The 71,522-nt window shown below is 41.7% G+C and overlaps 3 protein-coding genes and 2 pseudogenes across 8 annotated transcripts; 4 read left to right on the forward strand and 1 right to left on the reverse strand.

The window, feature by feature from the left end:
• The first annotated feature begins 13,208 nt into the window (after positions 1–13,208).
• ARMCX1 (armadillo repeat containing X-linked 1) lies at positions 13,209–18,195 on the forward strand. 3 transcript variants are annotated; one of them, XM_025431692.3, is made up of 4 exons: positions 13,209–13,452; positions 14,237–14,392; positions 15,169–15,282; positions 15,527–18,195. In XM_025431692.3, the coding sequence occupies exon 4, from the start codon at positions 15,662–15,664 to the stop codon at positions 17,039–17,041; it is 1,380 nt and encodes a 459-aa protein (XP_025287477.1). In that variant the 5' UTR covers positions 13,209–13,452; positions 14,237–14,392; positions 15,169–15,282; positions 15,527–15,661; the 3' UTR covers positions 17,042–18,195. The 3 variants fall into 3 exon arrangements, with proteins under 3 accessions (XP_025287477.1, XP_025287479.1, XP_035567574.1); XM_035711681.2 differs by lacking the exon at positions 13,209–13,452 and adding an exon at positions 13,502–13,836; XM_025431694.3 differs by lacking the exon at positions 14,237–14,392.
• Positions 18,196–19,684: 1,489 nt separating this feature from the next.
• On the forward strand, positions 19,685–19,843 carry LOC112649553 (U4 spliceosomal RNA; annotated as a pseudogene).
• Positions 19,844–44,040: 24,197 nt separating this feature from the next.
• On the forward strand, positions 44,041–45,312 carry LOC112649332 (protein ARMCX6-like). Its single transcript, XM_049107836.1, has 2 exons — positions 44,041–44,047; positions 44,143–45,312. The coding sequence occupies exons 1-2, from the start codon at positions 44,041–44,043 to the stop codon at positions 44,697–44,699; spliced, it is 564 nt and encodes a 187-aa protein (XP_048963793.1). The 3' UTR covers positions 44,700–45,312.
• An 11,083-nt stretch (positions 45,313–56,395) lies between these two features.
• Positions 56,396–60,968, forward strand: LOC112649331 (potassium voltage-gated channel subfamily S member 3-like; annotated as a pseudogene).
• Positions 60,969–66,982: 6,014 nt separating this feature from the next.
• On the reverse strand, positions 66,983–69,938 carry LOC112649407 (protein ARMCX6). Of its 4 annotated transcripts, none has more exons than XM_025431677.3 (4): positions 69,780–69,938; positions 69,394–69,477; positions 68,951–69,071; positions 66,983–68,643 (listed from the first exon to the last, which is right to left on the reverse strand). In XM_025431677.3, the coding sequence occupies exon 4, from the start codon at positions 68,496–68,498 to the stop codon at positions 67,596–67,598; it is 903 nt and encodes a 300-aa protein (XP_025287462.1). In that variant the 5' UTR covers positions 68,499–68,643; positions 68,951–69,071; positions 69,394–69,477; positions 69,780–69,938; the 3' UTR covers positions 66,983–67,595. The 4 variants fall into 4 exon arrangements, with proteins under 4 accessions (XP_025287462.1, XP_025287463.1, XP_025287464.1 ...); XM_025431678.3 differs by having other exon boundaries at positions 69,388–69,477; XM_025431679.3 differs by having other exon boundaries at positions 69,776–69,926.
• Positions 69,939–71,522: the final 1,584 nt, after the last annotated feature.

The raw sequence follows: 71,522 nt of genomic DNA on the forward strand, positions 1-71,522 counted from the left end.
GGACCCCGGGATCATGCCCTGAGCCAAAGGCAGATGCTCAACCACTGAGCCACCCAGGTGCCCCGAATTATATATCTTTGAAAAACAGCTTCTCACATGCTATTGCATCCTGATAGAGATGGAATGCCTAGCCATAAGACATCAAGTGACTGTGCGGCTGGAACTGCCCAACATGAACAGAATTCTGTCAGATCAACCAAGGTATAAGAGTGGGCAGGCCCAGCAACCAGATGGAAGTTTTGTACACAGGATCAAGCACAAGCAGGACAGGAGGATACAAGCACCTGCACAATCAGCTAGAGCAGATCCTCCATGATAGCAGATCCTATCTGCTATCCTATCCTCTGGATAGTGGATCCTCCACTGATGCACTAGCATCATTCATTCACCTTACACCTGTGGCTCCTTGGGAGATCTCTTTTGACAAGCTAAGGAGGAAAAACCCAAGCATTGTTCGTAGATTGGCAGGCGTGGTATGTGGGTATCCACAAGCATAGCAACTCCATTCTGAGAAAACCATGATGACCAGGAATGAGGGTCTGGGTCATACCACCAGGCAAACCATGAAGACCTTAAGACTGATGGAGATCTATAATTGTTAGTGGAAGGAGAATAAGATTATTTGCAGCTTTGAGACCAGCTGCAGTATTGAGAGCTGTAGTTTGTCCTAAGTTTCTCTTAGCAAGAGAGGCCCACCAGACTCCTGGAAGAGCTGATCCCAGAATTTATGTGAAGTAGATCTGGGAGGCACAAGGGGTGGGCTGTCATGGACACTGCAATGCCTTGCCCAGAGCTTCCTTTAGCAATAGAAGCCTTTTTACTTTGGTTGTTAGGAATGCTGCCATCAGAGAGTCCTTGGGTGCCAGCCCTCTTCCAGGAATGCGTCAGCTGAGAGTTATCTTGTTTCAGATCATATCCCATTCTCAAGGAGGCCCACATCCAATGACTATTGATGATGTATATAAAAGCCTAGCTCTCTTGCCCCTACCTGAGATAGTTTTGGAGTTTCAGACTGTCTTCACAATTCACTATAAAGTATGCTGAGGCATTCCATTGATAGTGCCCTAAAATTTGATTTCTCCCTTTTTTCATTCTTGCTGCTTTCTTCCCTTTCCTTCCGTAAATGTTGATGACAGGAGCACTTCCCAGTAAACCTTCTATACTCTACTCTTTGTCTCAGAATCTGCTCCCTAGAACATCCAATCTGTGACAATGCTTTATACATGTTCGTTCTATCATCTATCTATCTATCTATCTATCTATCTATCTATCTATCTGTCTATCTATCTATCATCTATCTATCTATCTCTCAAATCTATCCATCCTAAAATCAAGAGTAATATGAGTTGTTTAATATTGTGAAATGTTCTTTAGCCTCTATATGCACCTGTTGCAGATACTGCATGAGATTTTTATTATCTTTGGAACCACAGACTGGAAAATAAAGACAGGCAAGAAAATGGACACTTGGAAAATGATAACTTGTTAAACAGAAACCTATTGCATTCATGTGTCTGAGAAGGCTTTGACAAGTTGGCTTGTTTTTCCTTTCCCATAAGTGCTTCCACTGCTTGAATCTTCCCTGCCTTCTGAAATAATGTTTTTCTTTTAGGTCAGCAGTGGAACAATCCAGAAATCCTCATGGCATTGGACACAGTTGCCTTTTATTTAGAAGATAGAGGGAAACAGATGTGGAGAAGCACTTTCCTGGAGTCTAAACAGTACTAGTCAAAGTGCAGATGTTTAGGGTTATAAGTTGCACTGTGCCAACAATGAGTGTGCTGACATAGGCACGCATGTGTTATTTATTACTTTTTGAAAATGAAAATGCAGTTCTTCTTCTCAAAAAAAAAAAAAGACCCATTTCTGGGAAACTCATAAACTGATTGACCCTGAAGGCAGTGTAGTATAGGGGAGAGAGTACAATCTGGAGTCGAGGATGAAGCAGCAAGAGTATTAACATTTCTCTTCCCTTTTATTTCTCAAACATGAAGGAGCAGATTTGAGAGGGAAAGGGAATGAATCTGGTTTAAACTATTTGAATTTGAGGTGCCTATGGGACTTTCAAGTGGAGATGTTCAGTGTTTATTTGAAAAGTATGGATCTAAAAACCCGAAAAGTATGGATCTAGAGCTCAGAATAAAGGTCTGAGTAAAGATATGTATTTTGATGATAACTGAAGCCAAAAAGTGACTCAGGTAGCCCCAGCAAGGGATCCAGATAGAAAAACTGAGGACAGAATGCTGAGAAAGCTCTGGTATTAATACAAGCATTCCAGGTCCCTTTTGGTAAGTGTCACATGGTATACCTTTTTTCTTTTTTTATCCTTTGATTGTCAACCTATTTCTGTTTTTGATTCTGAATGTCTTCTGTAGGCACCATATAGTTGGATCATATTTTTTTGTAAAGATTTTATTTATTTATTCATGAGAGACACAGAGAGAGAGAGGCAGAGACACAGGCAGAGAGAGAAGCAGGCCCCACTCCCTTAGGGTTATAAGTTGCACTGTGCCAACAATGAGCACCAGATCCCGTGTGACATAGGCACCCATGTGTTATTTAATATGTGTGTGAGAAACAGAGAGAGAGAACTGTTCAAAAGATGGGATTTATTTTATAAATAAAATAATTAAATTTTATTTATTTATTCATGAGACACACACACACACACACACAGAGAGAGAGAGAGAGAGAGAGAGAGAGAGAGAGAGATACACAGAGGGAGAAGCAGGCTTCCAGAGGTGAGCCCAATGCGGGACTCATCCGATTCTGGGATCACGCCCTGAGCTGAAGGCAGAAACTCAACCACTGAGCCACCCAGGCGTCCTTGCAATCTCTGCTTTTAAATTGGAGTGTTTAAGAGCTGCCTGGCTGGCTCAGTCAGTGGAGCGTGACTCTTGATCTTGGGGGTGTTAAGTTTGAGTCCCACATTGGGTGTAGACACTGATTAAAAATAAAATCTAAATAAATAAATAGGAGTTGTTTAATACATTTATATTTAATGCAATCACTGATAAGGTATAATTTATATTTGCTGTTTTGCTATTTCTTTTCTTTTTTCACATTAATGTTTTATTTTTTCATTTTATTTATTTGTTTAATTTAAATTCAATTAATTAACATATAGTGTATTATTAGTTTCAGAAGTAGAGGTCAGTGATTCATTAGTCTTATATAATACCCAGTGCTCATTGCGTCACATGCCCTCCTTAATGTCCATCACCCAGTTACCCTATTCGCCCAACTCCCTCCCCTCTAGCGACCCCCAGTTTGTTTCCTATTATTAAGAGTCTCTTATGGTTTGTCTCCCTCTATGATTTAGCCTTGTTTTATTTTTCCTTCCCTTCCTCTATGATCCTCTGTTTTGTTTCTTAAATTCCACATATGAGTGAGATCATATGATAATTGTCTTTCTCTGAGTGACATATTTTGCTTTGTTATTTGTTTTCTATATGACTTATGTCTTTTTTCTTCTCCTGTTCCTCTACTGTTCCCTTCTTTTATGCCAAATAGATATTTTCTAGTGTACTATTTTCATTTCCTTGTCATTTCTTTTACTATATTTTAAAATATGTTCTCTTAGTAATTGTCCTGGGAATTACAGTGAACAACTTAACTTATAAAAATCGAGTTCAGATCAATACCAACTTAATTTCAAAAATTTGCTCTTAATAGTTCCATTCCCTACCCACTCCTTTGCATTGTAATTATTATACAAATCATATCTTCATACACTGTATGTACATCAACATAGATTTATTCATATTGCTTTATGAAGTTGTCTTTTAAATCAAATAGAAAACATAGAGTTACAACAAAGTATATTTATACTGTCTTTTATGTTTAATATACAGTTGTATGTATTTTAATCTTTTGTTGAAAGCTGGGTATTTAGGTAGTATAGCAACCCTGGATACTGATACTCCTCTCAGTGATCACTATTATTGTTTTATTGGTCATTTGTTTATTTGTTTGTTGACTTGGTGGGACTAATTCTGTGAAGTTTATTTCCACCCCCTCCACACACACATACACATAGTGTGCATCTCTGATGTCCCAGCACAGATCTTTCTCCCTTGTTTTTATCTTTTAGTTTGGCTACTTAGGTTTCACTTGTGGGTTAGTTTAAGTCACCTATTGGTCAAAGGCTGTGCTTAAGTTCCCTCAGCCAATTAGATTTTTACCCTTTATCATTATATATGTGTGTAGCTGCTCTCACATTTCAGTGAGTTTACATATTTTGCCTCTCTTCCATTCAGCCAGAGAGGTTTCTTTTCTGATTGCTTCCTAAAAGGTATATAGCCTTGGGCATTCACACATTCTTTCAGACTGCCAAGGATGACTGTGATTTTATTTTTAATCTTGGCTTTCTAGGAATTGTTCCTGGGTCAAAGTAGCTTATGATTAGTCAGTGCTTGGTCAAAGGTTGTGTTTAAGTAATTTGTGCTAGTGAGGCTTTTGCCCTGTGTTTGTGGGTCTCTGTGTGGCTTGGGGAATTCCTTCAAGTCTGTTCCATGTCTTTAATTTTCCTAAGAGGATGCAGCCTGGCATATACACACAGTCTTCCTTATCTCCACAATTTTATATGATCTCAAGAGGGCTTTTATTGGTTGTCTCTTTCCCTGGTTCTCTCTAGGAAACTTGTGACTGTTCTGACATTTTTCTCATATTAGTGATACTAGCCTCTCCACCAAGATCTCCATTGTTATTTGACAGTGCTTGTCAAAATGCAAGGAATTTTCTACTACCTTTTCCAAATCAATTCAGTCCCTTCAGGCAGAGCTGCAGCATTCCTCATCCTTGTGGATGTGAAAATCTACCCAATTAATTCTATAAGGCTTCATAAGACTTATACCAAAACAAGGAGGAATTCAGAGGTCAATATAAATTATAAATATAAATGCAAAAGTAGAAAAAATATGATCAAATTCAATATAGCATTTTAGTGATAATGGTCCCTATTTTTTTGTGCTAGCTGTATTAGATTAGCATCAATGTTATGGAGGCTACTCCATGGACTTCCACTCACCAAGGTTGACCTTGTACTAACACTGCTAAGTGCCCAAACTGACAACAAAATAAGATGATGAAGACAGTATTTCCTGGGGGTACAGTCAGCCCCGTGGTGGTAGTATTATTATATGGGACATCTTTCATCATGGTGAGAAAATAAATTTTTCCTTAAGAAAATAAATTTATATTCCAGACACACATTTACCTTCTTTGCTCACAATGATTCAGTGCCATCATCCATTGACTTCCAGAATGGCTTAATCATTATCAGGCTATCCTATACAACATTGTCTCTGACCAAGGAACTCATTTAATGGTAGATGAAGTACAAAACAATGGAATCATATCAAAAGATTCACTAGTCGGTATTACTTACTTCATCATGCAGAAGCAGATTGCCTGATAGAAAAGTAAATGAATTACTGAAGGCTTACTTCTAGGATCAGATTTTCCAGGTTGAGAGTGCTATACTACAAGAATACAATGGCCGCTTTAAAACCAGTGACTGATATATGGTAGTATGTCCCTCATAGTGAGGATACACAAGTCTGGGAATGAAAGGGTGGAGGAGGGAGTGACCTCTCTCACTATCACACCAATTAACCCCAAATATATATATATATATATATATATATATATATATATTTTTTTTTTGTCTCCACAACCTTGAGTTCATCAGGTTTGGAGGTTCTGTTTTCCAAGGGATGAATGTTTCCAACATGGAATAAGGCCATGGTTCCATTAAATTCAAAGTTGAACCTGCAACCTGACCATTTTTATCTCCTTATGCAATTGAACTGAGAGGCAGAGAAAGAGGTTACTGTACTGGCTGGAGTGACTGAATCCCATTGTCAAGGGGGAATAGAATTGCTGCTATATGATGAGAACAGGACAAGTATGCTTGGATCCCAGGTATGTCATTAGGGCACCTCTTATTATTCATTTGCCCAATAGTCCTGGTCAGAAACCCAATAAAGATAAGATTGAAGGTTAGGGTCACTACATCAGGGAAAGAACTGTGAAAAGCCAAGGGAGATGTGAAATGTATTATTGGCTTTGGCCTCATGACCAACTACTGAGGGGAGCTGTGGTAGCTAGGTGTATTTTTGTTGATAATTAGTTTTTCCTTCCTTTCTCTTATATGTGAAAAATATTGGAGATGGTTGTTATACATTAGGCTTCAGGTGGAGATATGAATTAACATTACTCAGTGACAGTACAGAGGCTGTTGGGTCTTCTTGTCCCTTTCTCCTTGTAGGAGATGAGAGTTTCTTTATTGGAGTAAAGAGCAAAATGGATGCTGAGTGGCTAAAGGGATGGTTATCCTGTATTTTACCTCACCTCCTGATCAATTTCTTGCCCCTGGGTCCTGTTCTGTGCCCTGGGAGGCTGACTCCCATGGATTGTATTCCCTGGGCATCATTCCCAGGTGAAGTCTCTTTGAATTTGGTGAATGGAATACACTTTCAGGACTTTGGAGGAAGAGAGAAGACAATTTTTTTCTTCCCTGTTCCCTCACTGATTTTGCCTGTGTTTTATTGGTAGTGACTGCTGATAAGTATACTGGCAGTAACAGGCTAAGACTTCAGCTCCTGCAGCAAGTCCCTCTTCCACGGCCCTAGTTCTCACCAAGAAGTCCTTCAGGCTTGAGGGCCAAACACCAGAAGCATTTTCATAAAACTCCAGAAAAAGACAAGGATGCCAGTTTTTCCACACTTTTTTAACATTGTTCTGGAAGTTACTACTTAATGCAATTATCAGAGAAGGGAATGTGATATTAATATTGGAAAGGAGGAGACAAGATCATTACTGCAAATGGAACAAATCTAAGAGAATCAACTAAAAACTATTTGAAACTAGGAATTCAAGATGCCTGGGTGGCTCATTGGTTGAGCATCCGCCTTTGGCTCAGGGTGTGATCCCAGAATCCCGGGATTGGGTGCCACATCGGGCTTCCTGCATGGAACCCGCTTCTCCTCCCTCTGCCTATGTTTCTGCCTCTCTCTGTGTGTCTTTTGTGAATAAATAAATGAAATATTTGAAAAAGAAAAAAAAAAGAAACTTTAGGAATTCCATAAAGAGGCTGGCTATAAAATCAACTGCAAAAGCCAACCACTTTTTTTTTTCCCCATTCATCTGTTGGAGGACATTGTGGCTCCTTCCACAGTTTGAAAAGCCAACCACTTTTGTATATAAAAACCATAAACGGAAAATGTAACATAAAGAAAAGATTCAACTTACAATAGCCATGGAAAAAAGTAAGCCACTTAAGAATACACTTAACAAAAAATCTGCAAGACATATTCATTAATTCAACAAGTATTTATTGATAACATGTGGTGTGCCAGGCAATGCTCTAGGAGGCAGGATTTTAAGGGAATGTAACAAAATAATATATTTTATGTCTAAATAAATGCATGTGAATAAGCAGGTAAATTATGAAAAAAAAGTGATTTAGGGAGGCTTTATCCTCCCAGATATTAAAGCATATTATAAAGATACTAGAATTAAAGCAGTTTGGTATGTAAGAAGAAAAAATGGATTCAAGGAACATAATAGAGAATCAAGATAGATCCAAATATATGTGGATACTTGGCTTATTTATTTATTTTTAAAGATTTTGTTTATTTATGAAAGACACAGAGAGGCAGAGGCATAGGCAGAGAGAGAAGCAGACTCCCTGAGGGGAGCCCAATGCGGGACTCCATCCCAGGAACCCGGGATTACAACCTGAACCAAAGGCAGACGCTCAACCACTGAGCCACCTAGGTGCCCCTATATTTAGCTTCTGATAAAGGTGACATTTTATTATTTATTTTTGTTTCAAGTTTTTATTTAAATTCTATCTAGTTGAGCAGCCCAGGTGGTTCAGTGGTTTAGCGCCTCTTTGGGCTCAGGGTGTGGTCCTGGAGTCCCAGGATCCAGTCCCCAGTTGGGCTCCCTGCATGGAGCCTGCTTCTCCCTCTGCCTGTGTCTCTGCCTCTCTCTCTCTGTGTCTCTCATGAATAAATACAAAACCTTAAAAAATTATAGCTAGTTAACATACAGTGTAGTATGAGTTTCGGGAGTAGAATTTAGTGATTTATCACTTACATATAACACCCAGTGCTTATCACAGTAAATACTTCCTTTATACCCATCACCCATTTAGCCCATCCCCCTTGCCACCTCCTTCCATCAACCTTCAGTTTGTTCTCTATAGTTAAGAAAGTCTGTTTTGTTTTGCATCTCTCTCTTTTCTTTTTATAAAGGTGACATTTTATTTTTATTTTTTTAAAGATTGTAATTATTCATGGAGACACAGAGAGAAGCAGAGACATAGGCAGAGGGAGAAGCAGTCTCCCTGCAGGGAGTCTGATGCAGGACCCGATTCCAGGACCCTGAGATCATGACCTGAACCAAAGGCAGATGCTCAACCACTGAGCCATCTAGGTGCCCCATAAAGGTGACATTTTAAATCAGTGAGCTAGAGAAAGATGATTTGATAATTGGCACTAGACAATTTGCTATTTGGAAAAAATAATTTCATGTGTTTGATAAAGCTGGAGAAAATGCATTCACAATAGCATTAGGATATTACTTGCTTTATTCACCATGTTGACGTTTATACAAATGGTCCAAAAGTAATGGCGAGTAAAATAGCTGGTGCCTTATGGTAACAAAAGCAATGCCAACAAAAAATTCCATATGAGTCAAAAATTTAAAAACTAAAAAAAGTATATAAAAATTAGAAAATACAGGCCTTCCTAAGTAGGACACGCAACCCCAAAAATGTAAAGAAGTAATCGATAAATTTCGTATCATAAAGATTTAAAAATTCCCTATTGCAGAAGTCCAAAGAAAATTATAAACTGGGAATATATTTATATAACACTTATAATAGTCAAAGAGCTCATTTCAATAGTTTACAGAAAGTTCTTATGTATTAATAAGAAAAAGATGAGGGGCACCTGAGTAGCTCAGATGGTTTAGCATCTGCCTTCAGCTCAGGTCATGATCCAAGGATTCTGGGATGAAGCCTGCTCAGCAAGGAGTCTACTTCTCTTTCTCCCTCTGTACTCCCCTCGTTTGTGCTCTCTCTATCTCTTTCAAATAAATAAATAAAATCTTTTTTAAAAAAAGAAAAAGATGAAAAGTGTAATGGGAAAATGGGGAAAGCCAATTCATAAAGGGATACAAATGGTTAACAAACCTATGAGAAGATGCTTAATCTCATAATTAAAGAAACTGAAAATTTTTGGAGTAGAACATGGAATATATATGTCACAATTTACGAGGTGAAAGTTGGCAGCATGGATATAATTTAAGATGAACATTTAATTTGACCCGGTGATTTCACTTCTAGGAAATTATTGTAAAGAAGTAATGTCACAATTGTCAAAGGGATCCCTGGGTGGCACAGCGGTTTGGCGCCTGCCTTTGGCCCAGGGCGCGATCCCGGAGACCCGGGATCGAATCCCACATTGGGTTCCTGGTGCATGGAGCCTGCTTCTCCCTCTGCCTGTGTCTCTGCCTCTCTCTCTCTCTCTCTGTGACTATCATAAATAAATAAAAATTAAAAAAAATTACAATTGTCAAAATATATGTGTACAAAGGTCTCCAGCTTATCATTTTTATAATAGATCAAGTGTGGGAAGAGGCTAAATATCAATCAGTAATACATTGGTAAAATTTTGGTAAATCGGGATCCCTGGGTGGCACAGCGGTTTGGCGCCTGCCTTTGGCCCAGGGCGCGATCCTGGAGACCCCAGATCGAATCCCACATCGGGCTCCCGGTGCATGGAGCCTGCTTCTCCCTCTGCCTGTGTCTCTGCCTCTCTCTCTCTCTCTGTGACTATCATAAATAAATTAATTAAAAAAAAATTTTGGTAAATCCACACTAAAGGATATTATTCTATCTGATAAAATAATGTACACAATATATTAGGTGAACAAATAGTTTGCATTCTATGACCCAAAATTATCTTTAAAAGTTATATGTGTATATACACTCACATACAATGTACCTACATATATGTATGTGTATACACACACACACACATATATAGTTGTTGTTGATATATATAAAAAGTTAACAGTGATTTTCACAGGATTTATCCTAGGATTCAGGTGTGTGGGTTATCATGGTGGTTATCAGAAAGGTGGAGAATTTAAACATTCTTATTTTCTACTTTCCTCCTTTCCTAGTTAATACTTGCTTTCCTTCATCTCATCTCAAACTCCCCCCTCCCCCATAGCAAGGAAGTCTTCTTTGATCCCCAGACTCTGCAACTTCTTTTACTATATTAATAATGTTCCTTTCATTGACAATACTTTTTTGGTTTGTATGTGTGATTATTTCATTAAGGCTTGTTTCCACTACGAGAGCAGAATCAGTGTCTGTTTTTGCTTACTAACATATTCACAATAAGCACAGGGTTTATGGCAATTCTCCTTGGTTCTTTCTCCCTCCTAATATTATGATGTGGACAACTGAATTTTTCTCAGTCTTATATAAAGGGTTATGAAAGTGCAGCTTTTATTTATTTATTTTTAAGGATTTATTCATTTGAGAGGGGAATGGAGAGAGCATGAGTAGGGGGAGGGGCAGAGGGACAAGCAGACTCCTCACTGAGCAGGGATCCCAATGGGGGAGGCTGGGGGCGGGCAGCTCAATCCCAGGACCCTGAGATCAAGTCAGATCTGAGCTGAGCTGAAGTCAGATGCTTAACTGACCCACCCAGGCACCCTGAAAGTACAGATTTTTACATCACCCCCCCCCCCACACACACACAAAATCAGGAGAACACATCAGAAACAAACGGTAAACTCACACTAAATGGTGAAATATTAGGGGCAATGCCATTTACTTCAGGACAAGTTTGGGAGGCCCTCAATCATCATTATTCAATATAGTTCTGGAGGTTCTGGTCAATGCAATACATGCAGAAAAGGAAAGAATAAGAGATATAAATATTGGAAAAGAGGAAATTTTTAAAAATCATCATTTGCAGATGATTATATATGCATACCTAGAAAAACCAAATATATCAACTGAAAAACTATCAGAAATATTAAGAAAGGTCACTAAAAATAAATATATCATAATTATTTCTCTTTAGGCAATAATCTGGTAGAAAATAGAAGCATAAAAGGAATGTCATCCCCCCAAACAGCAAAACAACAAAATACCTAAGAATAAACTTTACAAGTAATGGGTATAACCTACCTGAAGGAACAACATTTGTTGGAGATCATAAAAATCAACATAGGTAGACTCAATTTTTAAAGATGTTGGTTCTCAAATTAAAGTGCAGATTCATTGCACGTTATGTCACTAAATGTCAGCCATTTCATTTTGTGTATTTAACTTGGAACTTGACACATACATACATACATATACTTTTTGTATTTTTGTATTCGTATGAAGAAAGGTGGAAACTGTTAAAAGTGGTTGGTGGTGGAACACGAATTGCAGGGCACTTTCACATTCTACCTTATACATTTATGCATTGTTTGCACATTAAAAAAAGAAATGTGTATAATGAGAAAGACAGAAGCAGAGAGGGAGGGAGACAGAGAGAGAGAGAGAGAGAGAGAGAGAGAGAGAGAGATTTTTATTTTTATTCAGGGGATAGAACTTTTTTCCTGGCAAGTAGTTCTTAATAATTTTTTTTAAGTCATAGATGCCTGTGAGAATCTGATGAAAGCTATGACCCCTCTCTGCACTAAAATGAACATAGGTATGTGCATAGCTTTAATACAATTTCAGGTACAGCACAGAGGCGGCTCGTTGAGAAAGCCTACTGTAGGTTAATCAGTATGGTCAGGGGGGAGACCCCCTGGGGCCTGGGCACACATCTGGCCAGGGGGCAGCAAAGTGGGTGTGGGCTGCAGGCAGTGACCCTACAGTAAGGTTAGGTTCTCCCTGGGTGCCCTGTGGCAAGGAGGCCAGAGGTAAGAGGCCCAGCTGGCTGCACCTCTCAAGCCAGGTGGTAGCAGCAGACGGTGTTAGGAGCAATGTTAATAAGGCACCAAGATCGAGGGCAGAACAGGCAGACCTGAGTGCTTCCTCCAGCCAGCAATCACTTCTTCTTCGTGGAAACCCACAGCTGCAGGGATATGTGGGAACAGCAGTCCCTTCTACATCCGTGAGGGAATTTGGGAGGGGGGAGGGGGAAAGGGAAGAAGCCAAAGACAGTTACTCAAGTTGGTCCCCTGAGTAAGGGTGGCATTTACCTTCTTGGTCACCTGTCCATGTGTACTTTTAGAGTGAGCAACAGAATCAAGAAGCTGAATGCAGGGAATAGGAGGCTTTGGAATACAGGAAAGGCAGGAGGGCAGCACCTTCCTCCCTCTCTTTTGACAAAGCCAAGAAAGCAGACCATTTCTACATTCCTCACACCCTCAGCTGCCTCTGCCTTAGTGGACTGGAATCTAATCTAGGGGCAGGTGTTCAGCCATCAAATCACAAGGGTTTCCTGCAGCATTCAGCCAAGACTTTGGGACGTTAAATACATGTCTTTCTTTAATCAAACAAGACAGGACTGTGTTGCTTTTGTTTTATCAAATTCTAAGTTGATTCAAAAGTAGGAAAAGGAGTAGATCATTTACATTAAATGGCCCAAATTAAACGACTAAAGATTAGATCTCTTTGTGGACTAATTCATAGATCATATGAAAAATATTTTCAATTTTTAAACGGGTTAGTATGTTTGAAAGCTGCTAGTTGGTTGTAAGCAGTAGAAACATTTTTCTTGTATTATATGTACGTGTAATGTAATTAACGAGGCCTTTCATGTTTTCCCTCCCACTTAAATTCTTTACTCAATTAAAAATAGGATCATTTTATTTTCTCAGTATAAAAATAACGCAATACTGATTTAAAAAAATGAGCAGGAAAGTTTAAGAAAGTAAGACACTCCCACTACGTATATGCTTTTCTGAGATCTTTCCTCCCGTTTCATAAAGGAGTACAGGGAGAATGCTGGCCCTTCAGGGCTGGGGGTGGGGGAACGTGAGAGAAGGGGAGAGGCAATTGGACAGGGAGTAGAGAAAGGAGAGAAAAAAAAAAAACTATTCCTCAAAGAGGAAAGAAAGACCAATGGACAAGGGAACAGATGCAGTTTCTCCCTGTTAACCAGAGAAAAGCAAATTCCAGCCTCAAGCAGAAGCTCTCCTCGGTCCTTGGGATTGGCAGAAGGAAATGAGTGGCAGGACCTGATGTAGCCGGGACGGAAAGGGGTGGGCCTGCTCCTGCCGCACTGCTGGTGGGAGTGGTAATTGGGGTCTTGAACTCTTGGGTGACGTGGTCCTCACGTGAGCCGGAGCCGACGTTTGCAGACGCCCTTCTAATCCTGATCCTGGTTTGGTCCGGTTACTAGCTCCTTTTTGCCCCGAGGGCAGGCGGGCGGTGGCCAGGGAAGGAGGAGGAGGAGGTTACTGCCCGGATCCCAGCAGGTCTGTGTGTGGATGGGCACTGCCTTGGGGACCCCTGCGGTGCGGGTAGCGGAGGGTGGAGACCAAAGAGGGACAAGGCCTGCTTTCTCTATAATCTTGCACTATCCCAGACCCTTCCAAGAACAAAAAAAGGTGGGCGTCGGGGTCTGGTTTCCAGGGGAGACCCCAGACCAGAGGGAGGAAGTCGGAAACTTTGGCATCCTGTGCCTTGAATCGGGAAGGGCAGTTATTAAGATTCTTGCTCTGTGTGCTGGGGCATCTACCAAGCCAGAGTCTTGGGGCTGTGCGTCTGTCATTCCCCGTGTCTTGCAGTAGTAGGGCGCTGTACCACTCAGAGCAAACGAGTAAAGAATCTGTTCTGAATCCCTGCTGGTCTACGTAAAGGTGGGATGGCCCCGCAGTCCCCGGAGGGGTGGGGATGGTTGAGGTCCTTGCCTTCACTTGCCCTTTTCTGACTCTGGCTATCTTCCCGTTATTTTATGTAGGAAAAAGGATGTGACGGGGCCCACAGGGAAAATGGCTGTCGTTGGGGGTGGGAATGCATTGAGAGGGGGGGTTTCTTTGGCTCCCCAGGTTCTCCCTAGTCCCTCGGCCCGCCTCCTTTTCCATTTGTTCCAAAGGGGTAAAGGGGTGTGGTTTTTGCTGGGAAAATGGCCGACTGCTGAGGGTGGGGGCTCCGGGAGTGGGTTAAGGGGCGGCGGGCAGAGAAGGGCTGATATCCTCGAGCCCTGCGAAGTAGGGGTAGGGTTGAGGGGCCCAAAGATGAAATCCATTTGTCAACCAGGATCCTGAATTTGGAAAAGCTGGTGTTGGGACTCTCTGAAGTGCTCTTCTGTCCGCCTAGCCGACTCTGTCCTGTCGCTTGTGCGTCTGTGGATCTTGCACTTCAGGGCCAGTTCAACCCTAGAAGCAGGAAGAAGGGGAAAATTGCTCAGAAAAAGTAGGTCAGAGTGAGGGTGGTGGCACTATTTGGGGATGCTTGGGGGTGGAGAATTGCAAAGACTGCAAACCCGAGCGGGACCCTGGACCTCCTCCACCCCCCTCCCCCATCAACTTCGTACCATTTCAGGGCTTTCAAAACCAAGTGCTCTGCAGGTACAGGACAGAGAAGGATGTGGCTGGGGGATGGGGTGTCTCGAGAATCCCGAAGTGGGTGGGGGTGGGGATAATCTTGCTCCAGATTATTCTTTAGAGTACAGTGTCGGGGTGGGGTGTCACTCTGTCCGTCAGTCAGTCCCAGAGTTGTCAGTCCTTAGGTTTTATTGGAGGAGGGGGAAACTGAGATTAAGGAGGAGGGAAATTGCCCCAGATCAGTGGAGGTTGGTATACTGGATGGAGGGAGGAGTGTCCTGGTAACTCTGAGATGGTGTGGGTGGCGGAGGCAAGAGCGAGTGCGAGACCTTTGTGCATTTTTCGTCTGTCTTCCACTCTCTCCGCCACCATCCATTTTGTTACAGGGAAGGGGCTGTGGTGTCACTTTTGAACGAAGTGACCGACTCCAATAGGGTGGGGTCGGGTGGAAGATTGAAAGACATAAAGGAGATGGGGAAGGGAGATAATGCATTTCAAAGACACACCTCTGTGAGGAGGAGTGGATGGTTGGGCTGCTTAGGACAGGGGCTAGAGATTCGGGAGAGGGCAGTGTGGCCCATCCAGGATGAGGTCCTTCTGTCCCTTGAGCATTCAGCATCCTCTTCCCCACCCCTTTGTATGCAGCTTTGCAGGACGCAGTGGATTTCCAGGCAAGGGAGAGAAGGAAGAAACTGCCTGGACCTGCACCGGTGTATGTCAGGATGCTGCTACCCCAGGACATCTGAAGGGGTAGGGGAGGTACGGAACTGATCAGAGACCTTAAATTTAACGTGCGGGAGTGGTGGGAACGGTTGAACAAAAGGTTGGAGAATCTGGAGGTGGGGAAAATTTTCAAAATTACCTTCCCAGGAGAAGAAAGGAATCAGTGATCCAGCTCTGAGTCCCTGTCCCGTCCTCATCCATTTGTTGGTCTGTAGTTCAGTTTGTGGGCATGTAAAGGCACAAAAGAGACTGATGCCCTAAATCTTTCCTTCATTTCTAGCTTCTGTTGTATCAGCAGCTACAACAAGGCCTGCCACCTGTGGCTGAAGACTGTCCCCAACATAGGAGCAGTCCTCTGGGCCAGAGCAATCCTGCTCCACCCTGTTAAGAATTTGGCTCAGACATTCACCCCGGCATGGGCCGTACTCGGGAAGCTGGCTGCGTGGCCGCTGGTGTGGTGATTGGGGCTGGAGCCTGCTACTGCGTGTACAGACTGACCTGGGGAAGAGACGAGAGTGAGAAAATCTGGGATGGCGATGATGAAGAAGACGAGGAGGAGGAGGAATCTATTGATATTGTAGAGTCTGGGGTCAAGACTGGGAAAGGAGCTAAGGCTAATGCTGGGATGGGAACTGGAGCTAGACTTCAGGGTGAAGCAAAGGTCAAGGCTGAGGTGGGCATGGAACTCCAGAGTGGTTCAGATATAAAGGCAGCAGCCCAGGTGGGGGCCCAGAGTGGAGGTGGTCTAGAGGCCAAGGCTAAAGCCCTTTTCAACACTCTGAAGGAACAGGCAAGTGCAAAAGCTGGGAGAGGTGCCAGGTTGAGCACTATCTCTGGGAACAGGACACTTGCACCCAGTTTACCCTGCCCAGGAGGCAGAGGTGGAGGCTGCCACCCCACCAGGAGTTCGAGGGTTGGAAGTAGGGCAAGTGGAAAAACCAAGGGAAGAACTCGAGGTAAGAGCACCAGGACTCCAGCCACGGCATGGCCTGTTCGCAGGGGCAAGTTCAACTTTCCCTATAAGATTGACGATATTCTGGGTGCTCCTGACCTTCAAAAGGTTCTTAACATCCTGGAAAGATCAAATGATCCTTTTATTCAAGAAATAGCCTTGGTCACTCTGGGTAACAATGCCGCATATTCTTTTAACCAAAATGCTATTCGTGAATTGGGTGGTCTTCCAATTATTGCAAAACTGATAAAAACGAAAGATCCTATTATCAGGGAAAAAGCTTACAATGCCCTTAATAACTTGAGTGTGAATGCTGAAAATCAGGGAAAGATTAAGACCTACATCAGTCAAGTATGTGATGATACCATGATCTGTCGCTTGGACTCAGCTGTGCAGATGGCTGGACTACGACTGTTGACCAATATGACTGTGACTAATCATTACCAACATTTGCTTTCCTATTCTTTTCCAGACTTTTTCGCTTTGTTATTTCTGGGAAATTACTTCACCAAGATTCAGATTATGAAACTAATTATAAACTTTACTGAAAATCCAGCCATGACCAGGGAGCTGGTCAGTTGTAAAGTCCCATCAGAATTGATTTCCCTCTTTAATAAAGAATGGGACAGAGAGATTCTTCTTAACATCCTTACACTATTTGAGAATATAAATGACAACATAAAAAACGAAGGGCTCGCATCATCTAAGAAAGAATTCAGCAGAAGTTCACTTTTTTTCTTATTCAAAGAATCTGGAGTGTGTGTTAAGAAAATCAAGGCATTAGCAAATCACAATGATCTGGTGGTGAAAGTTAAAGTCCTAAAAGTATTGACCAAACTCTAATTAGGGGTATGTCCCAAACAATATCGAAAGCATTTTTTAGTGTGCACTGGGAACAATGCATTTTGTAAATTCTTTGTTTTCCACTGTGCTTACGTGGCAAAGAGATCCTTTCAGCTCTTATTTTGGGATAATGACTATCAAGGGTCATCAACAGTGATGTTACTTGGGGTGGCTGGTTTTAGGCTGGACCATTTTAACGAATTAATGAATACCAGAGCTTGTATAAAGAAAGCATTTACTGATTTCATCTTGCTACCTAGATTGAGATATTTTTTACTCTCTTCCTAAACTGACAGCAGATTAATCATAAACAAACTATACTTTTGTATTGGTTTACATTTGTTAATCTTCAACTTGTGTTTCATCAATAAAGTGTGTTTTAACCAGCAAAAAAAAAAAATGTATCACATCCTTGAGTTTATGATCTATTTTGAGAGTTAAGATGTATGGAAACAAAGGCACACTAACAAAACCACGAGCCTCTAATCATGGCCAAACCCTTCCCGGCAAATGCGGAAACTTCTATAGGCAACAGTGCTCAGGTGAAGTTTTACGAAGGGGGACAGTTAAGTAAGTTGGGCTTGAAAGGATAAAAATGGAGATGTTTGGAAAACATCTGGTGACTTGGGAGACAAATTTTGTGCTAAGTTAAATTGTTATGGCACAAAATAGCATCACTGTATTCACAGATCATAACATAGACTTCTTTCCCCCATAGTTTGGTATTGCTGAAGTTAGTATGCATCTGACAGTTGATGGCATCTTAGCATTGTGCCATACTTTAATTAGAAATATTGTTTTCCTTTTGTAGTGGCACGTAAAATAATGATGTATCTAAAAATCAAAGACATCTTAGATCAGGGAAATTATGCTTCTAGTCAGTGAGAAAAATGTAAAAGGATATTTAATACTTAAAGGGTGCATTTGCTCCATAGCAAGTACATTATTTTGTACTGATAGAGGTTTTGCAGTAGTTTGAGTTAAGGGAGCTGGCCAAAGGTTGAGGAGGAGTCAATCAAGCTCCCTCTACTGAAGGAATGTTTAAATCAAGGTAATCTATGCTGTTGTGTCACTGTCATAATCATATTTCAGCTTGTGATTTAGAGACAACAAAGCAACATTTAATCAATCTCATTAAATTCATGTTAATTAAATTTTTTTTAGTTTTATGGTTTGATTGATTTTTAATTTATGAGTTTTTTTGTTTTAAACTTTATATGAGAGTGAAAGTTGGTAGAACATGATGCCCCCAAATATGCTCCTTTGGCATAAAGATTGTTTTGAACTAAAAGCATTTGGAAAATAGGTATAAGAAAGGCGCTCTGACCTACCCTTTTCTTCCTGAAGGCAGGAGAAAAAAATCCCATATGAAAATTATCTTCCCTATACCCGGAGGAAAGATATATTTCTATCACCAGAGATAAGGAGCTGAGGCTGAAAGAACTCTGTACGAACAGATCTTGCTAAATTTTATCTTCCTTTAGTATCCTCGTATTTTACTTTTACACAATTGCCTGTCTTCCTTCAACCTGCTATATAAGCGCTTAGATTTTGCCACTTGTTTGAATCTTCATTACCTTATGAGGGCTCATGTTATACAAAACTTATGTTAAATAAATTCATATGCTTTTCTCTTGGTTATAGTGATAACTTCAGACAAAACTAGAAGCCCTTGAATTTTCTCTTTTTTAAAGAATAATATTACTCCAATTTGATAAGCAACGCATTTATGTACCAGATATGTATATTAATGAAGAAAAAGTGGGTGGTATCTACTGTTTGTCAGCACTGATTGGCATTTTATATACTTTCTACCCTCTCCACTTGATCTCCTCAATAATCCTGTCAAGTAAATACTATATTTTTATTACAGAAGAAATGAGACTTGGAGAAGTTAGGTAAGTTTCCCAAGACCACTCCATTAGTAAGAGGTAGAACCACTAGCCTTCCAAACACGAACAATTGGTTGCTTTAAAATCACTTTGTATGGAACCAAATGTCTGTATAATGCCTCTATTAGATATTTGACACAAAACTCTCCTTGATAGAAGACACAGATGGAGATGATATTCTTTATGTCGAGTCCGTAACTTTATATAGATACCCACATAGCAAGGTATAGAAGAAAGAGTAAAGTGTTGGGAGTTGCCAATAGGTGAGGTTTAGATGAGAAACAGAGAAAAGAATATTTATTATCATGGTGCTCCTATATATCAGGTAGGATGAGCATTTTGGGTATTGAGCAAATAATCACCTTCGTATTGATATGTTCAAGTTGGGGTACTGAGGGACTTTTATAAAATTAGATGATACTGTAAATACATTTTCAGAGCCTGATTTAAACATTTTCTAACTTTCCCCTTAAAAAGTATTTATTGGAGATGCTTGAGAAAGTAGAGACAATGAGACTTATTTTCTGACCAGATGTGTAGCTTGAACATCTAAAAAAATATTCACGGGGCACCTGGGTGGCTCAGTCAGTTAAACCTCTGCCTTGACTCAGGTTGTAATCTTGGGGTCCTGGGACTGAGCCCCATGTAGGGCTCCCTGCTTAGCGAGGAGTCTACTTCTCCCTCTGCCCCACTCTCCTGCTCATACTTTCTCTCAAATGCATAAAAAAACCTTAAAAATATTCACATCATTAGCTTTGCGCAGTGGCAGTATCGTAGCCAACGAGGTTTATCCGAGGTGCGATTATTGCTAATTGAAAATATTCACATCAAGCCATGTTGAATTTGGGGTGCTGAATGACTATTATTACTTAACCTCATTTTATTTTATTTTTTAATTTAAATTCAATTTGCCAAAATACAGTATAGCACCCAGTGCTCATTCCATCAAGTGCCCTCCTTAGTGCCCAACACCCAGTCACCCCATTACCCACTCCCCTTCCACAACCCTTTGTTTGTTCTTAACCTCATTCTAAAGGTGGGTAAAAATGAGGTTAAGTAATAAAAAGCCACCATATGGCAGGGGCATAGGCCTGACTAGCATCCATCTGCTCTTGGCAGATTTCTCCTCCTCTCCTTCCCTCCCATTCTTTCCCCCTCTCCCTCCCTCCCACTTCTATCTTTATTTCCTCCTTCTGGGAGATGACTGGCTGCAGGCTCTCTGTGCCTCTGTGACCATTTAATTCCCATGACACCAGGTCAAGCACCAGTGGGCATTTAATACAGAATAATAATTCTCATTGTTGTGGTAATGTGGCGGCCCAAGGTGTGACTGGATGCCAAAAATTTTCTGGAAGTCTTGTTGAACAGAGACTGGGAAGGAACTAGTCTTAGCGTGGCACAGCTCTATGTGCCCTGTGTGTACTTCTGATGTCCCACACCTGGTAGTATTTGGAACATAATCACCTGGACTTTGGGAAGTGCTGCGTGAGACAGATGTGTCTCATGTGTGCCTGGTTTAGGCAGGCTACATGGCTGGCCAAGCCACACACTGATGACCTGATGTTTCCACATTGGAGCCTGCCACTCTCCAGCATTTTGGGAAGGGTACAGCTCTAGGATTGTGGCCAGGATTGTGGCAGATCATGGGGACAGAGAAGAGGCAGTGTTTTGTTTAGAGATAATGGCAGCTCCTGGGAAACCAGGGAAATTAGAAACTCAGAAGATATTCTGATTTTTTTTTTTTAGGATTTATTTATTTGTTTGTTTGTTTATTTATTTATTTATTTATTCATTTATTTGAGAGAGAGCAAGAGCACAAGCATGGGGAGCAACAGGCAGAGGGAAAACCAACCTTCCCATTGAGCAGGGAGTCCTATGTGGGACTCAATCCCAGAACCTTGGGATGATGACCCCAAGGTGAAAGCAGCCACTTAACTGACTGAACCACCCAGGCACTCCAGATATTTTGGTTTTGTTCTCATCTAAAGGTTTTAGGGATTTAAGTGAGTCTATCCCAGTCAAATGTGCTCAGAGGTAATTTTACAAAAATGGAGTATAGTTCTCTTTTAAATTGGCACCCAAAGTGTAATATTTCAAGGTTTGGAAAACTGGCTTTCTTTTTTAAAAATTCGTATTTTACTTTCCTTGTCTCAATAAACACCCCAAGTGTAGGTTTAGCAAATGGATGCAGTTCAGGCAAATTTTGTGTTTATACTTCTTTTTTGGTTAATTTTTCTGCCAAGTTCACCCTGTGGGGTGGACTTTGAGCAGTGGAGACTACTCAAGAGAGCTGACAAATAAGTTCTTTTCCATCTTTTCCACTTACATAGACTGCTCTTAGAAATGGTGATTTTATGTATCCTTATTGAAGACATCATACGATATAATCAGCGTGTTTTTTTGAAAAGTTCTGTCCAGATGGCTAACGTAGCCCTGTGTATTTGCTTTCCCTCTTTCCTGGCCTCACTTTCCTTTCCCCCTTGCACTTGTTTCCTTGTATTATACATTTCAAGGTAAACTGGTGCCCCAGACCCTGTTTCCTAGTCTTGAGCTAAGAAACGACCCAAACTATTCTATATTTTTAAGGAAATGAGCTCTGTAATATGAGACATTACCAACAGTAGCTCAGTGTACCCTGCCTCAAGAGCAGCAAACATAAAAATAATGTTTCTACTTATGGATAAAATTAATATTTGGAGATAACTCCAAACTAGTGATATAAAAAGTCCTTCCACAAGGTATGCTGTCAGGAAAAGGTAAGCTTTGAAAATGGACACCTGCTTTACAATACACACAACTGTACATAACAGAAAAATTTAAAAAAGGAAAACATTGAAATGTGTTTATAAAAAGTTTGAAGGGAACAAAGAGTCTATTTTTGTAACATAGAGAGAGGAAGGACCTTTCTCAGCATGATCAAATACCTAGAAGCCATAAAGGGAAAGTATGAATGATTTACCTATAGTTGATCACCTACATAGGGGGAAAAAACATGAGCAACACTAAATGAATTAGATGTCCACCTTCTTTGACAGCACCAACATCTAGCTGAATCAGCTTGCCCTGACTCCCTGAGTACTAAATAATCATCTGATGATAATTTTATTTATGATATAGATTGGTGTTAGGGAGAGAACATACTGAGCATAAAACAATGAGAATCTGGTCTACTTGGTAATTATCTTTCTTTTTTTTTTGGTAATTATCTTTCTAATAGTAACATACATTATCACTCTTTTTTATTTTCAAGAAGAAACTCTACCCTACTTGATGATACATTCTTTTCTCTGCAAACTTAAGAATGTTCGATAAACAGGGGACTCTGTGCCCAAACAAAGACCTTGTATTATTATGCTTACTTTTTCACTTTTTGAAATATAAATGATCAACAGGGCCAGAGAGTTACACTAAGTCCAATCTCAATTGTGGAGTGAATTATGTGTACATGAACCTGTAAGGATAATGTTACCCCTCCAATAGCACTTCCTGCTCTCCCCATCTCTCTTCTCCCTCCCCCCAGGCCTATCTCCAAACCCGCAGGTTGTCCACACCTTAACCACAAGGCCTGAGGGAGACCTAATGGACAGGATCAAGTGTGGAAGTACACCATTCTGAAAAACAAATATCTGCTCTCCTGCCTAATACCACAGGTCAGGTCAGGGCAGACCGGGGGGCCATTATCCTAGTTTTCTATACCCCATGATGGTAGCAAGGTAGTTCTGTTTTAAAGGCAAGGGAAGAGCCATAGTTCAAATGTAGAAACTAGAAAAAACCTTTAGCTTGGGATGTGATGTAAAACGAGTATAAAAAGGTAGCATTGAAAATAGTCATAATCATTCTTAGAAAGGCCATTGTCAAAGGAACTTAGCTAGTCTCCATTTGTCAACATCACCCCTTTCAAACATTAACTCCACTGTGTTTCCATGCGTGTAGTTTGGGTAGTTTGCAGTAGCAATAGTCTCTTCTTGTTAGGTGACACTATATTAGGTCATGCCTCAAGCTGTGGCTTGAAGAACAGTGGCAATGGCAGTGGCAAAAATAGAATGGATCATTGCTGTCTTTCCTCTGGATTTCAAGTAAGGCAATTGGCAGAGCCCAGGAATGGCAAGGGGAGGTGGTTGGGCTAAGTGGAACTTTGACAGTGTATACATTGAATCAGGAAATGTGATACTAATAATTGTGTCATGAGTCCATTATGAAGGATGCTAAAGCACCATGGGGATAGGCTACAATATACTTTGGGCTATGAAAATTCTACAATTTCAAAAGGTGATCTGGACTAAAAATTCTGAATCAGCAGGTGAAGTACTCATAATGTCTTTTGTCTCAGGATATATGACAATGAATGAGTTAATCAATGCATTTACACTTTCAAATTTGCTGCCTTATTCTGTTGTCCAAGTTATTATACATGTTTATCTTGCCTTGCAACCAAGGACAAAGCACACTATTAGGTCTTGAAGAAATGAGCAGTACTAATCAAGATATCTTTGCCAGCACCTGCAATGGAGGGTGACATCTTGTTTGTCAAAGTGGGTAAAATGCAGATATAACTTAAAGTTTTTAGAACGAGAAAATAATATAAGGATAAAATGAAATAAGTGTAAGAGGGACATTGGGACTAAGACAATTATTTGAGTTCTTACCATAGCAATTGATTGATGTGTCGTGGTGTACTTTGCCATACTTCTGGACTGTATTTTTTATTTTTATATTTAAAATTTTTGCATATCCCATCGTTGGTGGGATAAATCCATAGTTTTTATTTTTATATCACCGAGTGTTTTTTTTAAATTTTTATTTATTTATGATAGTCACAGAGAGAGAGAGAGAGAGGGAGGGGCAGAGACACAGGCAGAGGGAGAAGCAGGCTCCATGCAGGGAACCCGACATGGGACTCGATCCTGGGTCTCCAGGATCACGCCCTGGGCTGAAGGCAGGCGCTAAACCGCTGAGCCACCTGGGCTGCCCTTTTCTCTTCTTTGGAAGAGTTTCTATAAAGGCTGTATATTTTTTCTTTTTAATTTTTTCTTTAAATATTTGGATAAATTTACTAGTGAAGCCACCTATAGCTGAAGCATCTTTTTGTGGGATTTTTTTTTACAGGTTCAATTTAAAAAGTTAGATATAGGACTAATCAAATTTTGCATCTTTGCCTGTATCTATTTACCCTCATACTGAGATCTTAATGTTTGTGAATTCTGTAGCAATGCCTACTTTTTCATGCCTGATACTGGTTTTCCTGATACTGTGTTTCTATTTTCCTCTTAATCACTCTTGGTAGGGTTTATCAATTTTATATAGAACTAACTTTTGGCTTTCTTGATTTTCTCTCTCATATGCTTGTTTTCTATTAATTTCTGCTCTTTATCATTTACTTTCTTATTTTTCATTAGAGTTTAATTCATTGTTCTTCCTCTAAGATAATTGATTTTTAGCCTTTCTCCTTTACAAACATGCAGTATACAAACTAGGATTATATCTATAAATTTCTTTCTACACATTGCTTTAGTTGCATCCCACAAAATTTTAACAATTTGTATTTTCATTATCATTTAGTCTAAAATATGTTTAAACTTACATTCTATATTTTTCTTTAATCTATAAGTTATTTAGAAACGTTTTACTTAATTTCCAAGTATTTGAGAATTTTCTAGTTATCTTTTCCTTATTGGTTTCTAGTTTAATGTCACTGTAGTCAGGCAACATACTCTGTATCTTTTTAAATGTATTGAAACATTCTTTATAATCTAATATCTGGTTAATTTCTAGAAGTACCCACATGCGCTCAAAAGTCACGTATATTCTGCATTTTTTCAATGAAATGTTCTTTAAATTCACAATTAGGTTGATCATGTTGTTGAAATCTATATCTTCACTGCTTTTTAACATATCTGAGGTAGGTATGTTAAATCCTCCATGATTATGAATTAGTCTATTTCACCTCTAAGTCTATCCATTTTGCTTCATATACTTGAATCTATGTCATAGTCATATCAAAATTTAGAATTGTTGTAATTGTTGTATCTCCTTGGTTGATTGATCTTTTATTACTATAAATTTATCTCCTCCATCCCAAATAGCTCTTCTTGTTTTTCTTTTGGTTAGAATTTATATAGTGTATTTTTCCCATTCACTTACTTTAGATGTTTATGTGTTCCTATACTTAAGTTGCATGTCTTATAAGCAGAATACAATGGATTTTGTTTTTTATCCAGTGTGACACTCCTATTCTTCTAACTGGAGTATTTACTCTATTTATATATTTTTTATTTACTCCTCACTTTACTCCATTTATGTTTAGTTTAATTACTGAAATGTTTTTTTAAAGGTTTTATTTTATTTTTATTTTTAAATTTTTTTATTGGAGTTCAATTTGCCAACATATAGCATAACACCCAATGCTCATCCCGCCAAGTGTCCCCCTCAGTGCCCATCACCCAGTCACCCCAACCCCCCGCCACTACCCCTTGTTCATTTCCCAGAGTTAGGTGTCTCTCATGTTTTGTCACCCTCACTGATATTTTCACTCATTTTCTCTCCTTTTCCTTTATTCCCTTTCACTAATTTTTATATTCCCCAAATGAACGAGACCATATAATGTTTGTCTTTTTCCGATTGACTTATTTCACTCAGCATAATACCCTTCAGGTTTAAAGGCTTTATTTATTCATTCATGAGAGACATAGAGAGAGAGAGAGAGGCAGAGACACAGGCAGAGGGAGAAGCAGGCTCCATGCAGGAAACCCCATGCGGGACCGGATCTGGGACCGATCCCGGACCTCATCCCAGACTCCATCCTGGGACTCCAGGATCATGCCCTGGGCCAAAGGCAGGTGCCAACCCCCTGAGCCACCCAGGGATCCCCATTACTGAAATGTTTGTGTTTACATCTACCAACTTAAAAATTTGAATACAAGTCCCTTATGAGATATGTGTTTGGCAAATATTTTCTCCTCCTCTGTGGTCTGTCTTTTCATTCTTTCTTTTGCAGAGCAGAAGTTTTTATTGTAATAAATAAGTTGAACTTATCAATCTTTCTTCCGTGAATCATGCTTTTGGTGTTGTCTCTAAAAATTCATCATTGAACCCAAGGTTACCTGAATTTTCTCTTATATTATCTTCTAGAAGTTTTATAGTTTTGCATTTTGCATTTGTGTAAATGGTCCATTTAGGGCTAATTTTGTGAAAAAATGTAATGATGTCTGTGTCTAGATTATTTTTTTCCTTTTGCCATTGACCTATTTGAATCTTCTGCCACAATACCATGCTGTGTTGATTACTGTACCTTCATAGTAAATCTTGAGGTAAGGTAGTGTCAAACTGTGACTTTGTTCTTTTTCAGTATTGTGTTGGCAACTCTTTTGCATTTCCATATAAACTTTAGAATCAGTTTCTTAGTAACCACAAAATAACTTGCTAGGATTTTGGTTGGGATTAAATTGAATGTATAGATCATTGGGAAGAATCAACATCTTAACCATCCTGAGTCTTCCTATCCATGATCATGGACTATCTCTTTAGTTATGTAGATCTTGTTTGATTTCCTTCAAAAGAGTTTTATAGTTTTCCTTATATAGATCCTGTATACATTTCATTAGGTTTATGCCTAAATATTTCTCATTTTTGGTGTTAATGTAAACAGTGTTGCATTTTAAATTTAACTTTCCAATTTTTCATTGCCAGTATAAAGGAAAACAGTTGAGTTTTGTGTATAAACTTTGTATCCTTCAACCTTACTATATTTGCCTGTTTCAGTTTTTGGGTTGATTCCTAGGAATTTTTTATATAGTCATATTATCTGCAAAAAAAAGAAAAGACAGTGCATTTGTTCTTCTCCAATCTGTGTGCATTTTATTTCTTTTTCTTATCTTATTATACCTCAAATGCAATGTTGAATAGGAGTGGTGGGAGGGGGCATCATTGTTTAGCTCAGAATCTTAGGAGGGAAGCATATATTTTCTCACCATTAAGTATAATGTTAGATGTAGTTTTCATGTAGGTATTCTTTACAAAGTTGAAGAAATTCCTAGTTTTCTGAAAGTTTTAATAATCATTAATGTGTTTGATTTTGTCAAATGCTATTTCTACATCTATTGATATGAACATATGATTGTTCTTTAGCTTGTTGATATGATGGATTAACATTAATTGATCTTCTAATGTTGAATCAGCTTTTACCTATAATAAATAACCACTTGTTTATAGTGTATAATTCTTTTTATATGTTGTTGCATTCAATTTGCTAATATTTTGTTGAAGATTTTTGCCTCAATGTTTATGGAAAATATTTGTTTATGTTTTTCTTTCTTGTGATGCCTTTAGTTTTTATATTAGGTTAACACTGACTTCAGAGAATGAGTTAAGAAGTGTTTCCTGGGCAGCCTGGGTGGCTCAGTGGTTTACGTGCCTGTCTTCGGCCCAGGGTGTGACCCTGGAGTCCTGGGATCAAGTCCCATGTCGGGCTCCCTGCATGGAGCCTGCTTCTCCCTCTGCCTGTGTCTCTGCCTCTCTCTCTCTGTGTGTCTATCATGAATAAATAAATAAAATCTTAAAAAAGAAAAAAGAAAATGTTAAAAAAAAAGGTTTCTTTTGAGGGTGCCTGGATGGCTCAGTTTAGTTTGTTGACTCTTGATTTTGGCTCAGGTCATGATCTCAGGGTTGTGAGATCAAGCCCTGTGTTGGGCTTCATGTTCAGTGCAGAGTCTGCTTGAGATTCTCTCTCTCTCTCTCTCTCTCTCTGCTTGTCCCCCTCTGGCACTCTCTTTCTTTTTTTCTCTCTCTCAAATAAATAAATAAATAAATAAATAAATAAATAAACAAAATCTTTTTTAAAAAAGAAGTGTTCCCTCTGCATCTAATTTTGAGAAGAGATGATAAAGAACTGGTATAATTTCTTTTTCAAATATTTGGTATAATTCACCAATGAAACCATTGACACCTAGTCCTTTCTTTTTAGGAAGGTTATTAATTATTGATCCTATTATTTTAGTATAAATAGACCTATTTACATTATCTATATTTTCTTGTGTGAATTTTTGGTAATTTGTGTCTTTTGAGGAATCAGTCCATTTTATTTATGTTATCCAATATTTGGGTATAGAATTTTTCATAATATCCCTTTATTATCCATTTAATATCTACAGGATCAATAGTGATAACCTTTCATTCTCAAGATTAATAATTTGTATTTTATCTCTTTTTTCTTGGTTAGCCTGACTAGAAGTTATACAATTTCATTGATCCTTTTAAAGAACTAGCTTTTGGTGTAATTGATCTATTCTATTGTTTTCTCTTTTCAATTTTGTTAATTTCTACTCAAATTTTGATTATTGCTTCTCTTCTGCTTGCTTTAGGCTCTTATTGCCCTTCTTTTCTTAATTTTCTAAGATGATAGTTTATAGATTTTTTATCTTTCTTGTTTTCTAAATATATGAATGCATTAAATTCCATAAATTTTCTTCTAAGCACTGTTTTCATTGCATACCACAAGTTTTGATAAGTTACGTTTTCACTTTTGTTTAGTTAAAATATTTCAAAATGTCTCTTGAGACTTCTTCAACCTAGGTTTCACCTAGTAACATGTTGTTTTATCTCCAAATATTTTGAGATTTTGTAGCTATGTTTCTTTTGTTGATTCTTAGTTCAATCCCATGTGATATGAGAGGATACTTTGTATGTTTTCTACTCTTTTAAACTTGTTAAGATGTATTTTCTGGCCTAAAATGTGATCTATCTTGGTGAATATTTCATGTGAGCCTAAGAAGTATGTGTATTCTGCTGATGGTGTTGGATGAAGTATTCTACAAATGTCAATTTAGATCCAGTTGATAAATGGTACTTTTTCTCCCCCTTTACATGAAACAGGAAGACTAGAATGGGGCTGGAGCTGACCAGTTGTTTTTCCTCCTGGGACAGATATGAAAAAGTAGCTTCTCTTTCAGAACAGCCTTGTTATGAAAAACCCTCTGGACATATTTCAGCATGGTTACTTTTCCGCTGGCCACAATTCAAACTGGTTATTTTTTCCTTCCCCTCCCAGAAACAGGAGGGGGTTTTTCCTCTAATTTTTGCTGTGAGAACCTGTTGGGGTTCCTTGAAGTAAAATCAGTGAATGTGTGCCCCCCCCAAATGCTCAGCCATGAATTTCCACTCTTAAGTTAGTACACACTCAGCGTCTAGCAGCTCATCAAATTTATCACGTAAGTGTCCTTTTTAAAAAAGATTTTATTCATGAGCATCCCGGATGGCTCAGCGGTTTAGCGCTGCCTTCAGCCCAGGGCGTGATCCTGGAGACCCAGGATCTGCATGGAGCTTGTTTCTCCCTCGGCCTGTGTCTCTGCCTCTCTCTCTCTCTCTCTCTCTCTCTCTGTCTCATGAATAAATAAATAAATAAATAAATAAATAAATAAATAAATAAACAATAAGATTTTATTTATTCATGAGACACACACACACATGAATAAATAAATAAGATTTTATTTATTCATGAGAGACACAGAGAGGGAGGCAGAGACATAGGCAGAGGAAGAAGCGGGCTCCCTGCAGGGAGCCCGATGCGGACTCAGGACTTGGTCCCAAGGACCCTGGGATCACTACCTGAGCCAAAGGCAGCTGCTCAACCCTTGAGCCACCCAGGTGCCCCATCACTTAAGTGTTCTAAGTAGTTATTGGCCCCAGAGACTTCTGCTTCAAGGAAGCTCACCTTACCTGTGATTTTGCCTATATCTCCAGATTTTGGGAGTGTTGGTTTGCCCTATCACCTCAGTTCTCTGACAGATCTTAGAAAAGTTGTTGATTTTCTATCTGTTCAGCATTTTTTCTTATTGTGAGGAGGGTGGTGAGGACTTCCAAGCTCTTTACATATTGGAGCTGAAAGTCAAAGTCGCTATTACATTTTTAGTTTTAGAATTTCCATTTATTCCTTCCTCCCCCATTTCAGTTTGTGGGTGAAATTGTCTACCTTGTTATCTATTTTCTTGAACATATTAATCATAATTTTATTTTTTTGGTATATTTTTCTATTGGAGTTCAATTTGCCAATGTATAACACCTAGTGCTCATCCTGTCAAGTGCCCCCCTCAGTGCCTGTCACCCAGTCACCACATCCCCCAGCCCACCTCCCCTTCCTTTCAAAGTCTGTGGGATGCCTGGGTGGCTCAGCGGTTGAGTGGCTGCCTTCAGCTCAGGGCATGATCCTGGGGTCCTAGGATCGAGTCCCGCATCAGGCTTGCCACAGGGAGCCTGTTTCTCCCTCTGCTTATGTCTCTGCCGCTCTCTCATGAATAAATAAATAAGATCTTCAAAAAAATAGTCTATGCTTGATACATCCAATAGCTTTATCTCCTATAGGTCTATTTCTTTTGTCTATTTTTTTTCTCTTGGTTTCTTTTTCTCCTTTTAAAAATAATTTCCATTTGTCATGTCTCTTGGTATGGTTCAGTTTGAATGTTGAACATGGATGAAAATTCTAGAAAATTGAGATGATATTTTCTTTATTCGTAGAGGATTTTCTTTTGCTTTGCAAAGGCAGTATAAAAGTAAATTAGCTTAAGTGAATGAAGAATTGAACTATTTTGAGGTTGGATTTCAATCTTTGTCAGATCTATTCTATTTCCAGTTCACTCTTACTTCTAAGGTGTAATCCTTCAGGGGTTCTGACAACCTGGGGAATTTATCAGTTCCCTCAATCTTGGAAGTCCCCAAACTCCATTTTTAAAATTTTCCTCTGTACTTTGAAGCTGCCAAAGCTTTATCTTCCCAGTCTCTCAATTGCCTCTTTCTACTTGGTTTCTTTACTTCTAGCTCTATACCTATTAAGAATTGGTGAATGCATAAAGGAGAAAATTAACTCAGACTGCTCATTTAATTTCTTTGTAATTTCCTTTTCTCCAGGATATTAGCCCATCAAAACCTGGCTGTCTAGTTGGTTCTGAGTTCTAGATTTTTAAAAAAATTTTTTATTTATGATAGTCACACACACACACAGAGAGGCAGAGACACAGGCAGAGGGAGAAGCAGGCTCCATGCACCGGGAGCCCAATGTGGGACTCGATCCCAGGTCTCCAGGATTGCACCCTGGGCCAAAGGCAGGTGCTAAACCGCTGCACCACCCAGGGATCCCTAGATTTTGAATCTAGATTTAGCTATGTGTGACTCCTGACAACTCTATTCAGGTTTCTGCCTCTTCACAGCTTGTTTTCAGCCTCTTGACCTATGTTGATAATGAACTGGTCAATGTCTCAAGAGGAGAATAGGTGTAAAATGTCAGGTTTCACCTATAAGTTTCTCTTCTCTCCAGGATTTTGGTAGCTCAATCCTGGCTGCTTTGGAAGCTCTCTGATGTCCTTAAATAATTTCATCTGTTTAAATACAATAACTATACTTCAGTTTTTCTTGTCCTAAGTGGGAGGATTGGTCTTCTATTAGTAGACCATTATAGCCAGGAGCAGAGTATCTTTCACAACTTTGAGCATAATATTTTCATTACCATCCCATGCAAAATGTTTTCTAATTTTAATTATACTTTTCTTCCCATGCATTATTTAGAAATGTATTTCCTAATTCCAAATAATATGTGGGTTTTTAGTTGCACTTTTATTATTGATTTCTAGTTAGTTGCACCATGGTTAGGGAACATAGTCTGTATGATTTTAATCTTTCTGAAATGTTAAAACTTGATGTATGGCCCCACATATGGTCAATTTTTATACATATTCCATATATTTTTAAAAATAATGTATCTTTGGGGTGGGGCCTGGGTGGCTAAGTTGGTTAATCGTCTGCCTTCAGCTCAGGTCATGGTTCCTGGAGTCCTGGGATGGAGCCTTGCATTGTGCTCCCTGCTCAGTGGGGAGTCAGCTTCTCTCGCTGCCCCTCTCCTCTGCTTGTGCTCTCTCTCAAATAAATAAATAAATAAATAAATAAATAAATAAATAAAATATTAAAAAAATAATGTATCTTTTGTACAGTCTCATGCCAACCAAAGTTTGAACTAATTACGTCAAGTTTGCTAATCATGTTCAAGTCTTTTATATCTGTGCTATTTTTATTTGCTTATTCTGTCAGCTAAGAAAAGGGATATATTAAAATCTTCCACTCTATTATTATTTGTCATACTGTCCATTTCTGGTTTATATATTTTGAAGCTATTTTATTAGATGCATACAAATCTAGAATTGTCATATTTTTCTGGTGGATTATACATTTTTCCTCATGAAGTAACCCTCCTTATCTGTAGTAATGCTTTTTGATGTAAAGCCCATTTTCTTGGATATTAGTATCTCTTTACTAACTTTTAGTTAGTGTTTTCATGGTATATATTTTTTCCTATTTTTGCACTTTCAAACTTTCTGTATCTTCAAGTTTTTAGATGTATCTTTTGTGAACAGCATCTATCTGGGTTTTGTTATTTTTATCCAATATTGCAATATTTGTGTTTGAATGGAAGCATTTGGTCTGTTTTTATTTAATGTAATCTCTGATACATTTAGGATTTAATTTCTTATCTTATTTAGTGATTTCTATTTGACCTGCCTACTCTACGTCCCAATTTCTTTCTCATCTTCTTTTGGATTTATTGAATATTTTATTATTCCTTTTTCTTCTATTAGCTTGATAATTGTACCAATTTACTATTGTTAAGTGATTATATATTACAGAATAGATTCTTGATTTTTCTTTTTTTAAATTTTAATTCTTCATTTTTCAAAGTTTATTATGAATTGGTATTTTTACCCCTTTTCCAGACAATCCACAGGATTTAAAATGCTAACTCCACTTACCCTCATCTCAATTTATATGCCATTGTTGTCATGCATTCCAACTTTCTATATGTTTTCAACCTTATTGTCTTTATATTTCAATGTTTTAAGCATTCTTACAATTGTTTCATATAGTCAAGATTCACATATTTGCACTTTCCTTTGTGCTTCTTTTCTTCCTACTTTGTAGGAAGATAAATTTTCATTATGTCTGAAGAACAACTTTTAGAATTTCTTCTAGTATGAATTTGCTACTGATATTTCTTTTGGCCTGAGAATGCCCTTACTTCACTGACACAGGTAAATAATATTGTCTATGGGAGTAGATCTAAATCGGCATTAATTTCCTTTCAACACTTTAATAATATTCTTCCATTGCTGTGCAAAAGCTTCTTATCTTGATGAAGTCCCAATAGTTCATTTTTGCTTTTGTTTCTTTTGCCTTTGTGGATGTATCTTGCAAGAAGTTACTATGGCCGAGTTCAAAAAGGGTGTTGCCTGTGTTCTTCTCTAGGATTTTGATGGAATCTTGTCTCACATTTAGATCTTTCATCCATTTTGAGTTTAGCTTTGTGTATGGTGAAAGAGAGTGGTCTAGTTTCATTCTTCTGCATGTGGATGTCCAATTTTCCCAGCACCATTTATTGAAGAGACTGTCTTTCTTCCAATGGATAGTCTTTCCTCCTTTATCAAATATTAGTTGCCCATAAAGTTCAGGGTCCACTTCTGGATTCTCTATTCTGTTCCACTGATCTATGTGTCTGTTTTTGTGCCAGTACCACACTGTCTTGATGACCACAGCTTTGTAGTACAACCTGAAATCTGGCATTGTGATGCCCCCAGATATGGTTTTCTTTTTTAAAATTCCCCTGGCTATTCGGGGTCTTTTCTGATTCCACACAAATCTTAAAATAATTTGTTCTAACTCTCTGAAGAAAGTCCATGGTATTTTGATAGGGATTGCATTAAACGTGTATATTGCCCTGGGTAACATTGACATTTTCACAATATTAATTCTGCCAATCCATGAGCATGGAATATTTTTCCATCTCTTTGTGTCTTCCTCAATTTCTTTCAGAAGTGTTCTATAGTTTTGAGGGTATAGATCCTTTACATCTTTGGTGAGGTTTATTCCTAGGTATCTTATGCTTTTGGGTGCAATTGTAAATGGGATTGACTCCTTAATTTCTCTTTCTTCAGTCTCATTGTTAGTGTATAGAAATGCCACTGACTTCTGGGCATTGATTTTGTATCCTGCCACGCTACCGAATTGCTGTATGAGTTCTAGCAATCTTGGGGTGGAGACTTTTGGGTTTTCTATGTAGAGTATCATGTCATCGGCGAAGAGGGAGAGTTTGACTTCTTCTTTGCCAATTTGAATGCCTTTAATGTCTTTTTGTTGTCTGATTGCTGAGGCTAGGACTTCCAGTACTATGTTGAATAGCAGTGGTGAGAGTGGACATCCCTGTCTTGTTCCTGATCTTAGGGGAAAGGCTCCCAGTGCTTCCCCATTGAGAATGATATTTGCTGTGGGCTTTTCATAGATGGCTTTTAAGATGTCGAGGAATGTTCCCTCTATCCCTACACTCTGAAGAGTTTTGATCAGGAATGGATGCTGTATTTTGTCAAATGCTTTCTCTGCATCCAATGAGAGGATCATATGGTTCTTGGTTTTTCTCTTGCTGATATGATGAATCACATTGATTGTTTTACGGGTGTTGAACCAGCCTTGTGTCCCAGGGATAAATCCTACTTGGTCATGGTGAATAATTTTCTTAATGTACTGTTGGATCCTATTGGCCAGTATCTTGTTGAGAATTTTTGCATCCATGTTCATCAGGGATATTGGTCTGTAATTCTCCTTTTTGGCGGGGTCTTTGTCTGGCTTTGGAATTAAGGTGATGCTGGCTTCATAGAACGAATTTGGAAGTACTCCATCTCTTTCTATCTTTCCAAACAGCTTTAGGAGAATAGGTATGATTTCTTCTTTAAACGTTTGATAAAATTCTCCTGGGAAGCCATCTGGCCCTGGACTCTTGTGTCTTGGGAGGTTTTTGATGACTGCTTCAATTTCCTCCCTGGTTATTGGCCTGTTCAGGTTTTCTATTTCTTCCTGTTCCAGTTTTGGTAGTTTGTGGCTTTCCAGGAATGCGTCCATTTCTTCTAGATTGCCTAATTTATTGGCGTATAGCTGTTCATAATATGTTTTTAAAATCGTTTGTATTTCCTTGGTGTTGGTAGTGATCTCTCCTTTCTCATTCATGATTTTATTAATTTGAGTCTTCTCTCTCTTCTTTTTAATAAGGCTGGCTAATGGTTTTGCAGAGCAAAGGATACAGTCAACAAAACTCAAAGACAACCTACAGAATGGGAGAAGATATTTGCAAATGACATATCAGATAAAGGGCTAGTTTCCAAGATCTATAAAGAACTTATTAAACTCAACACCAAAGAAACAAACAATCCAATCATGAAATGGGCAAAAGACATGAACAGAAATCTCACAGAGGAAGACATAGACATGGCCAACATGCATATGAGAAAATGCTCTGCATCACTTGCCATCAGGGAAATACAAATCAAAACTACAATGAGATACCACCTCACACCAGTGAGAATGGGGAAAATTAACAAGGCAGGAAACAACAAATGTTGGAGAGGATGCGGAGAAAAGGGAACCCTCTTACACTGTTGGTGGGAATGTGAACTGGTGCAGCCACTCTGGAAAACTGTGTGGAGGTTCCTCAAAGAGTTAAAAATAGACCTGCCCTACGACCTAGCAATTGCACTGTTGGGGATTTACCCCAAAGATACAAATGCAATGAAACGCCGGGACACCTGCACCCCGATGTTTCTAGCAGCAATGGCCACTATAGCCAAACTGTGGAAGGAGCCTCGGTGTCCAACGAAAGATGAATGGATAAAGAAGATGTGGTTTATGTATACAATGGAATATTACTCAGCTATTAGAAATGACAAATACCCACCATTTGCTTCAACGTGGATGGAACTGGAGGGTATTATGCTGAGTGAAGTAAGTCAGTCGGAGAAGGACAAACATTATATGTTCTCATTCATTTGGGGAATATAAATAATAGTGAAAGGGAAAATAAGGGAAGGGAGAAGAAATGTGTGGGAAATATCAGAAAGGGAGACAGAACGTAAAGACTGCTAACTCTGGGAAACGAACTAGGGGTGGTAGAAGGGGAGGAGGGCGGGGGGTGGGAGTGAATGGGTGACGGGCACTGGGTGTTATTCTGTATGTTAGTAAATTGAACACCAATAAAAAAAAATAATATTCTTCCATTGTCTGGCTTTTTTTAAAATAAATTTATTTTTTATTGGTGTTCAATTTGCCAACATATAGAATAACACCCAGTGCTCATCCCATCAAGTGCCCCCCTCAGTGCCTGTCACCCAGTGACCCCCACCCCCTGCCCACCTCCCTTTCTACTACCCCTAGTTCGTTTCCCAAAGTTAGGTGTCCCTCATGTTCTGTCTCCCTTTCTGATATTTCCCACTCATTTTTTCTCCTTTCCCCTTTATTCCCTTTCACTATTTTTTATATTCCGCAAATGAATGAGACCATATAACGTTTGTCCTTCTCCGATTGACTTATTTCTTTTTTTTTTTTTTTCGATTGACTTATTTCACTCAGCATAATACCCTCCAGTTCCATCCACGTCGAAGCAAATGGTGGGTATTTGTTGTTTCTAATGGCTGAGGAATATTCCATTGTATGCATAGACCACATCTTCTTTATCCACTCATCTTTCGATGGACACTGAGGCTCCCTCCACAGTTTGGCTATGGTGTACATTGCTGCTAGAAATATCGGGGTGCAGGTGTCCTGGCGTTTCACTGATTCTGTACCTTTGGGGTAAATCCCCAGCAGTGCAATTGCTGGATCAAAGGTCAGATCTATTTTTAACTCTTTGAGGAACCTCCACACAGTTTTCCAGAGTGGCTGCACCAGTTCACATTGCCACCAACAGTGCAGGAGGGTTCCCCTTTCTCCACATCCTCTCCAACATTTGTTGTTTCCTGCTTTGTTAAATTTCCCCATTCTCACTGGTGTGAGGTGGTATCTCATTGTGGTTTTGGTTTGTATTTCCCTGATGGCAAGGGTTGCGGAACATTCTCTCATGTGCTTGTTGGCCATGTCTATGTGTTCCTCTGTGAGATTTCTGTTCATGTCTTTTGCCCATTTCATGATTGGGTTGTTTGTTTCTTTGCTGTTGAGTTTAATAAGTTCTTTATAGATCTTGGAATCTAGCCCTTTATCTGTCATTTGCAAATATCTTCTTCCATTCTGTAGGTTGTCTTTGAGTTTTGTTGACTGTTTCTTTTGCTGGGCAGAACCTTCTTATCTTGATGAAGTCCCAAAAATTCATTTTTGCTTTTGTTTCTCTTGCCTTCATGGATGTATCTGGCAAGAAGTTACTGTGGCCAAGTTCAAAAAGGGTGTTGCTGGTGTTCTCCTCTAGGATTTTGATGGAATCTTGTCTCACATTTAGAGCTTTCATCCATTTTGAGTTGATCTTTGTGTATGGTGCAAGAGAGTGGTCTAGTTTCATTCTTCTGCATGTGGATGTCCAGTTTTCCCAGCACCATTTATTGAAGAGACTGTCTCTTTTCCAGTGGATAGTCTTTCCTGCTTTGTCGATATTAGTTGACCATAAAGTTGAGGGTCCACTTCTGGATTCTCTATTCTGTTATATTGATCTATGTGTCTGTTTTTGTGTCAGTACCACACTGTCTTGACGACCACAGCTTTGTAGTACAACCTGAAATCTGGCATTGTGATGCCCCAAGCTATGGTTTTCTCTTTTAATATTCCCCTGGCTATTCGGGGTCTTCTCTGATTCCACACAAATCTTAAAATAATTTGTTCCAACTCTCTGAAGAAAGTCCATGGTATTTTGATAGGGATTGCATTAAACGTGTAAATTGCCCTGGGTAACATTGACATTTTCACAATATTAATTCTTCCAATCCATGAGCATGGAATATTTTTCCATCTCTTTGTGTCTTCCTCAATTTCTTTCAGAAGTGTTCTGTAGATTTTAGGGTATAGATCCTTTACCTCTTTGGTTAGGTTTATTCCTAGGTATCTTCTGCTTTTGGGTGCAATTGTAAATGGGATTGACTTCTTAATTTCTCTTTCTTCAGTCTCATTGTTAGTGTCTAGAAATGCCACTGACTTCTGGGCATTGATTTTGTATCCTGCCACACTGCCTCATTGCTGTATGAGTTCTAGCAATCTTGGGGTGGAGTCTTTTGGGTTTTCTATGTAAAGTATCATGTCATCTGCCAACAGGGAGAGTTTGACTTCTTCTTTGCCAATTCGAATGCCTTTAATGTCTTTTTGCTGTCTGATTGCTGAGGCTAGGACTTCTATTACTTTGTTGAATAGCAGTGGTGAGAGTGGACATCCCTGTCTTGTTCTTGATCTTAGGGGAAAGGCTCCCAGTGTTTCCCCATTATTTGCTGTGGGCTTTTCATAGATGGCTTTTAAGATGTTGAGGAATGTTCCCTCTATCCCTACACTCTGAAGAGATTTGATCAGGAATGGATGCTGTATTTTGTCAAATGCTTTCTCTGCATCTATTGAGAGGATCATATGGTTCTTGTTTTTTCTCTTGCTGATATGATGAATCATATTGATTCCTTTATGAGTGTTGAACCAGCCTTGCATCCAGGGGATAAATCCCACTTGGTCATGGTGAATAATCTTCTTAATGTATTGTTGGATCCTATTGGCTAGTATCTTGTTGAAAATTTTTGCATCCATGTTCATCAGGGATATTGGTCTATAATTCTCCTTTTTGGTGGGTTCTTTGTCTGGTTTTGGAATTAAGGTGATGCTGGCCTCATAGAACGAGTTTGGAAGTGTTCCATCTCTTTCTATCTTTCCGAACAGCTTTAGTAGAATAGGTATGGTTTCTTCTTTAAACGTTTGATAGAATTCCCCTGGGAAGCCATCTGGCCCTGGATTTTTGTGTCTTTGGAGGTTTTTGATGACTGCTTCAATTTCTTCCCTGGTTATTGGCCTGTTCAGGTTTTCTATTTCTTCCAGTTCCAGTTTTGGTAGTTTGTGGTTTTCCAGGAATGCGTCCATTTCTTCTACATTGCTTAATTTATTGGCGTATAGATGCTCATAATATGTTTTTAAAATCGTTTGTATTTCCTTGGTGTTGGTAGTGATCTCTCCTTTCTCATTCAAGATTTTATTTTATTTATTTATTTATTTATTTATTTATTTATTTATTTTAAAGATTTTATTTATTTATTCATGAGAGACACACCCACACACACACACACAGCGGCAGAGACAGAGGCAGAGGGAGAAGCAGAGTCCATGCAGGGAGTCTGATGTGGGACTTGATTCCGGGTCTCCAGGATCACGCCCTGGGCCAAAGGCAGACGCTCAATGGCTGAGCCACCCAAGCATCCCCATTCATGATTTTATTAATTTGAGTCTTTTCTCTCTTCTTTTTAATAAGGCTGGCTAATGGTTTATCTATCCCATTGTCTGGCTTTATTTTTCCTGTAAAAAGTCAACTATCAGTCTACTTCTTATCCCTTTGAAGGTAATCTAAGGTTTTTATTTTACAGATACTTTAAGATATTTTTCTTGTCTTTGGTTTTCAGTATTTTTACTATAATATGAATAGGTGTGATTTTCTAAAATTGACCTTGCTTCAGATTTTAATGGCTTCTTATATGTGGCTTCATGTTTTGCAAAGTTCAGAAAATTCTCAACCATTACTTTTCCAGATATTACTTATGTCTCATTCTCTCCTCTGTAAATTTCTTTTTTTCCTCCCCTCCTAAATTTAAGTCCACATATGTTAAAACTTCCCTCTGTATGCTCTCTTATCCATTCTTAATTTTTTAAATCTTCTGTGACTCTGGAATTTATTCTAGATCATTTCTTTCAACCTACCTTCTTGGTCAATAATTTTCTCTTCATCCATGTATACTTTGCTGTTAAATCCATCTATTCAGTTTTTTTTCCCCAGTTGGGGATGGAGTCCAATGCAGATTCAACTCATGACCCTATGATCAAGACCTGAGCTGAGATCAAGAGTTGGATGATTAACTGACTGAGCCACCCAGGCACACTGCCTTTTTATTTAGTTCTTATTTAAGATTTTTAAATTTTTCAGTTCTAGAATTTCTTTTTTTTAAAAAACAGTTTATTTATTTATTCATGAGACACACAGAGAGAGGGAGAGGCGGAGACACAGGCAGAGGGAGAAGCAGGCTCCATGCAGGGAACCCGACGTGGGACTTGATCCCGGGACTCCAGGATCATGCCCTGGGCCAAAGGCAGACGCTAAACCGCTGAGCCACCCAGGGATTCCCATAGAATTTCTGTTTTATGCTTTTTTATAGTTTCCATTTATCTGCAGAAATCCTCTATATTGTCCTTTATGTCATTAAACATAGTAAGCTTATTTATTTAAAATCTATGTCTGACAACCCTAATATCTGAGGCCCCAATGAGTCTTTTTCTATTGTCTATCATTTCTGATGATTTCTGTTAATTTTGTCCTGTCTTCTTGTGTATTTGTTTGTTCTCTATTATGTGTCAAATATTGTATTTTATAAAACTTCAGAAATAATTTGAGAATGACATCTTTTCCCTCCAAAGAAAATTTATATTTGTGCTGTTAGGCATGTAGGAGTGTTAGCACTCTGTGATTACCTTATTCTACTTTCCAGTGATTGAGATTATTAAAAATTAAACTGATATACTTGTGACAGCTTGTCTATCTCTTGTTAATTCTGACTCTGACTTGCAGCTTTTTCGACATCACAATCTAAAAGACACTGGGCTTCATCAGGTTCACCTCTAGGCAAGATTTTGATCACAATATCTGTCTCCCTAGCCTTCAGAGGCTGTCCAAAATTCTGCCTAGCCTCTCAACAACTGTACACTGGGAAAAGTGGCCTTACATTAAAGCTCAACTTCCCCCAATCCTATTCTGAACCAGTTAGTCCTAACTATCTTGTTAGCCTTCTAGTACCCTCAGGGAAGTTAAAAAATGTTTGGTTCTGGGTACCTAGATCAGCAGGAAGATTGGTTTCATTTACTCATCTCCCATTTCTGTAACTCACCATTGAGGCCTTTTGGTAAATTTTTGTTAAAGTATACCAAATATACAACAAATTCTACAAATCTTAAGTGTTCATCTCAGTAAATATTCATAAAATGAGCAAGAAACAAAAAATTAACTTCATAGTGGAAGCTTCCTCCATCCCCCTATCTAGCCAATAACACATACCAAGGGTAACCACTATTCAGATTTCTAACACCATAGATTAATTTTTTGTGTGTTCTTTAAACTTTATGTAAGTACAATCACATGGTATATATTCTTTTGTATCTTTTTTTGCTAACATAGTCTGGGAAGTTAATCCATATTGTTGCAATGATATTCATTGCCATTTATGAATATAAATCCCATTTATGGGATCCCTGGGTGGCGCAGCGGTTTGGCGCCTGCCTTTGGCCCAGGGCGCGATCCTGGAGACCCGGGATCGAATCCCACGTCGGACTCCCGGTGCATGGAGCCTGCTTCTCCCTCTGCCTGTGTCTCTGCCTCTCTCTCTCTGTGTGACTATCATAAATAAATAAAAAATTAAAAAAAGTGTCACTGGAAAATAGCTATAAAAATAAATCCCATTTATGAATATACTGTATCTTATTTATTTATTCTATTATTGATGGATATTTGGAATATTTCCAGTTTGGGGCTATTATGAATAGTGCTACTATAAACATCCTTATATGTGTCTTTTGGTGAACATATGCATGCATTTCTGTTGTGTGTAAGGTCATCAGTTGTGCATATTTTTGGACTGAAGACAAAATTAAGATTTGAGGCCTGGAGTGTAGCAAACTAAGCAAGGTAAATGCTGCCTTGTGTGGGTCTATCTGGAAAGCCAGGTGATCTTCCCCAAGAGACAGATTTGTTTATCTCTGTGTCCTATTGACCTTAACAGTTGGCACTGCAGCTAACATGTGTTTTGTCTTAAATCTTATTCTCAGAAATAACCAGTGGTGTCATTTTGACAAAAGTCACCGCAAAGAACTCCCTAAACACATGAAATCATGTACAAATATTTTTAAAAATCTAGTATTTCCAAGACATATGAGTGGAGACAATGAATAAATATTTCAAATTTCCCTTTCATGCCTTATTTCATGAAATCTGCTTTTTCCTGGATCCAAGAGACATGATGGATATTAGTGGCTGAGCAGAGAGGGAGTGAAGAGATGAGCTATTTATTGCTTCCTGTATTCTAGAAGAAGAAAAAAAGTATAAATAGTTGCTCCATGAGAAGATAAATTTTTTCCCTGAAAATTAGAGAAAGACAAATCTTAACACAATGGAAATGTATTTTCTTTTGGCTTTTAAGAGTGGTAAATAAAAAATGGATGACAGGTCTGATGCACTGGGGGAAGGGAGAGAAGTGGGCACACTCTTGAATCACTGATGGTGGAAGGGGAACTTGGGTGGAAAGGGATCATAGCTCATTGGTGATGTGTATTTCAGGTTACCAAGAATAGTGAAGAGGTGGTCTTTTTGGTCTTTCCATCAGCTCCCTGTCTAACTTAGAGAGATGTGTTCGTAGCTGAGTGAGGAAGGAAGAAAATTTTCTGGTTGTGCTCGGGTTGGTGTGAGAATGAACATTATCTGGGGAATCTTGGAGTCAGGATGGGGTTTGAGGCAGAGACCTGAAGGGGTAGAGTCGGGTTTCCCTACACCCCCAGGTTACCCACTAGTTCATTTTAGTTCTCTAGATTATGGACGGGGTCATGGGGAGAGTTGATGCTGGAATACAAGAGTGAAAGGTGAGAATTGGGAGCACCTGGGTGGTTCAGTGGTTGAGCGTCTGCCTTTGGCTCAGGTCATGATCCTGGGGTCCTGGAATCGAGTCCCACATCAGGCTCCCAACAGGGAGCCTGCATCTCCCTCTGCCTGTGTCTCTGCCTCTCTCTGTGTGTCTCTCATGAATAAATAAATAAAATCTTAAAAAAAGAAAAGTGAGAATCATTTGATAGAGTCCTGAATCCATAAAAGCTAAGAATTGTGGTTTACCACCCAGAACTAAATCTTCACCAACCGCTATCTTTTGGTTTCCTTGTTTGTCTGTAGAGGGCGGCACATCTCAAGGGAAAGAAAGAGAAAAAGGATATGAAACTTAGTAAAAACTAAAGTGTTTCTTCAAGGAAATCTGGAGTTTGAACTGCCACAGGGGGATGGTAGAGGCAAACTTGCAACCAGAGCCCATTCCTCAACCCAACCCTGTCTATCTTAAAAAAAAAAAAAAAGAAAGCAATGCTTAATCACAATCCTTTTTGGCTCTGAGAGAAGCAGCAACAAAATCAATGGGGCAAAAATGAGGGGAAGGTGGGCATATGAAGGGAGATAAACGAGGTCAAGAGAGAGGCTGGAGGGCAAGGAAATGGAAAAAGTAAGCATTTGGGGGTGGGAGTGGGGTGGGATGATAAAAGTGTTTGGAACACAGGGTGGAGGGTGTGCCTGAGATCTAAATAGGAGACATTTGAAAACTAGATTTCTCACTCTAGGGAGAGGGCACTTATGTGCCAGTACATCTACCGATCCCCGTTCTCTCTTGCTTAACTGTAGACATAAATTTAGGCAAGGAAGGAAGGAAATTGCTCTATAGAGTGTGATATCCTGGAGATAACCAGTGGAGGGTAGAGATATCCAAGTCAGGATACAAGGTCCAGAGGTAACTCAGAATCTTCCTCTCCCAGCCTTTGGTCTCCTTCCTTCTTACTTTGGTGCTGGAAAAGTCCAGTGTTGTACCTCTGAGGAAACAGGGGAAATGAGTATAGAGGAAGCAGAGGGAATGAATATAAAGGAGGAAAAAGCCAAAGAAGAAACATTTGAAAATTTAGACCCTTGGTGAGGAGAGAAAGGTATTGATATCCTTGTATTCTGAGTGTTGACATATCCATCTGAGGAAACTCAGATAAAATATCTATGTATTTGCATTGCCCTATTGGATAGCAGTTAGCACAATTTGTGTCTAGGAAACGAATGTCCAGCAATCATCACAATTATATAGCATTTGCAAGAGGGTGAACTTCTGTGATTTGCATACGTTGGATGTGCTCAAGTAGGTGATTTAATGTAAACAGATCTGGAGGTCAGGGGTAGAATTTACTGAAGTGCTTACTCACTAATTAGAGAAGGGTGCAACCACACTAAAAGATGAGCAGAGCAGGGAACATCACGCAAGATGAGGACAATTAAGGATCTAGGAAAAGATAAGTCCATGGTATCTGGCTGAATGAACCATGCGTAGTAAGAACATGGGGCCTCCCAGGAGGACACTGTATGAATAAAAGAGAATCAACCTTTCCCCAACTAAAATTACCTGTTTTTTGGTGATGCTGAAGATATAACAACTTTTAGCTGTATTCTTGACCTCTCCAGGCATCCTTTCATTCAGGGAAAAATGTGGTTTGCTCAGCTCAAGGATGCTGGGTTTTCATTTAGCCACGATATCAATAGTCATTTGGCCAGTCTCCCCATTGTTGGAAACACGATCCTCACTCCCCACCCTGCTATTAAGGAGAAGGCTTTATGTGCTCTGGATAACTTGAATGCAAGTGTTGAAAATCAGGGCCAGATTAAGATGTACGTCAATGAAGTGTGTCGGGAGACTGTGTCACATTGCTGCAACTCATTTCTGCAGCAGGCCGGATTAAATTTGTTAATAAGCATGACAGTTATTAATAACATGCTTGCCAAGCCCATTTCAGACGTGAAGTTTCCTTTGATATCAGAGGGAAGTGAATGTGCTGAGGTTCAGGTTTTGAAACTGTTGATAGGTTTGTCTGAAAAGCCTGTCTTGGCAGGGGAATTGCTGGGGGCCCAAATGCTGCTCTCCTTCACGTCCCTCTTTATCAGGAACGCCAACAGACAGGTTCTCCCGCAAACCCTGGCCTCTTAAATGGCCACCTCGAACAGAATGGAACCGAATCCACCCAAAACCCTTCCGGTGAACACACACTCGTGTCGTTCTCATGCAGAGAATCTGCAGTGGATGCCATCGGAGATCCAGCCTTAGCCAATCACCACATCACGGGGTGAAAGTTACACTTGCTAAATCGAGGACCACACTCTTAGGGGCCAGGCAGGGGTTCTCACAGAGCTTTGAGTGACTCCTTGGTTTTGCAGTCAGTCTGCAGGCAACGTGCATTGTCAATGACTCCCTTGCGGCCTTCCTCGTGTGGCAAAGGGATCCTTTCAGCTGCCAGCTGTGGCTACAGAACATCATATTAGAGCACCGCGAGGGATGCCTTGCCTGTGCTGGTCTCCCTGTCTAAGCTGGACCGTTTGGGGGAGACCAGACGCATATCGGGCTCGTGCTGAAAATGCATCTGTTGCTGCTTAGGTTGAATTCTTTTTCCTTTACTCCTCCTTTGCGAGGTGATGGATGGTGAACCCGTTGATCCAAAAAGTACACTGCCTTTCTCTGTGCTGTACTGACTTAACTTCACCCACCCACGCCTATGTTTGTATGTATCATCAATAAAGTTGTGTGCTTTGATTGACAAAAGCAAGACATGGAACTTGTCCTTGAGTTTACAGTCTACATGCAGAGGAAGACAAAAATATGCAACCAATGCGACCTAAGTAGGGTGCTTGCTCCCTGACAGGTGCACACTTCTCAGTGCTCCTAGGAGGCAGGGGGAGAGGCTGGCTGCATGGCTCAATATAAGCCTCAAGAAGGGGCTGGGTGCTGGGGGCGGAAGCAAGGGAGCAGAGGTGGGCTGTGTGGAATTAGGACTCAAGGAGACAGCACCTGTGAAGCAGGTGACTCAGAGTCTGGCACCTGGAGCAGAGCAATCCCTCAATGAAGATGCCTTTCCTTAACTGCCAGCCTAGACGGAAGGTCAGTATCCTTGGGGCTTGTCTGCACAGCCTTGGGGACCACTCGGCAACGCACCTCTGTGCATTTAATGCACAAGAATGGCAATGACAGTTGTCCTTTGCTGCGTGGTATAGTTCTCTCTGTCCTGCGAAGCAGCTGTTAAACCTACCTCCAGGCCCACTGCCTTCCTTGGGACCCCAAGCCCAAATCCCTGGCAGAGTGAGAAGGGTTGGCCCCGCTTCCTTTGGGGAAGCCTCCTTTCTGGCCTCTCCCCGGTACCTTTAGTGACATCCAAGAAGGGGCCAGTGAAGCACCCCCCTCCCCACGAACTCCCCATCAGGGTGGTAAGGCAGACGCTGGGGTTCCTGGCAGGGCTATGCTATGGCTGGTCCATCGGGAGACAGCTCTGCCCCTCCCCGCATCCAAGCTCCTGACACCACTTGGAGGAAAGGAGGAACCCAGCCCTGTGTACAGAACCACTCTGTGGATCCGGACGACTCATGCTGCCACCCCTCCCAGCACTGCCAGACCCCTCCCGGCAACCCTTGGCCCCTGCATCACCAAAGCCAGGTTCCCTTCCCTTAGGCAGTGCTGTCTCTGTGCCTATTGCCCTCTCCTTGTCTCGCTGGGATGCTGTCTGAGCCCTGTGCCCTGGGCATCAGCACTGTATGTGTGCTCTGCCCTCTGACTGCTCTCCTCCACACAGACCATAGTCTTATTTTTTCCTCCATTCTCCTAGAGTTTGGGTTGCGGGTAGATCACAACTCTTCAGCTTGTACCCATCTGCCCCGCACTTTGGGCTGACTAGCAAGTGCGGGTGGTTGTCTGCCAGCTCCCAGGACCATCTCTGGGGAGTCTTCTAACCTGCAGTGGGGACACTGCCTCTTCCCAGGCACTGGCACCTTAGATGGCCAGCATGTGACTTGTGGTTGCTGTGACGCCACACCCCCAGCAGGACGCGCGCGCGCGCACACACACACACACACACACACACACACGCACGCACGCTGGGTGCCACCCTCCCTGGGCTTCCTCTGCTGACTGCTGGATCCTGTCATGTTTGCTAAGAGTTGCTAATGCGACCACCCCTTTCTCCCAAGCCAGCCTCAGGTGGACTGGGCAATGTTTCCAGTCAGTTTGCTCTGCAGGCAGCTCCCACACTCACTTGTCCCAGTGGAGCATGCTTTGGTCTTTGCTGTCTTCAGCGACAGACACCTCTTTAACCTCAGCACGAAGGCAGGAGATTTTCTACTTCCTCCTGGATGGGGGTCCCAAATTAACAGGCACTTCCCTCCTCCTCTGTGCTCTGCCAAATCTCCATCTGAGTGCTGGCACAGTTGTCCTCCGTCTCCAAGGCAGGCACTTGGCACTTTCAGGCCACAGCTGACTTCTAACCCAGGGAGGGCCTTGGAGACTTTCTGCTCATCTCCTGAGCAACTGTCTGTCACAGGCAAGCCTTGGCATCCAAGGGTCTCCAGGGTGTAGTCTTGGCCCAAGGCAAAAGCCTCCTGTGCATCTGTTGGCCCTGCCCTCCCCCAAACACTCCCCTGTCTGGTAGCTCAGGCCCCCCGTCTGCCCTTTATCCCTTGGTTGGTTGCTGTGCCAGGGCAGGAGCCCTAGGGCCAGTGGAAGGGATTCGGGAGCAGGCCTGCCAGTCAGGACCTGATTAAGACATTGAGAGGCTATCAGCACCAGGAAGACCATGGTGCCCCCTCCCATACCTAATTCAAAATGAAACAGCATGGGACCACCAAGCACCAAACTTGCCTACCTGCCTGCTGCAACTAACAGATTCTTTCTGGGCTTCTCCATGGTAAACACTTGACAAGGTCATCAAAGCTGCAGCTGTCAACACTGTGTGGGGAAGTGCCCTGCCTTGATGGGGTCCACCCCAGCCTAGCCTGCCTCTTGGGTCACTCTGAGGGGCCTAGTTCCCACAGACTGCCTACCAGCTCCCGAAAAGACCCGGTTTTGCTTCTTTTCATCTCCTGATGACATCTACATTTGGTGCCTGTAAGTACTGGCTGCACACTAACTCCCAGTGCCTCCCCAGCTTGCTACCTCTCCTGGGGATTTTGTGATTTAACCCCCACACTCACCTGGCCCCCAATAGGTGCACACACAGGAGGTTGCAGACATCCAGCTTCCCACCGCATACATCCAGTCTCAAACTTTGCCTCCTCGCCCGGTTTCAACCACCATCCCCTCACTTTGATGTGTGCCACCCACAGATAGGCACAGCCCTCACCAAGCCTATGTCTAAGCCACCACAGCACCATTCGGCTTAGAGTTTGACCACTGTGGCCATGACTGGCCCCAGGATCCCTTCTGGGGGCTCCCTTGGTCTAGGATTTAGATGGGTGCCTCACTATAGTCCAGCACAGTCCTGCAGAGGATTGGCCAATCAATCCCTTGTCTGCCACTCATGCTGCATGCATCACCCCACCCACCCTCTGTCACTTCCCTCCTCTCTTTGCTCCTGGCCTCCTGTTCCCCCTGAGGGAAGACTGCTTTTCCCTTATTGCCTCTTGTTTTTGTGTGTGGCTTAGGATGCCCTCCCTCATGCCCTGATTACAGAAAGAGTCTTCTGTAGGGTTTCCTTTTTAAAAATATTTCATTTATTTATTTATTTATTTATTTATTTATTTATTTATTTGAGAGAGAGAGAGAGAGAGAGAGAGAGAGAGAGAGAGCAAAAGTGTTGAAGAGAGAGAAACAGGCTGCCCATCCAGCAGGGAGCCCGATGTGGGGGCTCGATCCCAGGACACCGGGTTCATGACCTGGGCCAAGGGCAGCTGCGTAATTGACTCAGCCACCCAGGTGCCCCTCCTACATGGTTTCTTAATGCCTTCACGCTTTTCCTTGAGGACCATTTGAATGGTAAATAGTTCTCCAACCTTTCATTTTCAGGCTGTAGGTGTCCTTAGGTCTAAAATGAGTCTCTGGTAGACAGCAAATAGATGGGTCTTGCTTTTTTATCCAGTCTGAAGCCCTGCAACCCTGCGTCTTTTGATGGGATCGTTAAGCCCATTCACGTTCAGAGTTACCATTGAAAGATATGAATTTAGTGTCATCATAATACCTACTCAGTCCCTGTTTTTGTGGATTATTTCTTTGGGTGTCCTCCTCTTTCTTTTACAGAGTCCCCCCTTAATATTTCTTGCAGAGCCGGTTTGGCGGTCACATATTCTTTCAGTTTCTGCCTATCTTGGATGAATAACCCTCAATAACCCTCGTCGTTAGATCCTCCAGTTTGGATTGCATCTCATTCAATTGATTTTTAATTTCTGCCTGATTGGATCTAAATTCTGCAGTCATGAAGTCTCTTGAATCCTTTATGCTTTTTTCCAGAGCCACCAGTAGCTTTATAATTGTGCTTCTGAATTGGCTTTCTGACATCGAATTGTAATCCAAATTCTGTACCTCTGTGGCAGAGAGGACTGTTTCTGATTCTTTTGCGGTGAGTTCTTCTTTCTAGTCATTTTGCTCAGTGCAGAGTGGCTAAAAATGAGTTGTACTTGTTAGAAGCGCAAACTCTTCTCTCTGTAGCGTTCCGGCTCTTCTCTCTTTAAATCTCAGGTCGAATTCGTAGGTTTTCAGGATGATTTGAAACTTATCTAGGTAAGTTGGTGGGGACAGGTGACTTGGGGACCCTACTCCTCCGCCATCTTGCCCCGCCCTCGCCTTCACGCTTTTCCACTTCAAGGGTTGTCTCACAGATCTACTTGGAATTTACCTTCATGCAAGGTCGGAGGTGTGGTCCAACTTTACTTCTTCCCCCAAATGGATAACAGACTAAACCAGCACCATTTATCACTCCATTCTCATGCTGCTGTGTGACATGTCTGGGATGCTCATGCACGCAGCCGAGCATCCCCTCTGTGGCTCCCTGGTGTGAAGCCTCTCCTGAGGCACAGCTGTCTCCCAGGAAACTCTCACTCAGGGGCCCTCAGCTCACTGGGGCCCCTATGGCAGGTGCCTTGTGTGTGAGCAGGGAGGTGGGTGTTGGTGCTTGTGAGCAAGCCTCTGCCCCAGGTTCCTTCTCAGGACATACTCCTGCCTATAGGAAACTGTCCTCTGGCCTACTTTAGCAACATGGGGAAGTGGGGACTGGTTTCTTCTCTCATCAAAATTACTTTACTTGTGTGAGAGAATAGCAAGTTGAATAAAGTGTGTTGTCTGTATTTTCATCAATATTAACTATGTTATTGTATCATACATGTGATTTTACATTTTCTAGAGTGTATAATTATCTTTGTAATGATATACAAAGAAAGGCATAGCAGTTTCTACCTCTTGACAGATATATTGGGTGTGCATAGGAAAAATTCAGTGAGAGACTAATTTTTTCTGTTTTTTTTGTGCTTTTTGAATTTTGTACATATATATATATTTCTATTCCAAAATAAATTTAATAAGAAACAATTATTATTCATTCATATAAAAGTTCCTGGTGTAGCATTATCATTCTATAGTCATTTTTGTGAACTCTCTTGTTAGTTTATTTTGCTTCCTTTTTTTCTGAATTTTAAGTACATAAACATAATTTACAAATTATGACAGTTTTGTCTTTTCCTGTACAATATTTTATAGCTCATTTCTTTTTCTTATCTCATTGTACTGTCAAAGACCTCCAGAGCAGCAGTATTGATGTTACAGTGCATGCTTGTCTTGTTTCCCATTTTAATGGTTGATGTTTCAGCAGTAAGGTTGATGTTTGCTGTGTAGGTTTTTGAATAAGGAATCCATCATATATTTATATAACAGAATTTATAAAGCAGTAAAAATGAGTGGGCTAGATTTCTATATTTCAGTCTAGACAATTCTCAGTAACCTAATGTGTGAAATGAGCAATTTGTAGAAAGATATGGTATAATGCCATTTATATAATTTTAGGCATATGAAACAATCCTATATAGTATTTTGATACATTTATTTCTAGAGTAATTTAAAGTGCATACTGAAAGATGCACATCAATTTTACAATATCAATTACCTCTGGGAAGGGATGGAACAAAGTGTGACTCCAATGGTTTATGTTGTTTAATTTGATCTGCTAATACAAATCTTTTAAACAAATGCAAGAAAGTGTTCGTATTTATTAATTATGAATGATTTGTACATATAATCTCATTTTTCCCTGTATCTCTCTTTTTATTTTTTTTAATTTTTAGAAGATTTTATGTATTTACGACAGAGAGTACACAAGCAAGGAGAAGTGCAGAGGGAGAGGGAGAAGTAGACTTTGATGAGCAGAGAGCCCATCTTTGGGCTTGATCCCAGGACCTGGGGATCATGACATGAGCTGGAGGCAGATGCTTAATCTACAGAGCCACTCAGGTGCCCCATCTCTATTTTTTTAACTACAAAGAAATATGTACTGTTTGCCTAATACAACCAATAAAAAAAGATCCTCACCTAGGCATATCCTAAAATAAGTCTAGAATAATAAAGATTAAGAGAGAGGATTTTACCCTCTAAAATCTTTCGAGGGTAGGGGGAAAGTCATCTACAAATCATATTAGCATCAGACTTCTTATTCATAACACTGGATAGTCAATGTCAATGAATAAGTGTCTTAAAATCTTTAGAAAACATGCGTTTCTCTATTATCCTATCTCTAAACACACTATCAAGGGTTATGTGGTGACAGTAAAGATGTTTTTAAGACTGAAAATATTGGCAGCCTGGGTGGCTCTGTGGTTTAGCGCTGCCTTCAATCCAGGGCGTGATCCTGGAGACCTGGGATCAAGTCCCATGTGGGGCTCCCTGCATGGTGCCTGCTTCTCCCACGGCCTGTGTCTCTGCTTCTCTCTCTCTCTCTGTGTGTGTGTCTCTCATGAATAAATAAATAAAATCTTTAAAAAAAGACTGAAAATATTCAGGAAGTTTGTCTCCTGTAGACCTCCTCTTAGGAGTTATTTGAAAATGTCCTCCGGTAGTACTCAAGCCAAAGGGAAATACAGAATCAAGGAAATGGTGATCCTCACTTGGGAAAGCAATAAAGGTTAGTTTTAAGATAACAGCTAAACAGCACACTTTGTTGACCAAACCAAAGTGGAACAAGATGGCAGAGGATTTGAGGTAGTGGGTGAACTCATGAACAAAGGGGGACTTGATAAAGTCAGTTGAGAGGTTAGAAAAACTAGAGGCAAATAAGGGAGGAAAAACAAGTAGCAGAATCTCTAAGAAAATATTACAGTGATGGTTCCCAGTGAACCATGCCTTCCCGTATCCATACCATTGTGTGGTCCCCTCCCACATTGACTCTGGACTTGACCATGTGAATTTTGGGGGGCAGTTTGAAAATAAGGAAAATGACCCATAAAGAGGCTTGAACAGTGCATTTTCCATGGGGCTTGCACTCTTCCTACTCTGAAACCACCATGTGTGGAAGTCCAACCTAACCTGCTGGAGGAAAAAATCATGTAGAATAGACATGAACTGTCCCAACTGAGGACCCTTAGAAAGAGCTGTCAGATAAAATATAAGACTCTCAGTTAAAATTGAATTTCAAATGAACATAAAACATTTTTTCAGTATAAGTATGCCCCAAACATTGCATGGGACAAACTTATACTAAAACAATTATTAATTATTTACTTGAAATCCAAATTTAACTGGGCATCTTTTATTTTTATTGCTAAATCTATCAGGAGCAGGGGGAGGTGCAGAAGGAAGGGGGAAAGCAGACTCTCTGCTGAGCTGGGAGCCCGACTGCAGCATCATGACCTGAACTGAAGGCAGACACTTAATTGACTGAGCCACCTAGGTGCCCTTTAGTTTATTTTTATATTATGTTCTGTAACAACTGAATCTCCCAGTAAATTTTTTGCTTTCAACTCCATAAGTTGAAAATCATGAACAGAATTTAGATGATTGTAACTGTATAAATGATGCTCGTTGCTGAGACATGTAGCGTCCTAATACTCAAATCTATTTTGTATAGTTTTAGAAAATGATTCACATATCACCTTGGGAATGATATTTCAAGTTGGCAAAAGACAATAAAATACAGCTGGCATAACTTGGTATGTAGAAGATGATGAAAAAATAAAGGACAGTAGAGCTGGTATCCTTATTCTAGAAAGTGAGAAGTGAACAAATCCTGGTGGAAGTTTAGGGAAAAAATGTTCATGTATATCATTTAAAGTTACATTTAGCTACTTTATTTTAATTGATTTCATGGCCAGTTTCCTCCATAAGAAAGCAAGCTTCATAAAGGCTATTCTGTCTTGCTTGCTACCAAATTCCAAATGCTTTGAATAGTGCCTGGCACACATGGTGCTCAATAAATAGCTGTTGACTGTATAATGAATCTATGCTTACTAATAACACTATAAACATTAGGAATAAGAGAGGGGGAAGAAGAATTATAAAATAAGTGAGCTACAGTGTCCTATTTTCATAGCAGAAGGTCATTAGAGGTACAAGCGTATTTTTGGCATTTTGTAGAAAACCACAAGCTAGTTCTCAGTCTTGGCGCTAGAAGCATTTTGGGCTGGAGACTGTTCTGTGCATTGCAGTATCCCTGGCCTTTACCTTCCAAGATGTCAATAGTGCCATTTTCCTCAGTTGCGACAACTAAAAATGTCTCTAGTCACTGACAGATTTCCCCTGGGGGCGCAAAATTCTGGTTGAAAACCACAGCAACAGAAGGACCTAAAAATCAGAACAGTTGAGAAAGGTTCCCACTGGACTCTAGAGAGTGGTACCATGTCTAGGGAAGAACAGGAGGGGGAAATTATTCAATTTCATCATAAATTCTGTACAAAATGCATTGTTATCATAGGCATGTATTGGTCTGAGAAATATTAATGTTTATAGAAAAGTAGCAATGAAGCAGAATCAATGAGACTTTGAGAAAAGCTAGCAATATAGGATGAGAGAGAAGGAAGAAGTCAGTAATAACTAGGTGTCTGGCAGGTGCAACTGGATGGATGGTGGTTGTGTCCACGGAGACAGAGAAGACAAGAGGTGGAAACATTTTCATATGGGACTGGAGAATGATGGCTCCAATTTCAAACATGTTGAACATGAAATATCTGCAGTATATGCAATCTGTTGGCATTAATTAATCTTGAAACTCAGGATATATTGACTTATGAGTCATTAACATATAGATGATAAATGAAGCCATAGCAGTGGATGAATTTCCTGAAAAGAGAAGAGACCTGAAAACAGCACCTCAAGATAAAGAGTGTGTCACTTTCTGTTTTTTTCCATGCATCTGCATTTTAAAAATTAATTAGGACCACATCATAAATGTTATTTCACACATTTTAAAACAAAATTCTCTTTGCAAACATAATGCTTATTTATTGAAAATATTTTAAAAATATAGAGGTAAGCACAATTTCTTTTTTTTTATTTTTTATTTTTATTTATTTATTTATTTATTTATTTTGTAAGCACAATTTCTGTCCAGAATCAGAATTGCAGCTTTAATGCCAGACAATCAAATTGAGTAGGCACTGAGCACTAATTATGTGTGAGGCAGATGGAGATTCAATAGTAAAGAAAACAGTCACCATTCTTGTGTTCACAGAGCTTACCATGTAATGGGGAACACAGAAAACACAATGGAGTGTGATGAATGCCAAGAAAATTAGTGATGAAAAGCCACTTCAACTAAAGATGCAATAGGATATGATTTAAGCATCTTTTGTGTTACCCATTTTTCTCTTAACAGACACAAGCTTAGTTGCCAGGACAGGAAGAAACTGTGTTTCTTTCCCCCCTGTGCCATGTAAGAGAGCTCAGAAAGGCTGGCAGAAAACATGCCGTTGTTTGCCTTTCCTGGCCTGACTAGAGGCTCTGTTGAAACCAAGCCTGGGAGGATACTGAGCTCTAACTCCTTCACAGATAGCATCTCCATTAATTTGTAGTTAATTTTTTTTTTTTAGTGTACTAAGAACACTCCGTGTGAGAAATAGTCTCTTAATAAATTTGTATATTTCTTAAAGCACGTACAAGTTGACAACAAGAGCCACTACAGAGCAGGATATCCATAATAAGAAGCATAGAGAAATGGGCAAAATAATGAGTAACAGAGACAGGTCAATTTGCAGGAAGTAATCTGTCACCAAGGTAGTGCTGGAGAGGAGTCTTCCCCTAAGCAGCAAGGAAGAGGAGAGACTGCACATGCTACAGCCCCATAGCTACCTCTGTCTAATGGGACAGAGACATAAGGAAATGGGACATAAGGAAAATTTTTGGTATCAGGGAAAACAACTCTGACCCTTGTCTTTAAAAAAAAAAAAAAAGATTTTGGGATCCCTGGGTGGCGCAGCGGTTTAGCACCTGCCTTTGGCCCAGGGCGCAATCCTGGAGACCCGGGATCGAGTCCCACGTCGGGCTCCCGGTGCATGGAGCCTGCTTCTCCTTCTGCCTGTGTCTCTGCCTCTCTCTCTCTCTCTGTGTGTGTATGACTATCATAAATAAGTAAAAATTTTAAAAAAGATTTTATTTATTTATTCATGAGAGACACAGAAAGAGAGGCAGAGACTTAGGCAGAGGGAGAAGCAGGCTCCCTGGGGGGAGCCCAATGCGGGACTCCATCCCAGGATTCTGGGATCAGGACCTGAGTCAAGGGCAGACGCTCAATCACTAGGCCACCCAGGTGCTCCCTGACACTTGTCTTTGATGGACTTTCTAAAAAAAGAACTGGTTCAATAAAACCTGATAGCCCTCAAAGATGAGGAATCAAAATAGAAGTGGCCCAATAGGTAAACATAAGTAATACACCACAATGAGAGAAAAAGGGCCTGAAAAATGCAGGACAGATAAAGAAAACTCATCAGAAAAAAAGTAGATGAAAATTGTCACCAAATATTTCTCCATGAGTTAGAAAGTTTTAATGAAGCAATTAAGCAAGAGCTCAAGAAAGGGATGGCAAGATAAGAATGAACCACAACATGAGCTGTCAGGCCTCAGGAAAAATGTTAGAGAATCACAAAGAGGAAAACAAAAGTGACAGAAGCACAGGGAAGAAAGAAACGATAGCAAAACTCTAGCAATTGCTGTCAAGTCTATGTAAATTTAGGACAAAGACCAAAACAAATGCAGTGACTGGTTATGGAACAAATGTAATGGTGATAACCCAGATGAAATAGAAATGATATAACTAACAGTAATTGGGAGAGGGAAGAAAAAGGTGGGAGGTAATATAAATATGGTGATGTTCTTATCCTTAGCAGCTGCAGTCAAAAGACACCATCTAAAGCAGACAAACCTGGCAATAAAGGTCTAAGTATATTCAGTAGCACAAAGGGAAACACCAAGAAATATAGCTTAATCAACTAAAATTGGGTGGATAAAAAGAGGAAAGGGAGAAGGGAAGAAAAGGAAATATGTATAAGCATTGAATCGTTATTTGTAATATCAAGAAAAAATAGGAAATAAAACACTAAATATCCACACATAGGGGACTATGTAATTATGACATATTTATGCAATAAAAGATTATTCGGCTATAAACCAAAAAACATTTTTATGTAATGATATCAAATGATTGAGAAGATTTTTATATATGTGTTAACACACACACATATGTATATATAATCATCTATGTATATACATAGATATAAAATTTCTCTCGAATGGTGCATGAGAAACTGGTAATATTGCCTGTGGTGGGGGAGAGCTGGGTAGTGGTGACAGAGAGGTGGGAAGGAGATTTTTAATGTATACCCTTTGTTATGTTTTGAACTTTTTTATCTTTTGAACTTTGAACCATTAGGATATTACTAATTTTTTACAATAAATTGAAGATGACGTATAAAGAATTGGTTGACCTATCTTTGCACAGCCTTGTGGACAGCACGTTATGTGAGATGCCTGATATATGCTTTGTAGAGCTTCGTAATTCCACATACAGTGTTTCTTGTTCCAGCCCCCAAGGACTGAGGCAAACATATAGGGAGGGAGGGCAGTGACCTGGTTACCTACTTGGCCCCCTGCATCCCCACCAATTCTTAACCTTGGTCTGGTGCAATCCCTTTAGCAAGTAAACATGATACTGTTACAAAAAATTCAACTAATTTGAATTACAGGGGGGAAATAATTCTCCCTGTAAATAATGTTCTTATGTAGCCCATTCACCATTAAAACTACTGAGGATTATAACCTCACACAAAGAGAAGCAAGCTACTGCTTGTACCTTGCTCAAGAAACCTAAAGTTCTTAAAGCTCATTTTAAAAACTTGTAGCCATCACTTTAGAGTTTTGCTAAATTCCAAAAGCTTTCCTTACACATCAGGAAGCAGGCCTGGAAGACTCTGACTATAGATCTTTGCTAGATGCTGTAGGTAGTGAGAACTTGGGACCTAAAGGAAGTGTCCATCGGAGAGGAATTTTGTGGAGGGAGAGAGAAGAAGGAATAACAACCAGCCACATCTTCTGGCTCAAAGCAATTCCTAGATAGAAACCCTGAGGTTTCGTCAATCTTGTCAATCATTTGATATCACTACATAAAATGTTTTTTGGTTTATAGCCGAATAATCTTTTATTGCATAAATACGTCATAATTATATAGTCAGTCCCCTATGTGTGGATATTTAGTGTTTTATTCCCAATTTTTCTTGATATTACAAATAACGATTTAATGCTTATATATATTTCCTTTTCTTCCCTTCTCCCTTTCTTCTTTTTATCCACCAAATTTTAGTTGATTGATACACCCTGGGGGACAGGGGTGTCTTAGAAATTATTAGATCAGCTATTGGAAAATCTCAGAGCACTGGGGTTAGTTTCTCACTTCCCTAGGCACAAACTGCAAAAAGTGTGGGGTCTGACACAGGGCAGCCCAGGTAGCAAGGTAGAACAGGCTGAGAGAGAAGACTGGTGGGAACTTACCCCTCTCCCCATTACCTCCCTTACCTTCGCATGCCCCTTCCCCCCGCCCTGTGTAGAGTCACCAAGTCCATCTACTACCCAATTGAAAAGTCTGGATAGTGAAAAACACAGAACTCTAGATACATATTTACACATTGACAATTGGTCCTTATGAGATGCAAATATTTATTCAAAGGGAAATCCATGACATGGTTATTTGAAGTACTTATTTGTAGTAATAAGTTGAGCCATCAAACTACCTTTCCTTCTTTCCAAATCATCCCATATCCATACATCCAAAAACAAAGGACAATAGAATACAGATGGCTAAACTTAATGGAGACCTTGTCAGGGTTAAAAAAAAAAAAAAAACATGCTTGAATAAACCAGAAGAACCAGTCTAAACTACTCCATTGCCAGGGGAGAAGGAGCAAGAGAATACAAATGAAAAATGAAAGGGCCTATAGGGAACGTGGGGGAGAGCATTTTGGGGAACAATAGGACTTAACTCTTTTTTTATATATTTTAAGATTTTATTTACTTTTTTGTATATTTTTTATTGGAGTTCGATTTGCCAACATATATTACAACACTCAGTGCTCATCTCATCAATTGCCCCCCTCAGTTCCGGTCACCCGGTCACCCCATCCCACCACCCACCTCCCCTACCACTACCCCTTGTTCATTTCCCATAGTTAGGAGTCAATTCTTGTTCTTTTCCTTTTCCCTCCTCTTTAGGAGTGATCATGGTGAAGCACTGGAACTTTCCCCCCTTTTTTATTGCTGTTCTGAAAGCAGCAGAAACCATAGATAGGTCCAGTGTGTTGGCACATGGAATAAGAACAGTGAAATCAAAGTACAGGGCAGCCCAGGTGGCTCAGCGGTTTAGCGCCCCCTTCAGTCCAGGGTGTGATCCTGGAGGCTCCGGATTGAGTCCCATGTTGGGCTCCCTGAATGGAGTCGGCTTCTCCCTCTGCTTCTGTCTGTGCCTCTCTCTCTCTCTCTCTCTCTCTCTCTCTCTCTCTCTCTCTCTCTCTCCCCCTCTGTGTGTGTCTCTCATGAATAAATAAATAAAATCTTTAAAAAAAAGTACAATAGCATTGTAAGAGGAGGTAAAGGACATGCCTATTCACAAGGTAACAAAAACAGACAAATACGTGGGAATGAAACCCAGAAAGAAATGGGAAAGATCATTATAAAGAAAGCTTCACTAAGTGAAATAAAGATTTAGATAAACGTACCTACATGGGAAAATTGTAAAGATGCCAATTCTTGTCAATTAAACCACAAACTTAGTGCAATGTCAATTAAAACGTTTTAAAAAATTGGAAATCTGCAGGAACAGGGCGAGAGACTGTGGCGGGCCACCCTGCCTTCCTGCCACCGCCACCACGGCTGGCTCAGCTCAGGGCTGTGTGTCGCCAGGCCTGATCCCTGCAGCGCGGGGCAAGCAGCCTCGCCGGCCTCCGCCGGGCTCAGGGAGTCTGAGTGCGTCACCTGGACTCTTGCAGTTCCCAGCAGAGTACGTGCCACAAGCAGATGTGGTGGGCAGCAGAAGCTTATAATTCTACAGATGACAAAGAAGCCCGTAGGTGGGGGATCCTCTCTCACCCCAAATCTGGGAGAGTGATTTCCCAGTGATTACTTTGGCTGACACAAAGAACAGGATTCTTCTCTTCTTTTTGGCCGCGAAATGCCTAAGTGCACCACACATACCGTGAGGGAAGAAAGGCAGAGCTTCTTGGATGGTGGTGGACATTCCACTGGAAGAATGAGGGCAGAGTGTGACATCTACACCACAAGGGTGCAGTGTGAACTTCCTCATCTCCCTCCCCATTCAGCTCCTTGCCTCCTCTATCCACTGTGGTGTTTGGTGAGTTTTTCCATCACTCTGGACAAGAGGAGGAATTCCTCAATTTTAACGTCAGGGAGGGGGTGGTGTTTTAAGCAGTGCCTCAACCAAAGCACCCTCCTGTGGTTTCCTCACACCAGAATCAAAAAGCTGCTCATGGGGGGGGTGGGGTGGGGGCTGTCTGGCCGTCCTGGCATCTGGCTCCCTGCATGGAGCCTGCCTCTCTCTCTGCCTCCCTCTTTCCCTCTCCCCGCCACTCTCTCTCTGCGCCTCTCATGAATAAATAAAATCTTTAAAAAAGAAAGAAAGAAAGAAAGAAAGAAAGAAAGAAAGAAAGAAAGAAAGCTGCTCACCCACCACTCAGAAGAGGCCTTTCAGAAGCCAGGGGATGAATACAGCAAGGCCAATAAAGAGTACTATTTTTTGAACACCTCCTTGTTCAGAAAGGTTTTGAATTTTTATTACATGGGGAGGTACCTGTCATGGAGGAGCTATATGTGTTTTTGATCTGCCAGAAGATGGAGTACTGGGGCATTGAGGAGCTCTTCATCAGCTTCTGCTGTAGTAAGCCCTACCAGGAAAGCAAGGAAGAAAACCACGGGGACTGGAACCAGAAAAGCAGGAGTACCAACTCCTCCTCTGAAGAGTCTTCTCTGAGAAGGAGCTGGAGAAGTTTGACAAGATGTGATTTGGTCAACTCTGGAAGAAGATCTGGATTTGAATGGAAAACCCAGCCTACTGCTTGTCTGCCAAGCTCATTGCCATCTCCTCCTTGAGCATGATGCTGGCCTCCATTGAGGCTATGTGTGTCCACAGTATATCAGAGTTTCAGAATGAGGATGAAGAAATGGATGACCTCATGCTGGAAGGCTTGGAGACCCATGCATCACTTGGTTCACCTGTGAGTTTACCATCTAGCTGGTTGCCTGCTCCCTGTCAAAAGAAATTCTGGAAAAACGCTCTGAACATAATTGACCTCATCTTCCTTATTCTCTTCTATATCACCTTGGCGGTAGACACCAAGGAGGAAGAGAGTGAGGACACTGAGAACATGGGCAAGGTGGTTGAGATCCTCAGGCTTATAAGGATTTTCCAAATTCCCATGCTTGTCTGGCACTCAGTAGGACTTTGGTCTCTAGGTCACACTGAGACATAGCTATCATGAAGTTGGGCTGCTGCTTCTCTTTCTCTCTGTGGGCTTTTCCATCTTTTCTGTGCTTATCTACTTGGAGGAGAAAGATAACCACATATCCGGCCTTACCAGCATCCCTCTGCTGGTAGTTAGCCATCATCAGCTTGACTACTATGGGTCACGGAGACACCCACCCAGTCACCTTGGCCAGGAAGCTTATTGACAGCATGTGCATTATCTGTGGCATCGTGGTGGTGGCCCTTCCTATCACCATTATCTTCAACAACTTTTCCAGAAGCAGGACACTGATGTGGACCAATGCAGTGAGGACCCACCAGAGAAGTATCATGAGCTACCTTACTATAACATCAGAGATATTTATGCACACTGGATGCATGTCTTTGTTACCAGTCTATCTTCCGTGGGAATTGTGATGAACAATCCCAATTCCTCAGATGCTTCAAGCATTGAAGACAATGAGGATGTTTATAACACAGCATCCTTGGACAATTGCACTGCAAAATGAGCAAGGACATTTGTGCCTGTATCTTGTTTCCTTTCATGATGTTAGGTTAATGGAACTTTATGAACCTGAATGGGTTCATTCAAATCATTTAATTCGGGATGCCTGGGTGGCTCAGCGGTTGGGCACCTGCCTTCTGCTCAGGTTGTGATCCCGAGGTCCTGGGATGGAGTCCTGCATAGGGGTCCTCACAGGAAGCCTGCTTCTCCCTCTGCTTACATCTCTGCCTCTCTCTCTCAGTCTGTGTCTCTCATGAATAAATAAATAAATCTTTAAAAAATAAAATAAATTCATTTAATTCTCAGGGTGTACCTTTCAGCCATATTTGGACATTCATTGCTCCAAAATGATAGAATCTCCTTTGTTTTGCTCATTTAAGTGAATTAAATGCCTTGCTCTGCAATTTATTTTTTTTACAAGAGAGAGTTTTGGGATGCCTGGGTGGCTCAGTGGTTGGGCAGCTGCCTTCAGCTCAGGTCGTGATCCCAGGATCTGGGATGGAGTCCTGCATTGGGCTCCTGTGAAGAGTCTGCATCTCCCTCTGCCTATGTCTCTGCCTCTCTGTCTCTGTGTGTCTTTAAAGAATAAATAAATAAATCTTTAAAAAAAAACAAGAGAGAGTTGTGATAAGATTTTGGGAAAAATGATAAATGGTATTCGGTGGGATTTATTACTATGGCTTATGTATCAATCTGTGTTTGTCATTTACTCACACTAAGGTAACTGTAAATTACTGATAAGTAGAATCAAAGGCCGAACAACTGAAGACTACTTGCATGTAAGGTTCACAAAATGAGACAATGCATATAAACCCATGCTCATGTGCCGGACATGGAAATTAGGGGCCTAATAGACTTGCCTTATTCAGTATGGGGAAAAAATTGAATTCTGCAATAAATGCCATTAGTATAAGTAATTATACATGTATTTTTTAAAGATTTTATTTATTTATGTGATGGAGAGAGGGAGAGAGTATAAGCAGGGGGAGCGGCAGGCAGAGGAACAGGGAGAAGCAGGCTGCTGCTGAGCAGGGAGCCTGATGCAGGGCTCCATCCCAGGATTATAGGATCATGACCTGAGCCGAAGGCAGATGCTTAACTGACTGAGCCACCCAGGCTCTCCACTAATTATGCATTTAGAGAAAATTAGGATATAAAGTCTACCTCAAGGAAAATGTACACAAAAATGCACACATTACACATATACACCACAGGTAGCTTAAAAAAGGAGCTAACTGTAAAAGAAAAAAGAAAACTGTATTTATATTGGAAGGAAATATAGGCAAAACTATTCCAGTAAATGTGGGATGTACAAACTGTCCTAAATAAATAAAAATATAAAAGTTCAGTAGAAAACATTGACAAAAATACTTAAAGAAAAATTAAATTACAGATTGATCAAATATATCACACTCCTCCAAAAAACCAAGGGTCAAGAGAAACCATTGCAGCATTTGAGTTCAACATGTGATATTAGCTATATTTCAAGTGCAGCTAATGAGTACCATGTACAAAGCACAGCAAGTCTATACATAGAAAATGAACTTGCTATTCTCTCACACAAGTAAAGTAATTTTGATGAGAGAAGAAACCAGTCCCCACTTCCCCATGTTGCTAAAGTAGGCCAGAGGACAGTTTCCTATAGGCAGGAGTATGTCCTGAGAAGGAACCTGGGGCAGAGGCTTGCTCACAAGCACCAACACCCACCTCCCTGCTCACACACAAGGCACCTGCCATAGGGGCCCCAGTGAGCTGAGGGCCCCTGAGTGAGAGTTTCCTGGGAGACAGCTGTGCCTCAGGAGAGGCTTCACACCAGGGAGCCACAGAGGGGATGCTCGGCTGCGTGCATGAGCATCCCAGACATGTCACACAGCAGCATGAGAATGGAGTGATAAATGGTGCTGGTTTAGTCTGTTATCCATTTGGGGGAAGAAGTAAAGTTGGACCACACCTCCGACCTTGCATGAAGGTAAATTCCAAGTAGATCTGTGAGACAACCCTTGAAGTGGAAAAGCGTGAAGGCGAGGGCGGGGCAAGATGGCGGAGGAGTAGGGTCCCCAAGTCACCTGTCCCCACCAACTTACCTAGATAAGTTTCAAATCATCCTGAAAACCTACGAATTCGACCTGAGATTTAAAGAGAGAAGAGCCGGAACGCTACAGAGAGAAGAGTTTGCGCTTCTAACAAGTACAACTCATTTTTAGCCACTCTGCACTGAGCAAAATGACTAGAAAGAAGAACTCACCGCAAAAGAATCAGAAACAGTCCTCTCTGCCACAGAGGTACAGAATTTGGATTACAATTCGATGTCAGAAAGCCAATTCAGAAGCACAATTATAAAGCTACTGGTGGCTCTGGAAAAAAGCATAAAGGATTCAAGAGACTTCATGACTGCAGAATTTAGATCCAATCAGGCAGAAATTAAAAATCAATTGAATGAGATGCAATCCAAACTGGAGGATCTAACGACGAGGGTTATTGAGGGTTATTCATCCAAGATAGGCAGAAACTGAAAGAATATGTGACCGCCAAACCGGCTCTGCAAGAAATATTAAGGGGGGACTCTGTAAAAGAAAGAGGAGGACACCCAAAGAAATAATCCACAAAAACAGGGACTGAGTAGGTATTATGATGACACTAAATTCATATCTTTCAATGGTAACTCTGAACGTGAATGGGCTTAACGATCCCATCAAAAGACGCAGGGTTGCAGGGCTTCAGACTGGATAAAAAAGCAAGACCCATCTATTTGCTGTCTACCAGAGACTCATTTTAGACCTAAGGACACCTACAGCCTGAAAATGAAAGGTTGGAGAACTATTTACCATTCAAATGGTCCTCAAGGAAAAGCGTGAAGGCATTAAGAAACCATGTAGGAGGGGCACCTGGGTGGCTGAGTCAATTACGCAGCTGCCCTTGGCCCAGGTCATGAACCCGGTGTCCTGGGATCGAGCCCCCACATCGGGCTCCCTGCTGGATGGGCAGCCTGTTTCTCTCTCTTCAACACTTTTGCTCTCTCTCTCTCTCTCTCTCTCTCTCTCTCTCTCTCTCTCAAATAAATAAATAAATAAATAAATAAATAAATAAATAAATGAAATATTTTTAAAAAGGAAACCCTACAGAAGACTCTTTCTGTAATCAGGGCATGAGGGAGGGCATCCTAAGCCACACACAAAAACAAGAGGCAATAAGGGAAAAGCAGTCTTCCCTCAGGGGGAACAGGAGGCCAGGAGCAAAGAGAGGAGGGAAGTGACAGAGGGTGGGTGGGGTGATGCATGCAGCATGAGTGGCAGACAAGGGATTGATTGGCCAATCCTCTGCAGGACTGTGCTGGACTATAGTGAGGCACCCATCTAAATCCTAGACCAAGGGAGCCCCCAGAAGGGATCCTGGGGCCAGTCATGGCCACAGTGGTCAAACTCTAAGCCGAATGGTGCTGTGGTGGCTTAGACATAGGCTTGGTGAGGGCTGTGCCTATCTGTGGGTGGCACACATCAAAGTGAGGGGATGGTGGTTGAAACCGGGCGAGGAGGCAAAGTTTGAGACTGGATGTATGCGGTGGGAAGCTGGATGTCTGCAACCTCCTGTGTGTGCACCTATTGGGGGCCAGGTGAGTGTGGGGGTTAAATCACAAAATCCCCAGGAGAGGTAGCAAGCTGGGGAGGCACTGGGAGTTAGTGTGCAGCCAGTACTTACAGGCACCAAATGTAGATGTCATCAGGAGATGAAAAGAAGCAAAACCGGGTCTTTTCGGGAGCTGGTAGGCAGTCTGTGGGAACTAGGCCCCTCAGAGTGACCCAAGAGGCAGGCTAGGCTGGGGTGGGCCCCATCAAGGCAGGGCACTTCCCCACACAGTGTTGACAGCTGCAGCTTTGATGACCTTGTCAAGTGTTTACCATGGAGAAGCCCAGAAAGAATCTGTTAGTTGCAGCAGGCAGGTAGGCAAGTTTGGTGCTTGGTGGTCCCATGCTGTTTCATTTTGAATTAGGTATGGGAGGGGGCACCATGGTCTTCCTGGTGCTGATAGCCTCTCAATGTCTTAATCAGGTCCTGACTGGCAGGCCTGCTCCCGAATCCCTTCCACTGGCCCTAGGGCTCCTGCCCTGGCACAGCAACCAACCAAGGGATAAAGGGCAGACGGGGGGCCTGAGCTACCAGACAGGGGAGTGTTTGGGGGAGGGCAGGGCCAACAGATGCACAGGAGGCTTTTGCCTTGGGCCAAGACTACACCCTGGAGACCCTTGGATGCCAAGGCTTGCCTGTGACAGACAGTTGCTCAGGAGATGAGCAGAAAGTCTCCAAGGCCCTCCCTGGGTTAGAAGTCAGCTGTGGCCTGAAAGTGCCAAGTGCCTGCCTTGGAGACGGAGGACAACTGTGCCAGCACTCAGATGGAGATTTGGCAGAGCACAGAGGAGGAGGGAAGTGCCTGTTAATTTGGGACCCCCATCCAGGAGGAAGTAGAAAATCTCCTGCCTTCGTGCTGAGGTTAAAGAGGTGTCTGTCGCTGAAGACAGCAAAGACCAAAGCATGCTCCACTGGGACAAGTGAGTGTGGGAGCTGCCTGCAGAGCAAACTGACTGGAAACATTGCCCAGTCCACCTGAGGCTGGCTTGGGAGAAAGGGGTGGTCGCATTAGCAACTCTTAGCAAACATGACAGGATCCAGCAGTCAGCAGAGGAAGCCCAGGGAGGGTGGCACCCAGCGTGCGTGCGTGTGTGTGTGTGTGTGTGTGTGTGTGCGCGCGCGCGCGTCCTGCTGGGGGTGTGGCGTCACAGCAACCACAAGTCACATGCTGGCCATCTAAGGTGCCAGTGCCTGGGAAGAGGCAGTGTCCCCACTGCAGGTTAGAAGACTCCCCAGAGATGGTCCTGGGAGCTGGCAGACAACCACCCGCACTTGCTAGTCAGCCCAAAGTGCGGGGCAGATGGGTACAAGCTGAAGAGTTGTGATCTACCCGCAACCCAAACTCTAGGAGAATGGAGGAAAAAATAAGACTATGGTCTGTGTGGAGGAGAGCAGTCAGAGGGCAGAGCACACATACAGTGCTGATGCCCAGGGCACAGGGCTCAGACAGCATCCCAGCGAGACAAGGAGAGGGCAATAGGCACAGAGACAGCACTGCCTAAGGGAAGGGAACCTGGCTTTGGTGATGCAGGGGCCAAGGGTTGCCGGGAGGGGTCTGGCAGTGCTGGGAGGGGTGGCAGCATGAGTCGTCCGGATCCACAGAGTGGTTCTGTACACAGGGCTGGGTTCCTCCTTTCCTCCAAGTGGTGTCAGGAGCTTGGATGCGGGGAGGGGCAGAGCTGTCTCCCGATGGACCAGCCATAGCATAGCCCTGCCAGGAACCCCAGCGTCTGCCTTACCACCCTGATGGGGAGTTCGTGGGGAGGGGGGTGCTTCACTGGCCCCTTCTTGGATGTCACTAAAGGTACCGGGGAGAGGCCAGAAAGGAGGCTTCCCCAAAGGAAGCGGGGCCAACCCTTCTCACTCTGCCAGGGATTTGGGCTTGGGGTCCCAAGGAAGGCAGTGGGCCTGGAGGTAGGTTTAACAGCTGCTTCGCAGGACAGAGAGAACTATACCACGCAGCAAAGGACAACTGTCATTGCCATTCTTGTGCATTAAATGCACAGAGGTGCGTTGCCGAGTGGTCCCCAAGGCTGTGCAGACAAGCCCCAAGGATACTGACCTTCCGTCTAGGCTGGCAGTTAAGGAAAGGCATCTTCATTGAGGGATTGCTCTGCTCCAGGTGCCAGACTCTGAGTCACCTGCTTCACAGGTGCTGTCTCCTTGAGTCCTAATTCCACACAGCCCACCTCTGCTCCCTTGCTTCCGCCCCCAGCACCCAGCCCCTTCTTGAGGCTTATATTGAGCCATGCAGCCAGCCTCTCCCCCTGCCTCCTAGGAGCACTGAGAAGTGTGCACCTGTCAGGGAGCAAGCACCCTACTTAGGTCGCATTGGTTGCATATTTTTGTCTTCCTCTGCATGTAGACTGTAAACTCAAGGACAAGTTCCATGTCTTGCTTTTGTCAATCAAAGCACACAACTTTATTGATGATACATACAAACATAGGCGTGGGTGGGTGAAGTTAAGTCAGTACAGCACAGAGAAAGGCAGTGTACTTTTTGGATCAACGGGTTCACCATCCATCACCTCGCAAAGGAGGAGTAAAGGAAAAAGAATTCAACCTAAGCAGCAACAGATGCATTTTCAGCACGAGCCCGATATGCGTCTGGTCTCCCCCAAACGGTCCAGCTTAGACAGGGAGACCAGCACAGGCAAGGCATCCCTCGCGGTGCTCTAATATGATGTTCTGTAGCCACAGCTGGCAGCTGAAAGGATCCCTTTGCCACACGAGGAAGGCCGCAAGGGAGTCATTGACAATGCACGTTGCCTGCAGACTGACTGCAAAACCAAGGAGTCACTCAAAGCTCTGTGAGAACCCCTGCCTGGCCCCTAAGAGTGTGGTCCTCGATTTAGCAAGTGTAACTTTCACCCCGTGATGTGGTGATTGGCTAAGGCTGGATCTCCGATGGCATCCACTGCAGATTCTCTGCATGAGAACGACACGAGTGTGTGTTCACCGGAAGGGTTTTGGGTGGATTCGGTTCCATTCTGTTCGAGGTGGCCATTTAAGAGGCCAGGGTTTGCGGGAGAACCTGTCTGTTGGCGTTCCTGATAAAGAGGGACGTGAAGGAGAGCAGCATTTGGGCCCCCAGCAATTCCCCTGCCAAGACAGGCTTTTCAGACAAACCTATCAACAGTTTCAAAACCTGAACCTCAGCACATTCACTTCCCTCTGATATCAAAGGAAACTTCACGTCTGAAATGGGCTTGGCAAGCATGTTATTAATAACTGTCATGCTTATTAACAAATTTAATCCGGCCTGCTGCAGAAATGAGTTGCAGCAATGTGACACAGTCTCCCGACACACTTCATTGACGTACATCTTAATCTGGCCCTGATTTTCAACACTTGCATTCAAGTTATCCAGAGCACATAAAGCCTTCTCCTTAATAGCAGGGTGGGGAGTGAGGATCGTGTTTCCAACAATGGGGAGACTGGCCAAATGACTATTGATATCGTGGCTAAATGAAAACCCAGCATCCTTGAGCTGAGCAAACCACATTTTTCCCTGAATGAAAGGATGCCTGGAGAGGTCAAGAATACAGCTGAAATTTCTAAAGCTTTGAGTACTCCAAGTATTTTTATGTTCATAGGGGAATGGGCGCTGTTTTACTGGGTATGTTCGGTTGGCCTTGCCCCCACCTGAGGGCCTGTCCTCGGTTCCACCAGGGGCCCCAGGTTCAGTCCAATCCCCATCCTCACTCCAGGGCCGAGCCATAGTTGTGAAATCAAACCAAAGGTCAGGTTCCTCCTCATCCAGCTCCTGGTCATCATCCCATTCCTCTTCCTCCTCCTCTGACTTGTCACTATCATCTCTTCCTATGGTTAGTTTGTAAACACAGTAGCAGGCACCAGCCCCAATCATCAGTCCTGCTGCCATCCAACCTACTTCCCGAGCCCGGCCCATGCTCAAGTGCGTCCCAGCCTTTGGACAGGACCAGAGAGGGTCTTGTTCCACCTGACTGAAGAGGATTCTTAGGGCCAGGGTTTACAATGGTGTAGTGTCGTCCTCTTCAGCCTCCCCAAGTCTCCTGTAGCTCTCTTCTCATGATCTATGGGTTCAAAATGGTATTAGGGCCTGTGCCATATCTCAGTTTGTGTCTCATGACACAAATATAGTGGAGTCTGAGTTTTGGGTGAGACAGGTGGATTATTAGGAAACTATTTCTTTGTTCCTTTTTGTCATCCTCTACCCTCAGCACCCATTATTTCCCTTCCAGGCCTTACAGAAAAGGGCAGGGGATGGGGCTGTGCTATGATAGCCAGGAGTGTAGCTGGGAAAGGCAAACACTTGGGGTACTTTCCTCCACCATCCCCACCCCCACCCCCAAAAATTCACGGGCAGTTTCTCCCACCAACCTCCACCAAAGTCAGGTAAATTTCTTCTCCTTCCCTCGTCTTCTGTCAGTATTCCTTCCACAGGGATTGATGAACAGTGTGGCAGAAGGATGGCAAGATAGCCGGCTTTGGAGAACTGAAACTGGGGTGGATGTGATCAGCGCTGAGAACACAGGTCCTAAGGCCCGCTTTTCTGGTTTTTCGGCCTTTGACTTTAAAATATTTCTCAGACCTTCCCGATTTTCCAAACGCGGGTTCCTCCCCCATCTCCCCCCATTATTGTCCGCCATTTCCCCAGCAAAGGCCGCCACACCCCTTTCCCTGCACTGAAATGGGAGGGGGTGTGGAAAAAGAAGGGGCCAGGAGAGGGCGACTGGGACCGGCCCGCGCAGATCCCAGCCCTTCGTCCTCCGCCACCCCCACCGCCACCCCCATCCCGGGTCCAGGGATCATCCCACCTTTACCCGGATCTGCAAGGTTCCGAGGCAGTTTGCTCCTCCCCTCAGCACGACTTTTGGGGCGACCTATGGGCCAACGGACCGACAGACCTGCAAATGGACAGGGAACCGAGGGGACGGAGTGCTTGGTGGACGGAGCAGGACTCGGGACGCGAGTACCCAGATAGTGGTACCTTTCTTCGGAGTCTCGGTCAAAGGCGTTCACTCCCCTCACCCCCGCCCAAAGTCCGCCAGTTCTCTCTACTAAATGGGCACAAGGGAGGGGGGCGGCGGTATTTAGAAAGTAGGCGGGAAGGGGACGTAGCCCGGATCAGCCTGAACCGGGATCCGAGGCACCCTTGGCCCTCACCTATTCCCACCCGCCTCTAAGCAGAGCCCAGGCTCGTACCGACCTCGCGGTCCGGGGCTAGTTTCCTTCTTCCTTCACACGCCTGCAGAGTAATAGGGGGCTGGTACCCAGACGGAGGCGGCTAGCAAGGACTTCTGCTCTAGGCAGCTCTTGGTCACGTGATGACACGTCACCAGTGAGCTCTGGCCCCCAATTTCCACTCCCAGAAGCAGTGCGGCAGGCGCCAGCCTGCCCCGCACCTTCCCCCCTTCGCACTGGGCCCTGTCACTCTTTTCCTCTATAACAATACCATTAGGCCAGTGGCTCTCCGATGTTTGAATTTGCCTTTCTCTGAGTACGCGAAGGTACTGCATTTTTTCCTGGGTCTGCCGTTACTCAGATTTCTTGGGGGGGGGGGGGCGATTTCTTATCCTTTGCTCTGAAACTCCGATCCCCCCCCCCGCCCCGCCATTCCTTAATTTCTGCCCTTTTGCCCTTTTGTTCCAGTCTCTGCACAAAAATTGGGGGTGGGAGGTTGCATAAAAGGAAGCTCAAGTAGTAGTGAGAAATTTAGTAATATTTTTGATACTTTTATGTTCTATTTCATCCTTCCTTTTTTACTGACGCAAGCTATGCTATTTTATCACCAGAAAATAAAATCAATCTATTTCACTTGGAGAAAAAAATAATTCAAGTTAGGTACATATGTGTGTGTGTATATATGTATGTAATAAATAAGATTTCCCAGTTGATAGGGAGGCCTCACTGATTTGGTTAAGTTGATTTGTACCCTGTTGAAAATGTTTTCTACTGACTGCACAGGGAATAACAGCTTTTAAACAGTATATTAAACTTTAAAAACATACCTTTACAAACAAAACCAGTGTGCTTTCAATATGATTTATATACTGATGGAGAGAATAAATCTATAGTGAGGTAGTCAGTGTTTTAATCGTTGCCATTTTTGATGAATGAATCATTATCCCTTTCTTATTCCTGGCTAAACTCATAGTATTAAGTATCAGATGGCTGAAAACTTCATAGAATATTACTGGATGGCTTTCACTCTGGCTTCAAAGGACAGACTTCAGCAGATCCTAAATTCAGATGAATCTAAACTGTTCAGATGAACTGTAGAAATTAATAACTTTGCAGATTAGCCCGTTTTCATTCAAAAGTCTTTATTTGAAAACTATTCTAAAAAAAAAACTATTCTAAAGTTTCATTCATGTAACCCATAAATTAGAGAAGTCCCTGTTTTCCCACTGATGAAAATGAGACTCAACAGATGACATTTTCATTTAATCATGCCACTAGTGAGAGTATCTCTGGGATTTGTTGTTCACACACTACATGTCATCCTAGCAGCAGCTAGAGTTCATTCGACATCTTCCAATGGAGACAGTGGTGAGGGTCTATGGGTGACTGTGAATCACTGCAACACCCCTGAGATCTGTGTTATTTGTCCCTCATGAAAAGCATGGTTCACCTGCTCCCAAGCAGTCACCAAGAGAAAGAGGCCTTTTCACTCCCTGCCTTTTGTTACTATTTCACTGCACTACCCATACAAGCCCCTCAGGTTAATCTCAGAACTCAGGGGCAAAGTATGCAGAAGTTAGTCCCCAGACATTCAGCTGTCCCTGCTAGGGAGTCATACTCTAAATATAGACCCTTCAGGCAGCCTCTTTCTTAGAATGTTGAAATATGACACGCCGGCAGGAAGCTCCCCCTGTGAGGGGCCCCGGTGTGGGGGAGGCCCTTTCAGGAGGTGAGCCAGGGAGCCCAGAGGGCCCTGCTGGTGAATATT

Source organism: Canis lupus, chromosome X (assembly GCF_003254725.2).
Source record: "Canis lupus dingo isolate Sandy chromosome X, ASM325472v2, whole genome shotgun sequence".
Lineage (NCBI taxonomy): Eukaryota > Metazoa > Chordata > Mammalia > Carnivora > Canidae > Canis > Canis lupus.

Excerpts from the sequence above, each read along its gene's own strand:
- LOC112649407 (XM_025431677.3), bottom strand. The coding sequence starts at position 68,498 with ATGGGCCGGGCTCGGGAAGTAGGTTGGATGGCAGCAGGACTGATGATT.
- ARMCX1 (XM_025431692.3), top strand. The coding sequence starts at position 15,662 with ATGGGCCGTACTCGGGAAGCTGGCTGCGTGGCCGCTGGTGTGGTGATT.